General features: G+C 46.0%; 3 protein-coding genes and 1 long non-coding RNA gene across 12 annotated transcripts; 3 read left to right on the top strand and 1 right to left on the bottom strand.

The window, feature by feature from the left end:
- Positions 1-12,500: 12,500 nt before the first annotated feature.
- On the top strand, positions 12,501-53,754 carry LOC111854368 (glutamate receptor 4-like). Of its 8 annotated transcripts, none has more exons than XR_002840661.2 (16): positions 12,501-12,773; positions 13,600-13,758; positions 29,210-29,449; positions 31,313-31,497; positions 31,734-31,787; positions 32,122-32,280; positions 34,853-35,020; positions 35,314-35,418; positions 35,607-35,717; positions 40,198-40,404; positions 42,442-42,815; positions 46,151-46,349; positions 47,132-47,379; positions 49,328-49,442; positions 49,929-50,043; positions 50,578-50,707. XR_002840661.2 is itself a non-coding variant. In XM_023832257.2 (16 exons), exons 1-16 carry the CDS (start codon positions 12,686-12,688, stop codon positions 52,211-52,213), a joined length of 2,703 nt encoding a protein of 900 aa, XP_023688025.1. In that variant the 5' UTR covers positions 12,501-12,685; the 3' UTR covers positions 52,214-53,754. The 8 variants fall into 8 exon arrangements, 6 of the variants coding, with proteins under 6 accessions (XP_023688025.1, XP_023688024.1, XP_023688027.1 ...); XM_023832257.2 differs by lacking the exon at positions 49,328-49,442 and adding an exon at positions 52,061-53,754 and having other exon boundaries at positions 50,578-50,715; XM_023832256.2 differs by lacking the exon at positions 49,929-50,043 and adding an exon at positions 52,061-53,754 and having other exon boundaries at positions 50,578-50,715.
- Positions 52,403-55,899, bottom strand: LOC111854369 (uncharacterized). Of its 2 annotated transcripts, none has more exons than XR_002840663.2 (4): positions 55,770-55,899; positions 55,345-55,472; positions 54,689-54,851; positions 52,403-52,513 (listed from the first exon to the last, which is right to left on the bottom strand). It is a non-coding gene; the product is annotated as an uncharacterized lncRNA (long non-coding RNA). The 2 variants fall into 2 exon arrangements; XR_011985302.1 differs by having other exon boundaries at positions 52,435-52,513; positions 54,730-54,851.
- A 77-nt stretch (positions 55,900-55,976) lies between these two features.
- Positions 55,977-64,906, top strand: aasdhppt (aminoadipate-semialdehyde dehydrogenase-phosphopantetheinyl transferase). The gene is made up of 6 exons (XM_072706735.1): positions 55,977-56,386; positions 56,946-57,174; positions 58,506-58,627; positions 63,159-63,323; positions 63,498-63,575; positions 63,849-64,906. Exons 1-6 carry the CDS (start codon positions 56,243-56,245, stop codon positions 64,014-64,016), a joined length of 906 nt encoding a protein of 301 aa, XP_072562836.1. The 5' UTR covers positions 55,977-56,242; the 3' UTR covers positions 64,017-64,906.
- A 1,223-nt stretch (positions 64,907-66,129) lies between these two features.
- On the top strand, positions 66,130-68,598 carry LOC111843435 (stonustoxin subunit beta-like). The gene is made up of 2 exons (XM_072706900.1): positions 66,130-66,139; positions 68,009-68,598. The coding sequence occupies exons 1-2, from the start codon at positions 66,130-66,132 to the stop codon at positions 68,536-68,538; spliced, it is 540 nt and encodes a 179-aa protein (XP_072563001.1). The 3' UTR covers positions 68,539-68,598.
- The last annotated feature ends 2,848 nt before the right edge of the window (positions 68,599-71,446 follow it).

Here is a 71,446-nt window from a genome sequence, read left to right as displayed (position 1 = left end):
ATCCAAATGAAAGTTTTAATGAGCTGTCCAGAGTAAAAAAGTTCATTGCCAAGCAGTCTCATTGAGTGCTTTTTAATTAGTAACACCTCTGCAATAACATAAAATCCAAACATTTGTGTTTAGCATCCCTTTGGGAGCCAGTGACTATGATTACAATTAATGGCAAAATGGAAAGAACAGAACTGTATGAGTCAGTTAAAAAATTATGACACTTAATAAAAAGAAAATGTCTCTGTGGAAGATCTGTGCAGATATGTTAAACATTGCTTGTCAATGGATTTTTGTTATGAAAGCAATACATTTTCAACATTTTTGCAGAATTAAACAAGACTTTCTGAACACTGTATATACTTAAAAACACTGTCGCAGTCAAGAGCAAACAATGTAACTTTGAGGAAACATAAAGTACAGCACAATCAAATTCCATATGGCCCTTATTTCCCATAATGCTATGCCAGCTAATGATTCTGCTGCAGGAACTCACTGTGTCACTTCCTGTGCCATTGGGGGTTTTGGGTCACCCACGGCATGGGCCAGATTTACAGGTCCATCAGCCTCATTAGCGGGACCGGCCACACGGACCTCCACCCGTGTGACAGGAGCGGTATTAACCGCACACTCCTGGCTGACCGTAAAGCGTATTAATAGGCCCATAAAATGGAAATGGCAGGTTTAGTGGGGCAGAAGCCATCCATCTCACAGACTGCAGGGAGGAGGGAGAGCCGCTGCAGTTAAATGAAGGATTCCGGACGTTTATATGGAGAAATGGGGTGAATATTTGGGATTTGGCTTGGCTGCGGCTGGCAGCTCTGTGGGAGGCAGTACATGTGAATAATGGCCTACAACTGAAAAGCTGAATCACCCGGTACTATAGTTAATACCCTGCTGAGCACCTTTCTGGACACCACAGTGATGTGAGATCCTCCTGGTAAGTTCCTGGAGGCGAACAATATGGCAGGCAAAAGCAGACCATGATTTTGAGTTACACGGCGCTTGAAGTGTGCGATAGGTCAGCTGGGCAGTCATGTGACTGCAGCCCCTAGCGGAGCCCCTCCCCAGCACCAGCTCTCCCTCTCTCATAATCACATGGGCATGTTTAATTCTCCTTCACAGGGGAATAAGGCAGAGTGAAGAGTGACGCTGTGCAGGGAATGGTGCTTCTTCTGCTCCCAGTCCACGGAGAATCTGAAGACATAAACCTGGAAGTGTACAGCAGCCACAGAACAGCGCCAAGTAATGAACTAATGGCAGGCTAATTGGAGTGTGTGGGCTGCAGGGAACTCTTCATCCCGTTATCGTTTAATAGCTCTTATCGTTTCTTGCCAGCTTTATTAGCCAAGATGACATTGCAGGAAGATCCTGGGTGTGTTTTCTGTCTGCTGGCTGTTTATCCTTCTTATCTTCCAAAGGTTCTGCTGCTTCTGGGCCTCCTCTGGCTCTCTCCTGTCATCTTACAAATAGTCTGGGCTTTGGTGACTTTGAAAAACTGACCTTGGGGTAAATTTGGGCAAGGGGTGGAGATTCATTTAAAGTGGATTTCATGCTAATTAGACTCCTAAAGAGCTTCACCAGTTAAGCTACTATAAAGATTATGAAATTGAAAAAGACATTTAGTTTTGCAATATCTTCAATATCCAGTAAGTTAAATGGCTACTGTCCTGTCCCTACATAGTCCCACGGTCAGACGATAGCACACTCAGATCCTGTTCCAGCACAGTCAGATCATAGCACACTCAGATCCTGTCCCTGCAAGGTCAGACCTTAACACACTCAGACCCTGTCCCTGCACAGTCAGACCATAACACACTCAGACCCTGTTCCTGCACAGTCAGACCATAACACACTCAGACCCTGTCCCTGCACAGTCAGACCATAACACACTCAGACCCTGTCCCTGCACAGTCAGACCATAACACACTCAGACCCTGTCCCTGCAAGGTCAGACCATAACACACTCAGACCCTGTCCCTGCAAGGTCAGACCATAACACACTCAGACCCTGTCCCTGCACGGTCAGACCATAACACACTCAGACCCTGTCCCTGCAAGGTCAGACCATAACACACTCAGACCCTGTCCCTGCACGGTCAGACCATAACACACTCAGACCCTGTCCCTGCAAGGTCAGACCATAACACACTCAGACCCTGTCCCTGCACGGTCAGACCATAACACACTCAGACCCTGTCCCTGCAAGGTCAGACCATAACACACTCAGACCCTGTCCCTGCACGGTCAGACCATAACACACTCAGACCCTGTCCCTGCAAGGTCAGACCTTAACACACTCAGACCCTGTCCCTGCACGGTCAGACCATAACACACTCAAACCCTGTCCCTGCATGGTAAGACCATAACACACTCAGACCCTGTCCCTGCAAGGTCAGACCATAACACACTCAGACCCTGTCCCTGCATGGTCAGACCATAACACACTCAGACCCTGTCCCTGCATGGTCAGACCATAACACACTCAAACCCTGTCCCTGCATGGTCAGACCATAACACACTCAGACCCTGTCCCTGCATGGTCAGACCATAACACACTCAGACCCTGTCCCTGCAAGGTCAGACCATAACACACTCAGACCCTGTCCCTGCAAGGTCAGACCATAACACACTCAGACCCTGTCCCTGCAAGGTCAGACCATAACACACTCAGACCCTGTCCCTGCAAGGTCAGACCTTACAACACTCAGACCCTGTCCCTGCAAGGTCAGACCATAACACACTCAAACCCTGTCCCTGCAAGGTCAGACCATAACACACTCAGACCCTGTCCCTGCAAGGTCAGACCATAACACACTCAAACCCTGTCCCTGCAAGGTCAGACCATAACACACTCAGACCCTGTCCCTGCAAGGTCAGACCATAACACACTCAAACCCTGTCCCTGCAAGGTCAGACCATAACACACTCAGACCCTGTCCCTGCATGGTCAGACCATAACACACTCAAACCCTGTCCCTGCAAGGTCAGACCATAACACACTCAGACCCTGTCCCTGCATCGTCAGACCATAACACACTCAGACCCTGTCCCTGCACGGTCAGACCATAACACACTCAAACCCTGTCCCTGCAAGGTCAGACCATAACACACTCAGACCCTGTCCCTGCACAGTCAGACCATAACACACTCAGACCCTGTCCCTGCATGGTCAGACCATAACACACTCAAACCCTGTCCCTGCAAGGTCAGACCATAACACACTCAGACCCTGTCCCTGCAAGGTCAGACCATAACACACTCAGACCCTGTCCCTGCAAGGTCAGACCATAACACACTCAGACCCTGTCCCTGCAAGGTCAGACCTTACAACACTCAGACCCTGTCCCTGCAAGGTCAGACCATAACACACTCAAACCCTGTCCCTGCAAGGTCAGACCATAACACACTCAGACCCTGTCCCTGCAAGGTCAGACCATAACACACTCAAACCCTGTCCCTGCAAGGTCAGACCATAACACACTCAGACCCTGTCCCTGCAAGGTCAGACCATAACACACTCAAACCCTGTCCCTGCAAGGTCAGACCATAACACACTCAGACCCTGTCCCTGCATGGTCAGACCATAACACACTCAAACCCTGTCCCTGCAAGGTCAGACCATAACACACTCAGACCCTGTCCCTGCATCGTCAGACCATAACACACTCAGACCCTGTCCCTGCACGGTCAGACCATAACACACTCAAACCCTGTCCCTGCAAGGTCAGACCATAACACACTCAGACCCTGTCCCTGCACAGTCAGACCATAACACACTCAGACCCTGTCCCTGCATGGTCAGACCATAACACACTCAAACCCTGTCCCTGCAAGGTCAGACCATAACACACTCAGACCCTGTCCCTGCAAGGTCAGACCATACCACACTCAGACCCTGTCCCTACACGGTCAGACCGTAACACACTCAAACCCTGTCCCTACACGGTCAGACCGTAACACACTCAAACCTTGTCTATTATGCTTCCAAAATGCTGCCTCTACTCTTTTCAGCTGAGCAAAATGCCAAGCACCCTCAAAGCTAATAAGCATAGCAAAGCTATTCTGATGATCACATACAGTTGCAGTTTTTCTGAAATGCTAAAACAGATTTCCTAAAATCTCCTTTTCTCAAACCACTAAGCACAAACCTTAAAATTCAAGCTACACTCAGAAAACCTTTGATTCATCTTGTAAAATCAAACAATTTTCTCAAAACTATATCTTTGCTCAAATCAAACACTGCCTTCAGATCACAGACGAAACCCTTCGGTACATAAACACTACTGAGCAGTCATTACACACTATAGCAATAAATTGAAAACACTACCAGTCAAACCTTTTGCTTGCAGATACAGTTTTTCTAAAACACTAAACCTCATTCTTGGAACAAACCTGCCAATTGCCAAAACTTAACTATTGAATCAGTCACTCATTTGGCGAAACTTTAAACAGTGCCCACCTAGTAGGCACAATTTCCAGACCTGAGTCACCCTTTTCGCAAAACTCTAAACACCTTCTCATTCATCAAAACACATTTTGCACAGTGGTGCACTTTGATGCAAAATAGAAAACACAGGCCACAAAAGTGAAGCACAGCCACCATACAGTAGTCATCATTTAAACACAATGACTCAGAACTGCTCACACATGCTTCTAAACATGAGTAGAAGCCAAAGAGTGACTAGAACATAGAATGAAGGCATGAACATGGCGGAGGAGAGTGCAAGTGCCATAGGTAAGTGGAATTTTGATGTCAAGGTACAAATGGATCACGCTGAGGATTCTCCCTGCACCGCCCAGCAAGGGAGAGCATTTCCTGTGATGCAGACAAAGTTCTCAGTCCTGACCCAGCACTAAGACAGGATGATGAGGCAGAATGAATATTCTTCCTTGACTCTGGTTTGGCAGTTGCCACATTTTAATGTAATAGTGTTTTATCAATTCAGAAAAATTGTAGTATAACCAGGTACAAACATTTTTAGTAGACAGCAATGTTTTTTACTATAGTATTTTGGTTTCCAGATTTGCAGCTCAACATGCAAAACACCATATCCACTGATTCAACAAATGAGCTTTGGCAATTTGCAGTTTTGTTCCAACAATGAGGTTTAGTGTTTAAGCAATTCAGAAAAAAACTGTAATCAAGTATCAAGACACGACATCAGGTGTGGAATGAATGACTTGGCATCACCCTGTGAGTAGTGACAATCAGGAACCCACGCTCAGTTATTAAGGTCACTTGTGTAACAACATAAAGCAGAATATGACAACGTAGATAACAGTATAACAGAGTGTAACTGGCTACTGGAGGATCTAAGATAAGCAGGTGAATATGTGTGTGTGAGTGTGCAGACATCCTGCTCAGGGTCAGTCTGTTGCTGTTACACATTTCAGATTGATCACAGTCCGCTACTCGCTACCATGGTGACATCACCATGAAGCCACACCTCCCACTCATGAGTGAGACTTGAAGTGTTCTCTGATTGGCTAATGACCGAATCGTCTTCATGGCCACTGCACCTGCCTCAAGCTGGTCAGGAATTTTCACACATGCACCAGATCTGGGCACTGTCCGGTAGGATGGGTCTGCGTTGAATGCCGGGGTAGGCAGTCTGTTATGTGGTCTGCATCCTGAGTCCAGCTCACACGGAGCCCTGAGGTAAAGCAGCATGCTCTGTACGTATGCTGCATCTGCACATACCTGCAAATCCATTGTGAATTCCCACATTTTATAAAATGACCCCCATTCACCAGCTATTGTCACTATTCTAGGTTAAGAATTCGGTGTTTAATTTGACAGCCTGCAATTGGCTGATGGTCTCGGGACCTGCCTCTCTGTGAGAAACAAGGCTGGAAGGGCTCATGCAAGACAGAGCATGGTCATGTGAGCGGCCACGGCGGCCGTCGGCATCCACATTCCCTGCCTCCTCGAGCCACAGGGGGGCACTGTGCCCTGGCCAGGTGGGCTGTTTACATCACTGCTCCATTGGTATTCACTCCGAGTAGCACTGCAGTAAAACACTACAGCTCGCTCCAGGTGCCGTCCCCCACGCTGTCCTCTGCCGCTGGTTGTGACCCACGACCCCCCTGTATGGATCAGCCAAGCATTGGGCAGGTGGTTTGCTGCTTTTCCCAAGACTGGCTCACAGTTATTATTCCAGAGTGACCGGCCTAGAGACCACGCAGTGCAGCCATCCACAAAAAAAACACCACATAGACACCAGTGCAAAGATGGCAACCGTCGCCTGTATGACCGCTGATCACAGGCAAGGCTGCACACAGCTGAGCGGAGCTGAGCGGGCAGACCCAGCAAGCTGAAAACGTGGCAAGTCCGACCCCGCGGTGAACGCCAACCGCTGACGCCTCAGCCTTCTGTGGCAGCACAGCGATGGACCGGGCTGCACTGGCACTGTGAAATATACCCCACCGCTTGCACAGCAGAGCTCCAGAGGTTTGCTTTGGCTGTTACAGCTATCTACGAGGCTCAGATCCACAGCTAATTACTGAGTGTGATTAAAATAATTAAACAGTTTTGGACCCGGAGACAGTAAGCGGTGCCCAGCCGGAGTATCTGCTCGACTGTGCCCCTTTACCCTCTGGGGTCAATGTGAATGTGATCACACACTCATCGCAGTCCTTAATGGCACCTAAGGAAAATGCATTGCGGTCATGGCAGTGGACACGGTGCATGTCCTCGCTGGACCTGCGGAGCAGCTGAATGGCCACGTGCTGCTGTAGGATTGGCATCTCTCGCACGGTCCATGATGCAGTGCAGCATCGTCTGTGTGGAGCTGCACTATTTTACACGTCATTAATGGGCTCGTAAACGACGGTGAAGGACCTGACTAAATTAGCTCCCAAAACAGATAATTATGGATCAGCTTCACCCGGATCTGGCCGCCTAGCCTGCATCTGTCTGGGCTCAGGGCCACTGAACCACCCCCCCCCTCCCACACACACACACACACTCCCTGTCCCACACTCAGGCAGGGCTCACTGCCTCCCCAGGGACAAGAGCTTGGCACAACTGAGGGCGCTGGCAGACTGGGCACCCCCCCCCCCCCCCCCCCACACACACACAGCTACTGACAGATACACACACACACATGCTTGTATTCATATCTTTATGGGGATCATCCAGGTAATTTCTATAGGCAAAACTGTAATCCCAAATACGACATCCTTAACCCCTAGCTAATCCTACCTTAACCAGAAAAATGTCCCCACATGGTCAAAATTACAGGTTTTGATAATATATACACACCCACAGACATAGACACACAGGCAACAGACAGACCGACGGACAGAGACACACACACAGTTATAATAACAAATATAATTGTATAATGTTTGTTATTAATATATTCTACATGGACAAAAGTATTGGGACACACCTCTTAATCATTGAATTCAGGCGTTTAATTCGAACCCATCGCCACAGGTGTATAAAATCAAGCACCTATCCATGCAGTCAGGTTCACAAACATTTGTCATTCTGGAGAACTCAAGCATGCCACCTTTGAAATTAGTCAGCTCATGAAATTTCTTCCTTGCCAGATATTCCACGGGCAGGTGTCTGTGGTACTGCTGCAAAGTGGAAGTGTTCAGGAAGAAGAGAAACTCAGCCATGGTGTGGCAGACCATGTAAAGTTACAGAGCGGGGTCACCCAGTGCTGAGGCGCATGGTGTGTAAAAGTCGCCAATGCTCTGTTGACTCTATAGCTGCAGAATTCCAAACTATAAATAATAGTATAGGGTTGTTTTTTAGGGGTTGGACTAGGCCCCTTAGTTCCAGTGAAGGGAACTCTTAATGCTTCAGAATATCAAGACATTTTGGACAATTCTATGCTTTGAACTTTGTGGGAACAGTTTGGGGAAGAGGCCCTTTTCTGTTCCAGCATGACTGTGCCCCAGTGAACAAAGCAAAGTTCATAAAGACTTGGTTGGGTGAGTTTGGTGTGGAAGAACTTGACTGGCCCTCATAGAGCACTGACCTCGACCCCACTGAACACCTTTAGGATGAACTAGAACGGAGACTGTGAGCCAGGCCTTCGTGCCCAACATCAGTGCCTGACCTCACAAATGCTCTTCTGGATGAATAGGCAAGAATTCCCACAGACATAATGCAAAATCTTGTGGAAAGCCTCCCCAGAAGAGTGGCAGCTATTATAGCAGTGAAGGGGGTGTCTAACTCTATATTAATCCCTATGGATTTAGAATGTCTTAAAAGTTCCTGTAGGTGTAATGGATGAATGATCTATGAATGCATTATGAACGTGCACTGAATATTCTGTGAATGCATTATAAAGGCATGATGAAAGTACAGTTAATGTAAAGCATTACACAGATGATCACATTGTGTTTCAATCTTATCTACAGAATGTAAGAATAACAACACACACACACACACACACACCATGTCATGGCTGTGCTTACACCTTTCTCACTCTGCCACTGACCTCCTTCTCCCATTCAGCCACCAAGACCTACTCATCTGACCTCATATCAATAAACTTTTAGCCTCAGTGGGTCGATGCCCTTGGGGGCCGTCACCAGGCATGTTGTGGATAGACAACATGTGGATGGACTGTGGGCAGACAGGAAGTGATGTCAAGAGAGGAACATATGCTCACATATTAGGTGTAGCCACTCCAAATAGCTGCTTCCTATTCTGACAGCTTAAAAGGCTGTAGCGTTAGCATTAGCATTTTACCCTCACTTTAACCACACTTCCGATCCCACTACTCTATAATGGGCTTCCTGGCTCACACCCAGGGCCAGTCTCTCAGCTGCACCCCCCCCCCCCCCAAAAAAAAGAAAAGCAGCACCCAGAAATAAGTATTGTGCTACAGTGTGAACCATATCTGTCACATGGGTGGAGATATTTTATCAGATAGGGAAGCTGTATTTGGAGGGTGTGCTGTTTTTGGGGAGTGAGTGGATGTGTAGGGTGAGACTGACATGGGGGGGGCGGGGGCGGTCTTACAGGTCTCTTCATTAAGAAACCATCAGATGCTAAGAAGCATCAAAAAAAAAATCCTTCATATGCCGGTTTAGCACAACATCCACCCACTGAACATTTTCTGTATTATGTTTTCACAATTAATTACTGTCTAGTGTCACAGTCTCACCCACTGCCAGCAGCTCTGTCGCAGTGCCGCACCTTCAGAAGCCGGCTTCCAGCCCAGTACCCCCCCACAAGCTGCGTGACCCACATCATATTACAGGCCATGCCCAAATCTGATCCCACCCACTGCAGACCATATGACCGGGCGGGGGGGGTGTACACCAAGGCGGCCTGGAAAAAGAGGTGAACTAACTTTTATAATGATCTTCCCTTCCTGCAGAGGAAGCCCTGAGCCGTGCAGGCGTTTTGCTCCTTTGATACTCCACTGGGCAAGCCTTGGGACTGGGGAGGAGCTCGGTCGATGCGTAAGTCCATCGCATGCATGATAACGGCAGTGTTGTTCGTCTCTCCCATCCACAAACAGGTGTCTCAGAATGAGCACCGTAACAGGCAGGCTCTGCTCATGTTTCCTCATGGTTAAACTGAAACCAAGGTTCAGAGCTGGCGGTTTTGTCCAACTGACAGCAGCAATAACTTCAGCAGTATGGAATATCACCACCGATCAGCTCCTCCCCCGCCCCCCCCCCCTCCCCACCCCCCTACATGCGGACCAAAGCCTGGTGTGTGTCCCAAGAAACTCAACATTTGATTATCAGATCAATGGCACTGAGGGGGAAAAAACACACACACGTGGTTACAGGTGTCGGTGTGTGTGAATGCGTGCCCCGGCGTCTCAGTGGGGACCCACTGCTGCAGGAGGTGAAGGATCAACCCCGGAATTTCCCAGCATCCTGTCTGCAGACGGACCCCCGGTAGGAATCCCTAGCCTGAGCAGCCCCCGAGATACGAACATCTGCCTCTCCTGACAACAGCCTCCCACTTCTGCTTTCTGCACAACGGCTACACAAGATACAGGCATGATGAGATATAAATAACAGATACAAGGTACATCTCCAGAGGCTCATGCTGAATGTTGTGAGGATAGGTCTGGTTTTGGACATGGAAACAAACACAAATGAGTTTCACAACAGAGTTGAAATATATCTTTCCCTGGAACTGTAACATGCCTTTTTCTCAAAACCGTGACGCAAACGTCCAGGTTAAACGCAACGGAAAATTACAGCCTGTGAAATTACAGGGAGTCTATGCTGCTTATAAGAATATGTCAGTAATTGATTTTAAAACTACAGCCAGGAGCTGCATGCTTGCTACAGTACCATGCTCCATGATGGGGTGGAGTTAGTGCTGAGGCCAAGGGGGGTAATGCAGGAAAGGGCACACAGAGAGCATGTGAGCCACTTTTATTACGTTTATATCTATGTATTTAGCAGATGCTTTGTAAGTATAAGTGAGGCAAATACCACACATTGCATGTAGCCACGATTGTGCCACAGGACCAAAATGTGTCTGTAAACAGGACACAGAGCATTCCAGCTGAGATACACACACTGCGCATGCCTGGCTGTACCCCTTCCCGTAGGTATCTTTCTGCATCTTAATGACACCCCCCCCCTTCTTCAGAATGACCAATTCATTGTATTAAATCAGGCCTTCTTGGGCTAAAATGTTCTGCCTTAGTTTAGCCAAATTGGACTGTCATCCAGCTGGTTCCAGAAGCAGAGGAAACCACAGGAGATAAGGGCTGTTTGATATCATCAACCTCAGTCTCCATGAGTCACTGTCAGCTTTTTCCATGCACGTGCTCAATCCTCCCTACAGCACTGCACACTGGCCATACTGTAAGCTGGTCCTCAGCTCCTCTCCTTCCTACAGCACCTAAATGGCCAAGATATCTGGTAGACATGGAGATGGACAGCTATTATAAGAATGCAACTGATGGATTAAAATGCAGTGTTTCTGTAGACAGTCTGGCAGGGCTTATGGTCTCAAAGCCATGCAAGTGTCAGCCCAGCCATTGGGATTGCAGGTTCCGCTGGAGGAATCATCATCATGAACAGAACCTCCCTGGTTTCCTGCAGCTGATGTCACATGCCATATATGGGCAGCCTGCATCGCACGTTACTTACAGAGCAGGGATGTCAAACACATGTCTATGGAATCAGCAGTCAATGAGTACAGCTGCTGTATCGAAGGAGTTACTCTTAACCCTTGGCTATGGTATCCTATTCTGATATCTGGCCATGAAGCAAACATCTGAGTCATGAATTGCACTGATTACAAAAATCTTAGGAGCAGTTAAGCACTAATTGTTGGGCTGATGTAAATACACTGCCGATGGAACCAAGCTATGCACTTTTCAATTTTTTTTTCCAAAAACAGCCCTTCTGACAGCGTCTCTCTTATCCTTGTGATACTTGTTTGGCTGTAACACAAATGCTTGAACACTGACCTTGATGAAGCAGATATATATATATATATATATATATATATACGTGTGTGTATGTGTGTGTGTGTGCGCACAGGGGAGAACGCGCAACGGATGGCCTGGGTTGGCGCAGCGCCGTCTACTTTTCCCCCGAAGGAGACTGAGCTCCAGGACCAAGGACAGCGCGCGTGCAGAGCGCGTGCCCTGCGCCTGTTACTGAGCAGCACGAAAGAGTGGCTTCACTGCCTTTGCACTGACATTGCATGCGCACGTTATGGTAGAACAATTTGGAGCTTTCTTTTTTTTTACAAGCAGCCCTCGAATGCAGATATTCTGAATACATATTTATAATTTAAGTAAATATAACCTCGTAATCCGGTGCCCCACCTTCCGGAGGCAATTATGCCTTTAATTTCGCGTTTGCATATGGAAGGAAACTTGTGAATTGATAAAGATTGTGGGTGCGGGGAGAGGGACACTCCTCTTTGCTGACGAAAGCAAAATGCAGATATTATAAGTGTCACTTATGGATCCCATATTCTGCTGCTTCCTACGTCAACAAGCCGACATTGGAATAAATGAGTTGTGAGTTTGTTTCTGAGATAACCTTGTGTCATTTTATAAGGTGATTTGCGCCCCCTCCCCCTCCCCACACCCCCACCCGATCTGATCATCAGTAAAATGAGAAATTGTAAACGAAGGGCGAACAACAGAGCAATACGCCTATACGATACAGTGATAAGCTGTATGACTGTAGTGCCGTTAAGCATATTACTTATAGGACAGATTTGCAGTGGTTGCACTGTTTGCAACGGTACAGTCAAAGAGAAGTGTTTGTGGTGTGTTATAAGGGAAGCGCTGGGACGCTCTTGAACAATGCTGATCCACTTCTTTAAATCCCCAAAACTCGCGCTATAAAATGGTGAGGGTCTTTAAGGAGAAGTAATTACCTTGCCTATTATGACTGCACAGAACCGGGCACCAGGCGTCTGTTAAAAGCAGCCCACTGCCCCACTGATAATCCTTCAGAAAAGAGGAGCCGGACTGGGAAGAAGGGGGAAGTGGCCGGGAGAGGAAGCTGCCGGGGGAGGGGTCGCCGATAGGGAGCGGGGGAGCGCACGTCTCCTCATCCACTCCGCCGCTAGACTCACAGCTGGCGAGACTGCCCGACAGAGTCGCACCGGTGGCCGCGGACACTGCGGGAAAAGCAGTCGGGATGGATTACTAGCGGTCGGTGTCTGCTTCTTTCCGCGTGTGACATCGTCCTCAATGTCTCTCAACATTTTTTAACAAAACGAAAGATGAAAATTACTTGGAAACAGCTTCCCTTGGTATTTTCCGTTTTTTGGGGGATAACTATGGGCGCCTTTCCGAGCAGCGTTCAGATCGGTAAGTGCGTCCGCTCGGGCATTATGCTGTTTTTTAATCTTGCATGATTCCTAGTAAATATGTTCCATAAATTCGTGAGAATAACAGAAGAGTGACTATGGTGTAGCCTATGTCTTCTTAAATATTTTAATCGCTAAAGATATAAAGGAAAAATAATTGACCGAGATGGATTGTAAAGTAAAAGCCGCATGCAGGTCGCCTGCGTCCTGCGCACCAAGCCGCACATAGCGGTCCGAGCGACGCGTCTGCCTGCTGCTCCTGGCGCGTTCCCCGTGTTCCCAGCTCACTACTGGCTTTTAAAGCGCCACTGCCGCATTCCAGTTACCAGCCTGCTATGGGATGTTCTCCCTGCACCAGTTACCGCCTGTGTCTCCAGTGTATATTGTAAATACCGTGTGAATCTGGACATAAGTCTATTGTCTTGTAGAGCAGCATTTCTTCTTCGCCTTCCACGGGGTGATTTCATTCACTCTAGTGCCGCATCATTCTTTGTGAAGTACGGGCGGCTGCTCATATGGGATCCTTGTAGCTTACTTTCTGATGATGGAGATACAGCTGATGTGGTTTGCAGCATGAATGGTTTCATGGTTTCAGTTTTTTTTTTTTTTTACTATCACCACAAATTCTGTTTAACAAATAACCAATTAAAAAAAAAACCGCAGCATTTATCTCGGGAAAATCTGGCACGGCTCTGATCCAGTTGAATGCACTCGCTTGGCTTCAGCTGCCCTTGGAATAATTGCACCGTGCAGCAGATTTAACAGCAGATTTCACGGCTGTCGCTGGTGTTTTTGACTAAGACGTGTCTTCACATCTGTCACGGCAGGCGGGCTTTTCATCAGAAACACGGACCAGGAATACACCGCATTTCGCCTAGCCATATTCCTGCACAACACCAGCCCAAATGCGTCGGAAGCACCTTTTAACCTGGTTCCTCATGTGGACAACATCGAGACTGCCAACAGCTTCGCCGTGACCAATGCCTGTGAGTAGCCTGCACTTAAATCCGTTTCTGGGGGGTGTGTTCTCATTAAGGACTATGGGCCAAAGGTGAACGGTCACAAGGGTAGTCAATGTGATCTGTCAATCTCTTCACTGTGCAGTGTATACTTTATTGACGTCTTTCTTGGAATGTTGCGCAGTTGATGAAACTGTCATCACTCCTGCGTGAATGACACCAATAACACTGACCAATTTACAGTACATATTCTCCTTTTTAGTTACTGAAACCAGCCACTTTCTCTTCTCTGTATAACTATAATATGTGTGTGTGCACCTGTCTTTTTAAGTCATGCTCCTCTCAGGCTAGGTCAGGCTCATTCAAACAGTTGGATTCATATAAACTATATCAGGCTAAATCAGCTTCAGTCAAACAAACTCAGTCGAAACTGGGTTTACTCGTACAGGATTAGTTAGTTAGGTTCAGTCTTACAGGATCAGTTAGGAAGGCTCAGTCATACCGACTCAGTCTTACAGGATCAGTTAGTCAGGCTCAATCAAACAGGTTCAGTTGCACCAGATCAGTTAGTCAGACTCAGCTAGACATGCTTAGTCATACAGGACCAGTTAGTCAGGCTCAGTTAATCAGGCTCAGTCATATAGGCTCAGTTGTACAGGAGCAGTTAGCCAGGCTCAGTCATACAGGATCATTTAGTCAGGCTCAATCATATAGGCTCAGCTTTACAGGAGCAGTTAGTCAGGCTCAGTCATATAGGAGCAGTTATCCAGGCTCAGGTTTCCAGGCTCAGTTTTATGGTCTCAGTGGGTTATGCAGGCAGCTGATGACTTCAGATCTCTTTACATACAAATTCATTTTACAGCAGAAACAGCAGCAGTGCCTCAAGCATTCTGTATCTTCTTGCCCTTTAATGTTTAATGATGTGCTCCCCCCCCTCCCCCTCCCCCAGCACTCAGGCCTTAGGGTCATGTCACCAAACATAATGCTCGCAGGTTGCCTGCCCAGCCCGTATGTGGCTAAGGAGGGTGGGTCTCTGTTAGTGTCTGTGTTTGTCGCCATTCTGCAGCGAAAGTAAAATTTGTCTGCTTTCATCTGTTCTCTTATGCTTTGACCTTGAGTACATCTGCAAGGTTATTCCTTTGGGGTGAGCTTGGAATAAACTCCTAAGGGTCCACCTTATGTTCTTTAATTAACCTAATTTTGGTTTCTTTTGGTCAAAATAAAACAAACAATTAGCTGATTAACCAGACCATTCTAATTTAGTCTGTTAATTTTAAGGTTGAATAAGATGGGTTGCTAAATTATAATAGAATTTTTATTTTTGAGAGCAGGTAGTCGGTTATGCTGCCATCCACACATTTGACACAGGTTCTGCAAATGTCTTCTTCTTCCTATGACATTATTATTCTTGGTTGGTGGCTGTGAATCGTGCATTTTACCAGGCTTGTTTGGTCTGTTATCATGGAGCCTTTATATGCCATTTACCTGATATCAGTTATTTACATAGCATCCATTTCAAAGCTACAAGAACCTACTGCTATTACAGCCATATGGGAACAGGAATCTACACAAATTGTTTCCCATTGTAGAATACCTGAAACTAGACACAGTAACCTTATACTCAGAAGTCGTCACCCATCTTAGCACTTTCATGCGCTTCCATGCATGAAACAGTTCAAAACATGGAAGAATTTAAGGTCAGATGCAGTGAGATGTGGCATGCGAGCAGTGATGGGACAGGCCAGCCAAAGCAGGGTCTGTGACAGAACTGTCACAACGGCACCTCCCAGTGCACAGCTGCACAGGTGAAGATCATGCAATGTAGTCAGCACAGGAAACATAGATAAAGGGAAGCCAAAGGTGGGAGTAGGTTGTGATGTCTGTAGGACCTCCCAATCCCCCCCCCCCCCCCCCGCCCCATACTAGGATGTAGTGGACAGGGTTTGGTGAGCATACTGGGTCTGATCTTTGATGCACTGGGAGACGTGGAGGGAAACTGTATGGAGATAAAGGTGGAGGCTGGACAGAATTGCAGATGAAGGCACCTATCAAGTGGAGGGAACTTGGAACCTTGTAAAACTCCTCTTCAGCAGCCAGGTTTTATTTAAAAGATCCTCGAACAAAGTGACCTCCGGTCAGACTGCGGTGTCTCCTGCCACACGCATGTGCTGCATGGATAGCCGGCAGCACAGAGCACAGGCCACGTTGGGGTGGAAGCTGTGTTCTGCGGCCGTCACTCTGCAGCCCCTCCCTCTCTCTCTCTCTCTCTCTCTCTCTCCCTCTCTCTCTCTCACCCTCCCTTCTTGCTGCAGTTGCCTGTGTTGTCACTGGCAGCAGTGAGATTAAAGGAGGGAGGAACTGCGTAGAATGAAAAACGAGGGGCTAGCTGAGGGACGCAGGCGAACTGAAGCTGCAGCTCCTTTCCACAAAATAATGAAACACAAGTGAATATGCAGCAAAATCCCTGTGCGGCTGGAGGGAGGGGGCATGCGTGACTCACCCCCCCGCCGTCCCTCAGGCGATGATAGCATTAACAGCAGTCTCCATATTAATTCACGGTATGCAGGCACTCAAGGGGACACGTCTTGGCCCTAGAGCTGTATTCCGGGCCATTTTCATCACAGTCATGAGGCAGCCGCTATCGCATATAGTTCGGCCGCAGAGGGATGTGGCGGTCCGGCCCGTTGGCGTACCTTCTGAATGGTTATCAGGGCCATGACGCTGGCAGACACTATGTCAGGCAGGTGCCGCTCTTCTGCCGAAGGGTGGTTTTCCTCTACAGCCTCCTGATGTTCTAATCATGGTATTAAAGGGTCTTATGGAGTCGTTCACTTTCTGGAACCGTGTTTTGCTGCTACCCGTCAGATGATGACAATCATGGAACCTCGCAGGTCAATGGGATTAAAGGATCTGGATCTAAGAGCCCCAGGTTGAGGAGAACCACAGCAAGATGGGCTCTGACGGCAGTGCTACCACTGGGAGCAGATGTCAAACAGATGCCCCTGTATTAAGGTCTACATGCTCACACAGAGACTACCCTGTATTAAGGTCTACATGCTCACACAGAGACTACCCTGTATTAAGGTCTACATGCTCACACAGAGACTAACCTGTATTAAGGTCTACATGCTCACACAGAGACTCCCCTGTATTAAGGTCTACATGCTCACACAGAGATTCATCTGTATTAAGGTCTACATGCTCACACAGAGATTCATCTGTATTAAGGTCTACATGCTCACACAAAGTCTCCCCTGTATTAAGGTCTATATGCTCACACAGAGATTCATCTGTATTAGGGTCTACATGCTCACACAGAGATTCATCTGTATTAAGGTCTACATGCTCACACAGAGATTCATCTGTATTAGGGTCTACATGCTCACACAGAGATTCATCTGTATTAAGGTCTACATGCTCACACAGAGATTCATCTGTATTAGGGTCTACATGCTCACACAGAGATTCATCTGTATTAAGGTCTACATGCTCACACAGAGATTCATCTGTATTAAGGTCTACATGCTCACACAGAGACTACCCTGTATTAAGGTCTACATGCTCACACAGAGATTCCCCTGTATTAAGGTCTATATGCTCACACAGAGATTCATCTGTATTAAGGTCTACATGCTCACACAGAGACTCCCCTGTATTAAGGTCTATATGCTCACACAGAGATTCATCTGTATTAGGGTCTACATGCTCACACAGAGATTCATCTGTATTAGGGTCTACATGCTCACACAGAGATTCATCTGTATTAAGGTCTGCATGCTCACACAGAGATTCATCTGTATTAGGGTCTACATGCTCACACAAAGTCTCCCCTGTATTATGGAGTAAACTCTATGGAGTGCATGAAAGGCTTTTGGCTCCTACAGAGGACCCATAATGGGATGATATGCTGCAGGGGTGAACAGCAAGTGAGAGGAGGCCTCACCTCCTTAAATCACACAGTTGTGCAGCAGCCATGAAGGCACTGCCTAACCAGCTTTTGTGGCCTGTGGTGTGTCGATCTGTGGCTCTCTCTCCACGCTCCTTCTCAGTGTACACTGTATTCTCCTCATCCAGCAGGAAGGGACTCGTTCACTCGGTGAGCAGTCCTGGGGCCACCTTTCCACTCCACTGTGAAACTTCTTCAGCTGCTCTGCCTGTCTCAGTGTGTCCCCATTTCTCTCTCACCCCTCCCCTTTGTGCTTCTCTTCTATGCCAAATCAGATGCTAAAACGTTTCCTCCTACTGATGATTCCTGGTCCTCAGAACTGGGAATAAGGCTTGGGCGGTCAAAGGTCCCAATGTGGAAGGTTGAAGCTATCAAGGGGCCATTTATCCTTTCACAAATGATCTTTACTTTTGGGGGAAATCCCCCCCACACAGACAGTGTGAAAAGATCGAAAGATCCCAGGCACACATAGGGAAATGATATGCGTCAGGTGACCGCGTGAACAGAGGGGGTCACGTGACTGCATGAAAGGATCATGTCACTGGATGAGTGAATGATGTGGAAAATAAGGAACAGACACAGCCATGTGCTTGGGATACTCTGGCTGTGTTGAGCTGAGAGGGTGGGGGGAGTTGCAGTGGGGGTGGGGATACCAGGTATAGACAAACCCGCTTTCTAGAGGGATACAAAGGGTTCCCATGGTAACGGCTGATGAAATAGTTCAGCCAGTCCCTGGGGGTTATGTCCATATTAACTGAGACATCTAGTCAGCAACAGAGTCCTGTTTTGTTGCCTAAAAGGACTCATTGTGTGTTTGTGTGGGTTCTGTTTTTTTGTGGTTGCTATGTTTCTGAGGGGTTTATTAATATGTTTTGTTTTTATTTTTAATGGCTTCAAAAATTATGGGCACAGTATTAATGATATATTTTATAGCTGTCCTTTGGCCTAGTTGAGAGGGGTATACTGTATATGTTACTCAGGCTCAGCTATGTGAGGTACATGTATTACTGATGCTCAGGCATGTGATGTACGAGTACTATTAAGGTTCAGCTGTGTGATTTATAGGTATTACTGAGTCTGAAGTGTGTGATGTGCAGGTATTATTGAGTCACAGGTACATGTATTACTAGGCTCAGGTGTGAGATGTATTGGTGTTACTGAGTTTCATGTATGTGATATACAGGTATCACTGAGATTCAGGTGTATGATGTACAAGTATTACTGAGCTTCACATGTGTGATGTACAAATATTACTGCGTTTCAAGTGTATGATTTGCAGGTATTACTGTATGTCAGATGTATGATGTGCAGGTATTACTGCAGCTCAGGTGTGTGATGTACATATATTACTGAGGCTCGTGTGAGATGTACAGGTATTACTGAGGTTCAGGTGTGAGGTGTACAGGTATTACCAGACTCTGGTGTGATATGTACAGGTATTATTGAGGCTCGGGTGCATGACGTTCAGGTTTGTGATGACAGGTATTACTAAGTCTTAGGTGTGTGATGTACAGGTGTTACTGAGGCTTGGGTGTATGATGTTCAGGTATTACTGAATCTCAGGTGTGTGATGACAGGTATTACTAAGTCTTAGCTGTGTTATGTACAGGTGTTACTGAGTTTCAGGTGTGTGAGGTACAGTTTATCCTGAGGGGAGGTATTTATGTTATTCTTACAGAGGGTGAGCTGTATCGAGTACAGCAGTTACTGGGAGTAGGAGATGATAAATTCCAGCTGAAACAGTGCTTCAATAATACTCGTTACTGGCAGTAATGGGGGTCGCGGCCATGCAGTCTATTTCTGATGAGAATTTATCGAGCTGATTGTGTTGACTGCCACACACCTGCCAGGGACAAGGTGCTGGGCCATTTTGCGGGCGTGTCAGTGTAATAGAAAATAAAGCTGCTCCAATATGCAGCGTGCATCCCCCCCCCCCCCCCCCCAGAGGCCTGCCACTGCCGTAGAGTGTGAGGGCCAGGTGGTTCACAGAGGGGGCCTGGCTCTCTCAGAAAGAGCCTTCATGCTCCTAAATGCGCTTTGCCAAATTATTGTCATCTGTCGCTTATTAAATAACACTTTGGAATGATTCCCCCCCCCCCCCCCCAAATGCCCCTGTCCTTTCCCAGCCCTGTCCACGGTGCCTGACTACCATCAGCTGCTGTGTGACCATAATTGCCCCCGGGGGGAGTGTTTGGCAGGGGTTGGGGGTGACATACCTGGGTCTCAGGATGCATGGAGGCCATGGTTCAGCAATTGCAAACACAATTAAGTGCTCACTGGGGCAAGCCCCCCCACACAGACACTGTATAAACTTACAGAAAGCAAACCTGCAAACAGAAACACACTCATGTAAATTGTTGTATGTCAGCGTGGCCATTTTGACTCTCCTTGTGTGCTGATTGGCTGCTCGGAGGAACAGCTGTTTCTACCCAAAACACTAGCCCCTGAGTGTCTTTCGGTATAGAGTGATTCCACCCTTAACAGGATCCTCACCCCCTACTTGTTGTCTACCTAAAACCTCAGGGTCCGTTTCTGTTTGTATTTCCATGCTACTGAACTACTTTTCAAAAGATGTGCTTCTACCCTGTTAGCGTTTTCATCCTGGAATAATGTTTGAGAGTTTCTGAAACTGGAGTGGGTTTTTAAATTATAAAAATAAATAAATATTAAGGTCTATAAATAATATATAAATATTTTTTTATAGAGTACATTGCAATGACAAATTCGCTTTATTTGTCTATTCTGTTTTCAACAAAAGTGAAAATAAAGCTCTTGTGTTTATTAAATTCTCTTTCTTGATATTATTAATTTATAGTTCAGAGTAAATTAAAGCTAATAAATGTTACCATGTTACCAGGAGGGGGAGGTGGAGGGCCCCATGCAGTGCTTTGTCTAGGGCCCCCAGAGTCCCTAGAACCGCCTTTGATGGTCAGGCCCCTCCCCTTCACAGTGGAAACACTTAGACCTGGCTTCCAAATGAGCTATTTTTACACTAATTACCACTCCAGATATGAGTCTCAATAAAGAACACATGATCCTTCAGAAGAATAACCCACCACTACCTACTAGGCGTGTAAATCACAGCTTTCCTCGCGATGCGATACAATATCGATTCCTTAAGCCAATGGTTCGATTTTTTTTGATACCTCAGAAAGTCCCACGATACGATACAATACGATTTGATTCAGTTCGATACTGGGGTTAGTAGTCGAAATGATGAAATTTCACACAATCCTTTACATTTCAATGAATTAAAAAAGGCAAATATAATTAGCATTTTATCATATTTTATTGGGAACTGTAAACAAAATCTAGTGTAGTGAAGTATCCCATAAAACAAGCAAAATAAAGTGCAATAAGGTAAAAATAAAAACTTTGGATGGGCAGACATGTAGAATGAGGAAGATTAACATGACTGACTTCTGCGGTGGAACAAGTATGTCAGTAATCTTCTTTGAGAGGTTTTTTAAGAAGAATTAAATGGTCAACGTGTTCAGGAGATTGTGTGCTCTGAGCGTAGCGTCCTATTTCACCTGCCGTACCAAACACACACTCTGAAGGTACGCTAGCATACTTATAAATGACTAAATCAAAGTGATCTACCTACTATAAAAATGCAAAACATATATTTATTTATAAATATATTGAGTATTCTTTATTATTATTATTAATTTCCGTTTGGGATAAAGCATTTTTGATTTGAACTGGGATTTTAGTTCCTTCACCTTTCTCTTTCTCAGTTCGCTTTTCGGAGGGAAGTTAATGTCATAGTTTTTATGAACCGTCTGAAAATGCCGCTCCACATTTCCCTTCTCCGGAATAGCAACGGTAGACTGACAGATGAGGCAAACGCACTTCGAATATGACATGGTGAAAAAAAACCCTCCTCCCATTCCGTATGGAAGTGGCAGGTTTTTGGCTTCTTACTTGGTCTAGCTCCCCCATTCATTGTTATACCCTTTCATAAGTTTAGTGGAATGTCTGCGGGTCTTTAAGCAAGCATGTTGTCTGACTTCTAAGCTATGGGGACGGCGTAAGAGAAACATTGTAGCTGTGTTCACAGCTTGGAGGTCACAGTGCAGGGCCACCTAATATGCAGTGTTCTCTGTTGAGGCCACGGCTTGAACCAGCAACTTTTAGATCGCAGGCAGAGGCTTAGCCCACAGAGCCACTCACTGCCTCTGCTGGAAGCTGCTCTGAATGTAACTTTGACTCTGGTGCTCATACTGGCCAGATTTGGTAACATTGGATGTAACTCTGGCCCACATGTGGCCCTTACCTGTTTAAAATCCAGAAAGCGGATTCGGACCAGTATTGGTCTGTTGTGTAAAAAGACACTGGGCCACATCCAGTTTACGGATCTGCGTCAATTTCTGAGCAACATTTGGCCCAGACCTGGTTCAGACTCATCTCGCTATGTGGGGCGATCGTCCTTCAGATTCTTAGCTTATCAGCTGCGCATCTGGTAAGTGAGTGATCATACATATACGGTCAGGCGAATGCACGCCGGATATGCAGAGTGCATACAGACCAGCTGTAATCGTTTAGAACTCTGGACAGATTCTGGTGCAGACTCTCCTGCCCCAATGTCACTGGCATCCAGATTTAAGGAGATGCAGGAGGATCTGGCCCAGAATCAGTTGCTATGTGGGTAGGCGACTCGGTAGCTTGCTAGAGTTTTGCAGCAGCTGGCGCGGTTGAACGCGTCATCCATCCTCTATTTTTTTATGGCATGAGATCTACCCACACTACCTTTACGATCGACCAGTAGATCGCGATCGACGTATTGGGCACCCCTGGTGTAGACAATGTATATGTCGGAGTGAATCATGAAAACAATACTGGAACCGGCGAGAAAAAAACATCGATTGCATCGATATTTATGCGGTCATGTCGATGCATCGGACCGTTTGCCGTTGAATCAATACATCGATACAAATTGATACATTGTTACACCCCTACTACCTACACTCAAAAGGTTTGGCCTGGGAATCCCAGAAATAAAAAGAATAAAAAGGAATAAAACAATAAGGTTTGGTGAATTTTTTTCTTCTAGTTTCTGCCAGGTAGCCAAATTGAAGGGTTCCTGAATGTCACGGTTTTTCCCTTAATGACAGAGTAAAAATTGATAAACTGACGAATCCCCTGAGGGCTGTGATTCTTTAGAGTATGTGCTTAGCAGAAAACAAACACAACTTTGTAAAGAAGGATACGTGTTAAAATTGCTGTGCAAGTCACTCTGGTCTATCAATAGAGTTAATAAAAGCCTGTTTATGCAAACCCAGTCCCATGAGCAGAGAAGGGTGAACCTGAGCACACTGACAGACAGACAGATAAACAGACAGAGAGATAGACAGACAGAGGGACAGACAGACACACATACAGTCAGCCAGGCAGTTACAGACTGTTAAACAGACAGAGAGACAGACAGACAGAGAGACAGACAGACACACATACAGTCAGCCAGGCAGTTACAGACTGTTACACAGAGAGACAGATAAACAGACAGACAGAGAGACAGACAGACACACATACAGTCAGCCAGGCAGTTACAGACTGTTAAACAGACAGAGAGACAGACAGACAGAGAGACAGACAGACACACATACAGTCAGCCAGGCAGTTACAGACTGTTACACAGAGAGACAGACACAAAGACTAACATTCTTTCCCAGAGACTCATCTGCAGCCTGTGATGTCACACATCAAATCAGCAAGCCCAGTCATGGGTGAGGAGCACAGTCTGGAGCCATTTTGTTTGCCTGAGTGGCTGTGGCGACCTTAACCACAGCCACACATGGTAACCACAGTAATTATCATGGTTTGTCATTTTTCTCCCGCCTGTATGACTCACCTCATTCACAATGTGCGCATGTGTTAAGTGGACTGTGGGGGACACTTGGCATTCTCGTCTAAAGGCCAGCTGCTGAGTGACAGGCCTTTTCGGGGGGGGGGGGGGGGGTCCCCAGCTGAGTGGAGTAGTGGTGCTTTACTGTGGTCAAGATCACCAGATCCTATGCTGTCAGTAACTCATCATAAACAGCACAGCATCCATCAGTATTAGTCACCATACCAGCAAATGGCCAACTAGCTAGCCCAGTGATAGGCTCTTTAGTTGACTTGCCCAGTAATAAGCTAATTAGCTGGCTAGCCCAGTGATAGGCTATTTAGGTGGAAAACTCAATGATAGGTTAGGTGACACGCAGAGCAATTGCTTTGGGTCAGAATGGAGAGCAGAGGCCATATAGCTGCCTGCGACACAAGGCAGGCTCATAGGAATAGCCTGCAATGAAAGACAGGGTAACAGGTGAGTGAAATAGGAGATGAGGATGAGAGAGTGTTCCGGGAAAAAAACCATGTGATTATGAGAATTGTACCATCGTCCCTCTATATCCACATGTGATACTATCCAGCCGAAACCATGGATAACAGCGAACCATCCACAGACCCCATATATAACATGATTTCCATGCACATACATATGGAAAAGTTTAATTGATGAATTATGCACAGTAACACATCGGCAAGATTAAATACAGTAATAATAAAGTACATTGTTCATTATTATTCAGTACTGTAGAGTACTGTACTCTCTTGAATGAAAGGGATTCTGACATTCTTAGCCTGATTCTCAAAAGATGATATAGCAATGAAAAAATACCATGCATCAAGGGATGACAGAGCAATAAAAATAATGAAAAATGAGGCCACTCACCTGCATACAGTCTGTCGCTTGGTACGTCGTTTGAACCGTTTCTGGAATCTTTAAACTTTTTTCTGCAGTAAACCACAGATAACTGAGACCGCGGGTAGCGGGGTCCCACTGTACTGTCAATTACCAGCCGGGTTTAAGCCAAAGTAACCAGTAAGAAATTAGTGTATGCCAATAAAAAATAAATCCCAGTAATCCCTCCCACTGCAAGCTTCATAGTCCCTGGACAGGATGGAAAGGGAAGGATGTGTTACTGTGAATGGGACACTTGCCTGGAAAGACATTCACCCAGAGAACCTTGGATGGTGACTGGATCTTCATGATGGGCACCCAGAAATGGTGGCCATGGCTTAAAAATAGATCTGCGAGAACTTGATTACTGAAGGTCATCTCTCTCGGGCCGAGATAAAACTGTGATGCCATCTAGCTCCCAGCTTGCACTGACATACTCTGGTCAGAGTGCTGGTCGAGTCCTTCATCTTGTAACAATATGTTACTGCCGCTGTTCAGCCGACTGGATAGTCGAGAAGGATGGTTCATTTACGGGCCCACTGCTCTATCCTGAGCATTTATGCAGTCTGACACTGCAATATCCATGATGCTAAAGCATTTTGATATCTTTATCCACCTGCAGTATCAAGACAATCGACAGGGGGCAACGTGTAGCAAGAGGAAAGCCGATTCCGTCTTTAGACCGTGGTTCTGTGGGAGCGTAAGTGATGCCGACAGGAGGCTGAGTTGCATAAAGGACATTGTTATGCCTGGGGGTGTGTACAGACGACACTGGGTAACAGAGTCAGCAAGGCTGCTGCGTAGGCTGTCCTGTGGGGGTTTTGCCCCAGCAAGAAGCCCCTACATTTCGTTCAGCCACTTTCTTCCTTTGCTGTTGAAGTTTGGCAGTCTGCGTGAATCCTACTCAGTGCTCAAGGGCGTGTTGCGTGATGTCAGCTGTAAGTATTAACTCGAAATTCTTCATTCTGAAGCCGAACCCACCCTAATGCTGGGTTCATTAAAATGGATCCAGCGTACGGACATGAAAATAGCGCAAATGGGAGGGGAGCCTAACCGGGGCTCCCTGTCGCTTATCCCAGTTGGCTAGGCCGAGTATCCTGGCTGTTTGTGATTGGATGGCTGGGGTCCTGGGTGACCTGCTTGTGCATTTCAGTGGAAAGACATTGAGTGGGGCTGTTCGTGGGATCGCTCATGCGGAATTTACTTCCAGGAGAGACAAAAGGAGAGACCCTTCCAGCATGAAGGACGAATGTCTCCAACTGGTCCGATCCACTGAGTAGCTGGAGAATGAAGAGCTAGCTGAGCTAGCTGAGGGGAACCGCAGACAGACTCCCACGGGAGTCACACAAAGATGATAATATTTTAGACATATGTCTACGTACTTTCTGCACTTGCATATTATGGGAATCATCATGGGAAGCATTTTGAGAATTTACCTGCCTCTGAAATGCTTACGGCCCAATGCCCATGCTGGCCCACTGCCAGCATGTTAAGCATGAACATGGAGCACCTCAGAGTGCCATAAACCACGTGGTGACGGATCCACTGAGCTGGCAGCTTTGTTCCGTAGGCGCTTTCTCTCCTGAACAGCTGTCTTCCAGAGATGTTTTATCGCCCATGTCTCTGGCTGCCGCTTCCTGTGTGGCAGATGGCGGCATGGCAGATAACATGCCTTCAGACGGGTGTCCCGTTGGGATTGGCAGAGAGGATTATGGGAGAGCACACAGGGGGAGTGTCAGCAGCCCCGCACCCTCGTTTTACCTGGGAAATGTGCACAGCGGAAATCCCACACGGGACTGAACTGCAGACACACACTGTGTAACAGTGTGAGAAGCAGGAACATGATCCAAAGACCTGTGGAGTCACTGTTCCCAAGGGGCCGCATCGTTCTGCCATAACTCCGAATTGCTCGCAGTGATAAGTCAGGCTGTCTCCGTCCCTGTGCAGGGAGCTGGCTCCTGATCCTGGAATCTGTGGTATAAATGGCTAATTGGGGAGCCAGATGCTTTGATGAAATAGCAGCAGCTTTGCTGCACCAGAGACCAGTTTTGAAGAAAAAAAAAAAACCCATCAAAAAAATAAATAAAATTTGAGAGAGCGTTCTTCTCAGGGTGCTCTGGGTGACTTGGAACTAAAGCCAGGGGGCTGACTGAACTATGGCTATAAATGTGAGGCTGGGTCTTCACTGTAGCTGTGTCCAAATTCAGGGGCTGCGTCCTTCGAAGGACACAATCTAGGAAGGCATAGGGCTACATTCTTCGAAGGTTGAACAGGAAGCGTTGTCAAATGGGACGGTCTGGCCGTCACCAGCTGGTCCTACCCTTACCTCTAAGTCACGAAGCACCCCCTCCTATCATCTAGCCAGGACACAACCACTTTACCACTGCACAATGAATCTCAGGATATGTTGGGCTGCAAAGGATCCATTGGGTGGATCCTTAGCGGCGCAGCAAACGGAGGACGCATTTATAGGCCGCATTTGAAAGAGCCTTCCAAATAGGACAGCCTTGTTGCGTTGCTGTGATGCTTTCAGTCTTTGAATGTTGTCTTTGAATGGTGCAGTCCCTGAATTCAGACACAGCCTGTATGCTTGAGTGCAATTCCTATAATGCCTACTGTTTCCTCATAGAAACGTGTGTGGGCGTGGTGGGGAAGGAAAAGTCCAGGAGCAAGCCTATTGCTCACCTCTAAGCTGTTTATTCTGATTGGTCAGTAGTTAATTACCACTTACCTGTCATCATTTATTATGGATGGATGGCTTAACAACTGTCAACCGTCACATAGTCAGACATCAAGGTTAACTTAGGACTCAGCAAAGTTAGACGGCACGGTTAGCTTAGCAAAGAGGACAATTAGAAGCTGGGGTTAGCTTAGCATTCAGCATAGTCAGACAGCAGGACTCGCTTAACACACAGCATAGCCAGAAAGCAGGGTTATCTTAGCATGCAGCCCAGTTGGATGGTAGGATTAGTTTAGCTGGCAGCACAGTCAGAAAGTGGGGTTAGTTTAGCATGCAAGGCACAGTCAGAAAGTGGGGTTAGTTTAGCATGCAGCACACTTGGATAGTAGGATTAGTTTATCAGGCAGCAATAGTCAGACAGAGGGATTAGTTTAGCATGCAGCACAATCAGAGGGTGGGATTAGCTTATCAGGCAGCACAGTCAGATGGTAGGACTAGTTTAGCAGGCAGCACAGTCAGAAAGTGGGGTTAGTTTAGCATGCAGCACAATCAGAGGGTGGGATTAGCTTATCAGGCAGCACAGTCAGATGGTAGGACTAGTTTAGCAGGCAGCACAGTCAGACAGTGGGGTTAGTTTAGCATGTACCACAGTCAGATGGTAGGATTATCTTAGCAGGCAGCACAGTAAAATGGTAGGATTATTTTAGCAGGCAACACAGTCAGACAGTGGGGTTAGTTTAGGATGCAGCACAGTCGGACAGTGGGGTTAGCTTAGCATGCAGCACAGTCAGACAGCAGGACTCAGCACACAGCATAGCCAGAAAGCAGGCTTATCTTAGCATGCAGCCCAGTTGGATGGTAGGATTAACTTAGCAGGCAGCACAGTCAGACAGTGGGGTTAGTTTAGCATGCAAGGCACAGTCAGACAGTGGGATTAGTTTAGCATGCAAGGCACAGTCAGACAGTGGGATTAGTTTAGCATGCAAGGCACAGTCAGAAAGTGGGGTTAGTTTAGCATGCAGCACAATCAGAGGGTGGGATTAGCTTAGCAGGCAGCACAGTCAGATGGTAGGACTAGTTTAGCAGGCAGCACAGTCAGACAATGGGGTTAGTTTAGCATGTACCACAGTCAGATGGTAGGATTAGTTTAGCAGGCAGCACAGTAAAATGGTAGGATTATTTTAGCAGGCAACACAGTCAGATAGTGGGGTTAGTTTAGGATGCAGCACAGTCGGACAGTGGGGTTAGCTTAGCATGCATCGGATTCAGATGGTGGGATTATCTTAGCATGCAGCACAGTCAGACAGTGAGGTTACTTTCGGATACATGTGTAGCACTGCTGTGATTTTGGCAGCTGTGCCATCAGTTTTCAATTCCAGGCTGAGAAAAAACATTCCCCAATAGCTCAGTTACACTGACTGAGAGGTCAGCTACTGTCTTCATATACCTGGTGGGATCCCCATGTCAGTCCAGCTCTGGTTCATCCTCAGCTGCAGCTGAGTCAGTGGAAATATGTACATGGGTTTAGAAGAATCTCTGTCTCTATGGTGAGTCAGGGCTGGAGCACGACCACTGCTCCTCAGCTCTCCTCACTGATTCTCAGCTCTCATTACTGCTCCTCAGCTCTCCTCACTGATTCTCAGCGCTCCTTACTGCTCCTCAGCTCTCTTCATTTTTCCTCAGCACTCCTTCCTGCTCCTCTGCTCTCTTAATTGTTCCTCTTCGTTCCTTACTGCTCTTCAGCTCTCCACACTGTTCCTCAGCACTCCTCACTGCATTTCAGCTCTCTTCCACTATGAATGAAAAGCATTTTATGCTCTATGCACGGTGCACTGGTGAGATGTCCCACCAGAGTGCAGTGATAGAAAAATAGCTGCCTTTATGATTCTGCTCATAAGTCATCAACAGCTCAATGGGAAGGATGAAGCTTTGATAATTTTACCATATCTGAGTGTGTTTTTTCAAAGAAAAAAATTTGTATTTAACTGACTTGCTTACATATTTTGTACCAGATCACAGAATATTAATAATACTTAGGCTGCAGCCTTGGACTGCATTCTACCTCTAACCATCTCTCTCCTCTCTGCCCCCCTCTCTGTCTCTCAATGTTCTCTGTCTGCCCCCCCAGTCTGCTCGCAGTACTCCCGGGGTGTCTTCGCCATCTTCGGCCTGTATGATAAGCGCTCCGTGCACACGCTCACCTCTTTCTGCAGTGCCCTGCACATCTCACTGATCACACCCAGCTTCCCCACCGAGGGCGAGAGCCAGTTTGCTCTACAGTTACGGCCGTCCATCCGGGGGGCGCTGCTGAGCCTGCTAGACCACTATGACTGGAACCGCTTCGTCTTCCTCTACGACACTGACAGAGGTGAGAGCTGGATTTATTGTGATAACCAGACAGCAGGGGGTGCAATGGTTAAGGCATTGATTAAAATACTTAATAAATGAAGTAGATTGGTCTTGACAAGAAGCAACTGAAATCAACCAGGATCAATGAGACTGCAGCTGTAAGGAGGAAGGATGTGTTTTTCCCCAGAATGAAAATGTTTTATTGTATCTGGGGCAGTGGGAATGGTGGTGGTCACGTTCCAGTCCCTTTTAGAAAATCAAGACAGTGGGGGCAGATGCAGGTGCTGTGAAGTTACTTGTTTCTTTCTGTTATGTGTAACGTGATGGATTTCTGCAGTAGATCCATAGTGATCTGGTAGACCTTCTTCCTCTGCAGCTGGGAGGGGGATCCTGGTCAGCACACTGCCTATCAGGGATATACTGGGATATTTTGGGGCATGCTGTCTGCTACTGTATGTACTACTGTGTACTAGTATCTGTTCTGTGGATGGCATTCCCTTGTTCTGTCCTAGCCAGCTGCCGTACGACTGAACTTGCATGTTATTTGCGCATGTGTGTTATCTTTGTCTGTTACCTATGTGTGAATGCACATTCTAGACCAGGGGTGGGCAATCTTATCCAGAATGGGCCTTTGTGTATGTGGGTTTTTGCTGCAGCTTCCTAATTTGAGGACTGATTGGCAAAAGAGTCCTCACACCTGGGTTTGAAGAGCTGACCAAAAGGTTGTTCCAAAAGCTTGCACACACACCAGCCCTTTGCAGATAAGATTGTCCACCCCTGTTCTAAACACTCACCTTGACCTATTACCCAGGAATCTGGGATGTGATTGGACAGGGAGATGTGTGGTGGAGTTATGGAAGGTGGAATGTTATCTACCAATGGACTTGTTGCGGTAGCATGTAGGTGTTTCCTGATCCTGACTCTGTGGATCAGGACCAAAGTTTGGTGAATCAGGTCCAGAGAGTAAAAGTCCAGACCAAGATTTTGTTTCAAAAAACCAGTTGAGCATAAGAGTCACAGTCACAGAGTATTCAACTCGTTGGTTGAAACAAAATCCCAGTCTGGACTTTTACTCTCTGGCCTTGAATTACCCAACTCTGATCAGGATACAGATTCATCATAGGGTAATAAGCAGCGTCTTGTTTTACCTGCCTATCAATTGTGTGTGTGTGTGTGTGTGTGTGTGTGTGTGAGGGAGTGCCCGCCTCCCTTATCGCCTCCCCCATGCATGTAAATGAATTGGGTGGGGGGTGAGGGGAGTCTGCCAGGTTACTGTGGTGAGCAGGCACAGTCGTTTATCGGGGACATCTGTTCCACTTGGCAACCGAATCAGACATATTTCAGAATCCATCAGGAAAGCTGAGCCCTAGAAACGGGGGCTTTTTAAGATGGGGGGGGTTACCGTGACATTGGGATGGGTCTCTGTTAATGTGCATCTAAATGCTCTGGAAGGCAGGAGGGGTAGTGTTCTGAAAGGAGGCAGCTCTATGAAGCTAAGGGGGGCAGATCCCTTAACAGGGCAGGAAGGTGCAGCAGAATAGAGCTTGGGTATGGACACAGGATAGATATTAAGATATTCAGTCAGTTTCCCTCTGTTTTGTTATCTTTTTATGGTCTTTAGTATGGTTTCATGTTGTTATGGAGGTGAGATACCAATGGAGGGAAAAACAAAGGTATGGGTGGAGCTTCAGAGCAAGACAAGCAATCTCCATCTCAGTGAGTAGACTGTAGGTCGTGTCAGTTTGTGCGCTAGACCAAACAGTTAATTTCATGTGTTTCATGCACATTGAAAGACGTCTGGGCATCCTGACAATCCGGCTGACAGACTATTGGCCTCCTTGTCGACCTCAGTCCTGACACCTGTCTGTCTGCTTGTCTCTAGGATATGCCATTTTGCAGGCAATTATGGAGAAGGCGGGGCAGAACAACTGGCAGGTTAGCGCAATCTGCGTAGAGAGCTTCAACGATGCCAGCTACCGGCGCCTCCTCGAAGACCTCGACCGCCGCCAGGAGAAGAAGTTCGTTATTGACCTTGAGCCCGAGAGACTGCAGAACCTTTTAGAACAGGTTAGTGCAGCTTTTTCGCCTGATATGGGGAATAAGATGGCTCCATTTCTTAACAGGAATTAGGGCCACTGATAAAGACCTATCTTATCCAGCTCCTTTGTGGCTGTCCTTTCCTTGTCGGAATCTGATTGATCTGTAATGTACAGTGACACAGAACAGGGCATTTGAATAGATTGGGCAGTCATTTAAATGGGACGCTGTCCAGCCTTGTCTGAACTTCTTTACTTGTCTTTTAGATTGTCAGTGTTGGAAAGCATGTGAAAGGCTACCATTACATCATGGCGAACCTGGTAAGGGGAGTTTCAGGTCGGTTTCACTCTTTTGCAACTGAGGACAGCTCAGTGTTTGTGCTGTAACCTAGACTAAACAGAGCCTGAGACCTAGCAGATCCTCATGTAAACAGGCTGATTAAATTCAGGTTGGGGATACACTCAGTCAGGCCAAGTGTGAAGAGACTCTCTAAACTGATATGGTAGGAAATCAAGATGTAAAGTGTGTTACACAGATGCTCTCAGCCGTCCCTTATGCTCAGTGCATGGTTGGTTTGCAAGCTGGCAAGAGTAAAGCCTGCTTTTAATTCCTGACCTGATGTCTGATAAATAAAAACTCCTTCTGTACCACTAGGGCTTCAAGGACATCTCCTTGGAGCGATTTATGCATGGTGGGGCCAATGTAACAGGTTTCCAGCTGGTTGACTTCAGTACACCCATGGTGCTTAAGCTTATGCAGCGCTGGAACAAGCTGGACCAGAGAGAATACCCCGGATCCGACAGTCCGCCAAAGGTAGGCCAACTGTGTGTAACACCTTGGTCTTTTGCAAATAAGAAATCATGACTGTGATAATTATAATCAAAGATCACTAAGTCACTGAGGTGACCCAACAGGTCCATGAGCCCTCATTCCCCTGAGTCACAGTCACTGAGGTGACCCAACAGGTCCATGTGACCTCACACCCCTGAGTCACACTCACTGAAGTGACCCAACAGGTCCATAAGCCCTCACACCCCGAGTCACAGTCACTGAGGTGACCCAACAGGTCCATGAGCCCTCACACCCCAGAGTCACAGTCACTGAGGTGACCCAACAGTTCCATGAGATCTCACATCCCTGAATCAGTCACTGAGGTGACCCAACAGCTCCATGAGCCCTCACACCCCAGAGTCACAGTCACTGAGGTGACCCAACAGGTCCATATAACCTCACACCCCTGAGTCACAGTCACTGAGGTGACCCAAAAGGTCCATGAGCCCTCACACCCCAGAGTCACAGTCACTGAGGTGACCCAACAGGTCCATGAGCCCTCACACCCCTGAGTCACAGTCACTGAGGTGACCCAACAGGTCCATGAGCCCTCACACCCCGAGTCACAGTCACTGAGGTGACCCAACAGGTCCATGAGCCCTGACACCCCTGACTCACAGTCACTGAGGTGACCCAACAGGTCCATGAGCCCTCACACCCCGAGTCACAGTCACTGAGGTGACCCAACAGGTCCATGAGCCCTCACACCCCAGAGTCACAGTCACTGAGGTGACCCAACAGGTCCATGAGCCCTCACACCCTTGAGTCACAGCAATACAGAGTCCCCTCAGGATGCCTGCCTGTGTCTGCCCTGTTAGAAGCTACCAGGCTCTCCCACAGCTCAGTCCTGTTCTGCTTTTAAACTCCATCGTCCTGGCCAGATGTGAAGTGACAGGCGTTTGTGTGTAGCTCTGCTTTGCTGCCTCCCTGTCTCTCTCTCTCTCCTCAGCTTTGTGTTCCCCTCTCTTCTCCATCCTTTTATTATCTTTCTTCAGCTCAGTTGACTCCAAGTCAAATGGCTTTAAGGGAGAATCTAAGGTTTTAGTGCCTGTGTGCCAGATTCCTGCTGAGTTAAAAATGAAAGGAAGCCTCACTGATGTAGGTTTTCTCTTTAAAAGCATTTGGCTATTTTTCACTTTTTTATTTCATGTCAAAATGTTTATTTGAATGAGTTGACATGAAGCACCGTAAGAGTACCCAGTCAGGTTTCATCATGCCTGTCAGTGTGATACCGATGGTAGTGATGACATCCGTGAATGCCCTGAATCACTGGCAGTGGCTATGCCCTCAGGCTCCGCCCAGTCAGATCTCCAGCCTCCTCCTCCCCCTAAAACAGCCGGCTGCTTATTGATGTCATGCAGGGCAGCAACTGAATGATAAACACTGTGATAATTGGGAGGCAAGGGCTGACCTCCTTCACATTTCTGTAATATATGCAGCTTCTCCATGTGCTGCTGTGCGGGAGTCAGCTACTGTGACTGACTTTCCTCCACTTTGATATATTGGTGTTGCTTAGTCTGCCAGTCCTCAAGTCAGCATTGTGGTCCCATGTCCCTCCAGGTGATCTTATGCGATATTACTTTCAAAGCACCATAATCAGGATGAGCGATTTATTTGATGTTGCCTTTAGAGTCCTTGGTGTTGGATTTCAGTTGGTTTCAGGGAGGTTTCTGTCTTTTGCCCAGTTCTGCCCCGTAATCCTCATCTGAGATTTTCTCACACAGAATGCAGCTCGTTTAACTGGATTGTCAGCTTTTTAGCCTCAATATGAAGCATAATATCGCATATGTAAAGATAACATCTCTTTCCCTACTGATCCCTTGATAAGCAAGCTGACTGCATTTCTGCAGTTGGTTTGTTCTCTGAAGGTCTTCAGTAAGGCCTGTGCTGGTATATGGGTTCTGTAAATTGTGGAACAAACTATCAGATGAGCAAAACGGAATCTAAAGGCTTTTTCTCAAATTCTTAAAACATGCGTATTATTTATATGGCTCTGTAAACATGAGGTGCCTGATAAGGCACTCAGGGAGATTGTTCAGGACACTGGGTTTACATGGCCTGGGTTTACTTAGCCATAACGATCTGGAGATGCTACCTGATGCACCATCTCTGGAGCTCCTCATACAGAATCATTGATTTGTCAGCCAGTAGCTAATGTAAACTGAAGCTTTTAGTGCAAGCAGTTTAGTATCCTCCTCTCTGCGAGATAGTAGACTTTTTCACAGCAGTGCCCCCTACCCACCATCAACGAGAACAGTGTTTGTGGATATGAACACAGTAAGCAGAATCTCTGTGGGTTCTCCTTCCGCAATACACATTGGTACTCTGAGGGTGCCTCTTCCTCAGTTCACCTTGGCACTCTGCAGGCTCCTCTTCCTCAGTACACCTTAGCACTCTGCAGGCTCCCCTTCCTCAGTACACCTTGGCTCTCTGTGGTTCCTCTTCCTCAGTTCACCTTGGCACTCTGCAGGCTCCTCTTCCTCAGTTCACCTTGGCACTCTGCAGGCTCCTCTTCCTCAGTTCACCTTGGCTCTCTGTGGTTCCTCTTCCTCAGTACACGTCAGCACTGGCCTATGATGGCGTAATGGTGATGGCGGAGGCTTTTCGGAGCCTGCGGCGGCAGAAGGTGGATCTTTCGCGCAGGGGCAATGCGGGTGACTGCTTGGCCAACCCGGCAGCACCGTGGAATCAGGGATTAGACATGGAGCGCACCCTGAAGCAGGTGAGCCACCAAGATCCAAGGTGATGGGCACATAGACAAAAGAATGTTTACAGGGCTTTGCTTTGTTCATGCTTGATTATATACAGCATGATTCTAAAAGAAGAACCATGTCAGTCTCGGCCAGTGAGAGCTAGCGGGATTCTAAGGAATCCTGCTGTGGGCAGCATTACAACTGACAGGAAGTGGATGCCTAAATTTCAGGATGAGACATAGCAGAATGGGGACACTTTCATTAGGCCTTGAACTCAGCAGGAATGATGAGATCCTCACTGTTTATTATTTGTTTATTAAAGGTTCGACTCCAAGGACTGACAGGAAATGTCCAATTTGACCATTACGGACGAAGGATCAACTACACAATGGACGTGTTTGAGCTGAAAAGCAATGGCCCCAGAAGGGTAAACCCCCTAAGTCCTCTCACCCAACCTGCCCGGGGGTTTATGGCACCGGTTTCGGTGGCTTTAATTCAGGGACTCCATCTCCAGAAACAGACAGTGGAATCATGGAGGGAATTATAGTTCCATGATGTGTATGTTGTATGTTCCTCCTTGCAGGGTCCTTATCCTAATCTGTCTCATGTCTCCAGATCGGCTACTGGAATGATGCTGACAAGCTGGTTCTGATCCAGAATGAAGCCTTACTTCCAAATGAGACATCTGGTCTGGAGAACAGGACCGTCATCGTCACCACCATCATGGTAAGACACCGCCATCCACATGGTTACTAAGCTAGGGGACTCCATGGTTGTGCTGGCTTCTCCGATCCGTGTTCCGGGTGCGTGGTCCCACAGGAGCCGCACTGCTAGGCTGCGTGACACTTTTTGCATTTTGTAAACATCACAAACATTCACCTGGAGGGAGCGGCCCAGTTTCTGGATAGCTGGAGGTCCAATCCGCTTGTGAAGCCCAACCAACAGTATGAGGCTCGGTATGGCCGCTGTGCTCGCTGGCGTGGGGTACAGTCTCGCCGCCGGATGCTGTCCCAGCTGTCGGACGCTGGCGTATACGTGTGTAGGAGGATGCTCAGCTGGACAGCGGCACCTCTCCTCCTCCGTCATCTCTGGACTTCCTGGCACTTTTTTCTGACACATTCTCAGTTTTTCACGCTGACTTTTAATGTTGCATATATTTAAGAGTCGATCTGTCTGAGATGCTCTCATTCATTTTCATTATTTTGAGTCTGCCTGTGATGTTGGGCATCAGGCAGCTCTGGGTGGCGTGTTGGGAGTAGATGCGATGGCGTGGAACTGAGCTGAGGGTGACCGCACCCCCTCGCTATCTGAATGAAAGCAGGGTGCTGCAAAAGCCGACCTCAGCGCCATCCTCCTTTTTTCAGCCCCTCGTGAGGAAGCCCTCGTTCAGAAACTGAGCCGGAATTGGACCGAGCCGCTCTAGCACCACTTGCTGAATTGGACCGCACCTGTACGTGTGCCCCCTGCAGGCAGAAAAGGGCATGTTCACTGCCCCGCCACCCAGGTGTGTGGCCGACCTTACACTCACATCGACCTGGAGGTCGGCTTGCCAAGTGTCTTCTTGGAGAATTTTTTTAATCCAAATTTTTAATGTTTTCACTCTGTCCTGTTTTTGGGGAGGAGCAGCAGAGCTGGAAGACATTTCACAATCGAAAAAATAAAAGAAGCAGGCATTCAAACTGCATTGGACAACTGGATTATACCATACAGTGCTCAACTGGCTTTTGTCTCAATTTCAAGCTGCGTACGGAAGCTTGCAGAGGACAAACAGTGTAAAGTGTGCACGTCATTGTGTTACAGCATCACCAAGTCTTAGTGCGCTGGCATTTCCCGCTCCTCGAGTCCGCCGCTCACCCCACTCCTGCCCCATCTCTCCCAGCTAAGCAATTTTTCTCAGAAGAGCCTCAGCAGTCCACTTAACAGGCACTTGTTTAAAGCCTTGAGGAGAACATCAGAATGTGCCCTTTAACTTTTCTTGAGTGAATCTGTACTAGCAGGGTGCATCGGTCAGAATTGCTGAAGAGGAAAAGTGCTCGTCCTACAGTCCCACAAGAGGCCTCACCCACAAAAGTGCCCCCTTTTTGCTGACTGGACTGAAATGTTGATCTCGGCCAGAGTGGCACTTGGAAAGGCTGTCCCCAGAAAGTCTCTGTGTCTCCAGAACCTCAGGATATGTGTCCTGAGCATCAGCAGCTGTCCAGTGTACTACATGCCCAAGTCTGTTCCACTTTAGTACTGAACTGATTGTGCTTTGGATCAGATACTTTTGTGGATGTGCTAGATTATATAGGACAGCATAGTGCAAACTAAAGTCACTATGCTCTGGCTTTGAGAATGTGCAGCTATACTTATAAATATTCAGCACCGTTTATTAATAAAGTGTAACCAGTGGAATTGCCTTTGTTTAGGATGTTGTGAGAATAGGCATAAGTTTGTAGGGAACAGAGTTGAGGCTGGGCAGCTTTTATGCTTTTGTGTTGTGTGTCAGGGTGGGGGGGGCGGGGTGCTGCTGACTGGACTCTTGGATCTTATGAGTTTCTATGAGCAAGGCTCATTCTATGAAGTCATAATCTCTGAAGCAATGATGTGTTGTAAATGGCGGTCACAGGGTCCTTTGTAACACTGTAACATACCAGTGTGAATGAACACAGATCTGCAAGGGCAGGTGTTAGTTAAATCTGAGTAATCCCGAGTAATCCACAATAGACAAGTGGTAAAATGGACCTTCAGCCAGGACAGTGCAGGAAGAAGCAGTGCTGTCATAACTCCTCCCCCACACATTGAATATTTATGGTTATAATGCTTTTACAAATGTGTTATAATTAGGGCTGTCAAAGTTAACGCGATAATAGCGTGTCAATGGCAATTCATTATAACGTAACTAATTTTTTTGATGCCATAGCGCGTGTTGAGTCGGATGGCAGCTCGGGAAAAATAATGAACAAAGAAAAATATATTTTGAATGGCAGGTTCAGCTTCAAAACTCAGTCAGATGGGTCCATCGACAAGACCAAAGATATTTGCAGTTACTGTCGATGTGAAATGAGCTACCACTGAAGTACATCTAGTCTTAAATACCATAACAGGCTGCGGCTCTTCTCAGAATGATAGACGCGTTCGCATTTTCATGTCGCAACATATTATGATAATAATAGTATTCCTTTAGCTATACGTGAATGAGGCGGCGCGCTTTTGTGATGTCTTAAATGCATAATTTACATCTTCCTCAAAGTTATTCTCTACGATAGTATGTCTTTGGTCAAATGGTATGCTTTCCAGAGTTTTCTTCAGTGTCCGAGATTGGATGTAGGCTTATTAAGTTTATTTGGATTCCTAATTCTTTCATATACTTTTCATAGTAAATCGTCACCACGCCTTCCCAAATCTTCATAAAATTACTATATTTTCTCCGATTTACTTATTATAGCCAGCTGATTTTGGATGGTGAGGTGGTGAAGACATTTTGCACTGCTCGATCGGTCAGTTACAACTAGTGAAGTGGAGAGTGAAGGGCAGACAACTGCAGAGCCAAACGAACTTGGGTGAGGGTGAAGACTATCACTATCGCTACAGCACAGAACAATATTGTGTTATTAGTCACCAAACGAACTCACCAAGCGTCACCTTTGCGCTGTTACGCATCCGAGTCAAATTGTTATTCTTTATTTTTTGTAAATACTTGAAGTTTTGTTTTTGTGTTAAATGCATATACCAATATCGCATTAAAGGTCGTATCTTAAACCTTCTTCTCTATCCATTGGGGCTCTTTGTAAATCTTGGGTCAGACATTTAGGATAAAATAGCTTTTTGCTTTAAAAAGGTTGCCAACCTCTGATCTATACTTAGTTATATGACTAAGTAATATGTAATATTTAGCAGGTCAACATGACGATCTGTTGTTGGGCTTGAGTTTTTCTTAAGTGATGAAGGGTTTCTGATGACCTTTGGGCAATCTTTGTTGTTGATTTTTTTTTGGTAATTGATTTCCAATAATAAATGCATACATTTGCATAAAGCAACTCTAATATTGATAAGAAAATGAACACCTGAAAAAAATCCCTTAATGGTAAATGTTGAATAAATTCATGATTTAATTTGCGAGTAATTTGTGATTAACTATGGACAGTTGTGCGATTAATCACGATTTAATTTTTTTATCTAGTTATAGTATAATGTTTTAATAATTGCATCTTTTTAAGCACAATACATCAAGGAGCTCTAATCTATCAGAATACGACTTTATTGCTGTATTTTCTCTGTATGTGTGGAGTAAATTCTGACTGAATATTCTGATGGTAAATGTGATTTTTGCCTTGTGCTTATACTGGACAGGTAGGTTGTCTTTGTTTTCACTTATTTATTGCCTCTCCTGGGCAAACAGTCCAGATTTCTCAGAAAAAGAAAAGATATAATTATCAGATCATCTTGTAATTTGAGCCCATTCTGAATATTGTCGATGCAATAAAGAGATGCTCAGTGGCTGAGTTTTCCTTGTGTGCTTTTCCCTTTGAGGACATATCCTGTTAAGGCTGCTGGCACGCATGCACATGCTAACATTTTGTCATGTATATAATTTTCTCTTTGACTGAGACTGAGATGTGAGCATAACCAAGAATGGATCCATCAGGGGAGCAGTTAGAGCTGAATGGATGGGGGGGCTGAGTTTTACTGGGGCAGGGTGGGACTGAAAGCAAACTATTCACGACTTAAGCCAATAAATACACATTTATTTGGGGGAGGCTAAAAATAACTTTGGGGCACTAAAGCCCCCCTAAAATAGGCCTAAGGATGCCCTTGGGGTCCATTATATATTACTCTGGCTTGTGTGTTTTTCCAAGATGTGGTTGTTAATGATCAGAACATTGTCCTGCTTTAGGTCTCTGTGTGGTCAGTGTGAGTGTGAGGTCTCTGTGTGGTCAGTGTGAGTGTGAGGTCTCTGTGTGGTCAGTGTGAGGTCTCTGTGTGGTCAGTGTGAGTGTGAGGTCTCTGTGTGGTCAGTGTGAGGTCTCTATGTGGTTGTCTGTGATCAGCATATGTTTACATGTGGTCCATGCCATCAAACGTGGTAGGTGTTTGAGGCTCTGTGTTGCAAGGATCCTTCAGGGTCAGTGTGTGGGCTTCTGTCTTTGTGCAGATGGTGTTTGATGGCTGCCTTCTTGTCATTGTAGTCACTTGAGGCAGTCAGCTTCTCCTCCATTCATTGCAGGAGGGCCCATACGTGATGCTGAAGAAGAACTGGGAGATGTTTGAGGGCAATGACCAGTATGAAGGATACTGTGTGGACCTCGCCTCTGAGATTGCCAAGCACATCGGTATCAAGTACAAGATCGCAATTGTGCCGGACGGGAAATACGGGGCTCGGGACCCTGAGACAAAGATCTGGAATGGCATGGTCGGGGAACTGGTGTATGGGGTAAGGGAGAGGTGTATGCGTATGCTGTAAAAATCTCCACAGATCAACAAGGCCCTAGAAAAACTCTGTGACAATCCCATAGGAGAGTGCTCATATACCAATAGTGTTACAATATTGGTGAAAAAACACCATCTCGTTTTCAGAGTATATCTATTTCAGTAACACTTTAGTTAAGGCCAAAGCATTGATAATACATAATACATATGGCTATAATGTGTTATGCCTTTTGATAAATATATATAGCTATGATTATAATGCTTTATAATAATAATAATGATTATTATTGACCCTGTGGGGAAATTATTTTTAAGCCTCCCTCAATTTGCTTTTTGTAGAGTAAGCTGTTGGGCAGCTACCTGTGGGGGTGCCCAGGGAACTGGGGGTTAGGGGCCTTGCTCAAGGACCCACAGACATGATGAGGCTGGGTTTGAACTGGTGACCTTGTGATTACAGGCACACAGGCTTAGCCCACTGAGCCACACACTGCCCCCAAAAATATATTTATAAATGTATTATTATATGGTATGAGTGTGTATATAAATTACTATAAACATGGCCTTAAGTAAAGTGTTACTGCTAATTTTACAGCAGTCGTGCTAGGAAAGATTTGAGCATACCAAGAGAATCTAGCTAGGAGTCAATTTGAAGAATCAATGGCATACATGTAGAGGAGCAGGGTATAAAGTATGAAGGTGAAGGGTAAAATGCATAGGAAAATATGGTAGAGTATGCTGGTATATGCTGTGTCAGATTGGGTACAGGGTATACAGCATGAGAGAGTAGGGTACAAAACATATGGGGGTATGGCATAGAGTAGGGCTATTCAAATCATGGTCCTCAAGGGCCGAGCACTGCTGATTTTCCAGCCTTCCTATACCTGTGAGCCAGGTGTGAAGCCTCTGGCCAATCAGAATCAGTAATTATTAAACTAATTACCTGGGAGAACTGAAAAGAAGGCCTGGATTTGGAATCAAGAGCCATATTTGAATGGGGGGGGGGGGGGGGGGGACATACAGTATGAGAGAATAGGGTATAAAGTAGAGGGGAGTAGGGTATAGAATATGAGAGTAGGGTAGTGTAAGAGCAGGGGGTTGGGGAGGAATGGAGTGCATGGCAATGGGTCTGCAGCTGCTTCATGCACTGCATGAAAGGTGGGGACAGTCAGTGTGGACGTCAGCCTTTCCCTATCTGGAGAGTGCAGCTCAAGTCCTCACCTAACAGCCGCATCCAAGAGCCAGCGTCTGCCTGAATCCTCCTTCTTCCCTCAGAGAGTGTCAGCCTGTCATAACAAAAGTTTAATTTCTTTCTTGGATTAATTTTAAGCTTTCAACAGCTGAGGCAAGGAGGAAAAAGCTCTTAAGTCGCTAACAAGTCATCTGGTTTGCAGATTTAAAAGGAGCCTTACGAGCTTGCAGACCTCCACAGCTGCACCCAATTTCCGTTTGGAATTTCAGGACTTATCACTCTCTGTCCCTACACCACTGCTCCATCACAGGCTATTAAATGAATCCCGTGGGATTAAAATGGTTCGTTTTAAAATTGCAAAGTGACGTTGCAACACAAAATGCAGAATGCAAAAAAAAAAAAACTAGTGGAAAAAGAATGAAAAGTGGTGAAAGTTGTTATGACCGCTCTGCTCTGTGGCTTATAAGCAGGTCAGTGGTCTTGCTGGGAGATAAAATGAAAGCAAGTAATTTCATAAAAAACTACAATTCCCATGGTGCAGTCATTGTGAAACTGCAAAAGAAAAAGCAAAACATTTTTGAAGACACATTTCAAATCTGTGGTAACAAGCAGCACGATAAGCAACTCGGTGAAAAATAAATGATTAATTATTAAATTAAAAATTATTAAATTAAGGACATTTTTGTCTATTAAAAATTACAGAGGTTGGCAAAAGGTTTCACCTTTAGCTTTTTTAAAGGTGAAACCTTTTGCAAACCTCTGTAATTGTTCATGATCAATTCAAATTTCTTCAGGCAAAAAGGGAACAGAAAAACATCTGAATAACATTTCTAATTATTTGTTCCCCAAAAGAAAGCAGAGATTGCTGTGGCCCCCTTGACCATCACCCTGGTGAGGGAGGAGGTCATCGACTTCTCCAAACCCTTCATGAGTCTGGGCATCTCCATCATGATCAAGAAGCCACAGAAGTCCAAGCCGGGTGTGTTCTCCTTCCTGGACCCACTAGCCTATGAGATCTGGATGTGCATCGTCTTCGCCTACATCGGTGTCAGCGTGGTGCTGTTCCTGGTTAGCCGCTTCAGCCCCTATGAGTGGCACACGGAGGAGCCTGAGGATGGTGCAGATGGACTACCCAGTGACCAGCCGCCAAATGAGTTTGGCATCTTCAACAGCCTCTGGTTCTCCCTGGGGGCCTTCATGCAACAGGGCTGTGACATTTCGCCCAGGTGGGTGGTCCTGAAAAGACCTCCAGTTTAGCTTTCTGCCCCTTAAGGCATGGTCCGAGCCAAAGAAAGTCCTGGAAAACCCCACACCTTCTCATTTATACCATACAAATCCTTTCAAGTGGCATCCTGATGCCTTCAATTGCTAGTTAGTCTTCCATTACTATAACTTTCTTGTGGGTACAACAGCTGAGCCTATTGTGGCCTTGAACGTACAACCTTTTAGTCAATTTCTGGTCTTGGTTTGATTTTTACAAAGTTTGAACTTTTTAGTCCGATGTGTCTTGTCACCTCAGCTTAATTCAGATACCCACCATCAGTGAGAGGAATTGGCCTTTCCTCCCAATTAGGGCTTCTTTTGTAATTAGTTACATATTCCTTCAATTCCAGCCAGGAGTTGAGCCCATTGGCTGTCACTCCACTGAGCCCACACTGTCATAGTTCACACATCATCAGAATGAACAAACAGCAAACTGAATGATGGCACATGATCAAGGTCTAAGGGTAATAACACATAGTCAATAATAGCAGACTGAGATTATTTGTTATGTGTTCTGGAAGGTCACTTCTTAACACAAAGCAGAAATGTTCTTCCACTCATCTATCCGCATGGTAACCAGCAGTTTGTTTTTTCCCGTTTATAGACTTTGATCCCTATCCTGAGCAGTAGGCTGAATTTGCACAACATATTCAGAATATCAAGACAAGCAAAGAAACTCATTCAAATCTATATATGAGATCATTAGACAAAAGCAAATTTTGTTGGCTTTGTTAAGACCGTAAATTTTGCTGTAAAGTGTTTCTGCAATCTGCTGAATATTTTACGCTAATCATTAACGGTATAGCTGTCATTTTGTGTTATAATGTACAAATATTACCTGTGTGTGTGTGTGTGTGAGAGAGAGATTGTGTGTGTATACATGAGTGTGCTCTATCTGTGCCAGCCTCAGTGTCTCCCTTAGCTTCTTCATGCTTCTTGCTGGATGGTCACGTGACAAGATCTGCAGTCATGTCCAAAGTCACATCATGACTACATCCCTTTGTCCTATACAACTTTCCATTTGTCCTGCTTTTCCAATATGCTTTGGGTGGGTGGGTGGGTGGGTGTTGACCTAAAGCTGGAGATACGGGGTGAGGGGATGGTACCTTGCCCATCTCATGGTGAGCAAATAATTGTCAACATCCATATCTGTCGCACGAGTCAGACACTACAGCAGATCCATCGTTGTGTCCCGCCGGTCCGTAGCCCTTGGGGGTGGGGGGGCGTCGTCTCTGTGTAGCACACCCCGCTTCACCCGTCACGCTCGTAACAGCGGAGGCCTCGCCTCTCTCGGTTCCTTTAAACAAAGAAAGACTGTATTTTTCAGCCCCCCAGAAAAGTGGCTCATCACGTGACAGGACTCAGCACCGCGCCAGGACTCCAAAGGTACTTAGAATGCTATCAAAATAATGGTGCCCCTCAGCCCTGGCATTGGCCGGATGCTGCAGAGGACCCATGATTTTGATGCAGTCATAGTAGACCTCTATTTTTATCCTATTTGCTTTGTAGAGCCATAAGGATTCATACTTTTATTGGAATGATAAGGAATCACATATAATGTTGTATCTTGAAAGGAAGGAAAATTGCCCTTGGACATGTTCTGCTTACCTACCAGAGAGCAGGGTTAAGGTTTGGGTTAGGTTTAGGGTTAGTGTCTGTCCTGGCTGTCATCACAGTGATGGTCTGAGGAATGGCTCACTAATGCTTGAGCCACAATACTGTAGGTGTACACTCATTCTCACTCAGGTAAAAGAGACCACTACTCCTGAAGAGTTTGGTGGAATTCCCTGTGTTTGTCGTAATTTCGTCTCCATGGTAATCACATTACATTATAATTCAATGAGGACACTCCTGTACAATGCAAATGACCTCATGGCCTGCAGGAGTTGAACAGGATGATGTGTGATTGCAGTTTTGTCTGCATACAAAGCATTTATGGTCTAATTTTGTGTCTATATGGATGTAAATGTATGAAGCTGACTTCACTTCTGAAATTCAGTCTGATTGGGTTTATTCAGTCAGCAGTTGCATCTAAAACCCCAAAAGCCTCCACGTAAAAGAACTCATTTCAGGTGATTTCATGCAATGACAAATTTAACACTCCTGGTTTTTTTTCACACTCCGTGGCCTATGGGCAGGGGTTGACCGTAATCACCCTGGAATGAAAATGTAGAAACACCTCAGTGGGACACAGACCTTGATTGTGTCTGGCTTGGGGCATAACAGAGCTGATTTCCTGCTATTACAGTGGGATACGGTAGCAGCCCTTGGAATGGAGTGAGAGTAGCGTGGACCATGCATCAGATTTACTCCAAGCATTTGACGGTCGGCTCTGTTAGTCGATGGCTCTTTTTGCACTCTTGCACTATTATGCTCTTTCTCAACCTGTCTCTCACCTGAACAGAGTGGATCAGTGATAGTAAGCAGGCTGCTCCCAGTGAGGGGCTCCACGACTGAGTGCTAACATCAGCTAAATCCTCTCCAAAGCCTGCCATCCCACTGCTTTTTTAAATTATACTTCAAATGATTATATTACTTCACTGTTTCACCTGGTCCAGATGTCCAGGTTCTTGTGTTTCTGATAAAGTTGTTCTGGTTTCGTCCATCGGTTCGCTGGTTGGGATTTTGAAGTCCTGATGCAATTCTTCTGATTTGGTTGCTGTAACCCTGGTTCCTTTTCAAAGTTTGTGCATTATGGACCAGTTATTTATTGTACGTGTTCTTATTCTATCAAAGGGGATTCAGGTCTGTCTGGACACTCAACAATGTTAAGCAGATTTTCACTAGATTTTTACCAACTCCGAATTTCAGAAATGCTAACCATTTTACTGTGTATATTCTGTAAGCAAAGCACAGCTATTCTCTCTCTGAACAAAAGAAGGAGTGCAATGTGCTGCAGAGATTTCAGTCCCACCTGTTGTACTTCTCCTCCTTCAGTTTCTTTGAACAGCAGTTTATTTATGTTTTGACAGCCTAGGGTTGAGTTTCGACATTGTCCACTTCTTGTAAGATTCTCTGGCCTGGCCTGAGCTCACATGCTCACACCAAAGAAACACAATGTCCAGCTCTTGTTCTTTTTCATTTCCTTGGAGCATGTAAGGTGTTGCTTAACTCTCCAACTTGCGGCACTTTAGAGGTCACAGAATCATGTTGTAGCACAACTGTTCATCCATGTGGCTGCTATACAGTTCAGCTAATACAGTGACCTGGCTGACTGGATTACACTGAGCCAGGCGCTGTGTTCGACTGGTACCTTATAGCTCCACTGAACCACCTCTTTCCCCCCGTACTCTCACAGGTCCCTCTCTGGCCGCATCGTGGGTGGGGTCTGGTGGTTCTTCACCCTCATCATCATCTCTTCCTACACCGCCAACCTAGCTGCCTTCCTCACAGTCGAGAGGATGGTGTCCCCCATAGAAAGTGCGGAGGATCTGGCCAAGCAGACAGACATTGCTTACGGGACGCTGGACTCAGGGTCCACAAAAGAATTCTTCAGGGTGAGTGGCTCCACTTAAGAACATGGGAGCTGTGAGCTGAATAGGCTGAACATGTTGAAAATGTTTGCACATCCTTGCTTTTGCCCTTGTTTTACGCAGGGTGAGGTTCACACCTTTGTGTGTGAGAGATAAGGCCGAGAAGAAACACATCTTTCACGCACAGACTGAAAATCTCGATAAAATATAGCATAATGTCTGGCCCAATAAGGAACAGGCTGGGGATTGGCTTTGAAGCCAAGCATCCTTGGTCTATTTGCTGTGCTGAGGCTGTCGTGACCTCTGAACTGTCCCAGTGATCCTGCAGACGCAGTGATACATCAGCAAGCAAATGTGTTTCTGTGACACAGCAAGTGTAAAAAAAAAAAAAATGCAAGGGAGTGATGGGATGATGAAGGGAAAAAGAGAGAAAGGTGAGGGGGCTTTGGACTCCTTGTAAGAGTAAAGGCTCAACTGATCCCAGGACGGACAGCAGGCTGCTCATCGGTGGCGCTTTCACAACCTGTACCACAGGTGTGGAGCCTCATCAGACAGAAATATGCCTTCGTTGGGCCTGTAGCTGGAAGAAATGAGGGGGAAGCTCATATTTAGCCAAGACTGGACTCATGAGTCATAACCAGGATGTCCATGTATTAAGAGACGAGTTAAACATCCACACTGGAGATATTAAATACATCAAAGTATGTTAGCAATATCGTAAAATACATCTTCGATCATCAGCAGAGTAATGACTATTTAAAAAAATATATATGTACCTGTAAAAAAGGCTTGTTCCCCCATCACAGAGATCAAAGATTGCTGTATATGAGAAGATGTGGAGCTACATGAAGTCCGCGGAGCCCACGGTGTTTACCAAGACGACAGCGGAGGGCGTGGCCCGTGTGCGCAAGTCCAAAGGGAAGTACGCCTTCCTGCTGGAGTCCACCATGAACGAGTATACAGAGCAGCGCAAGCCCTGCGACACCATGAAGGTCGGGGGCAACCTGGACTCCAAGGGCTACGGCGTGGCCACGCCCAAGGGCTCACAGTTAAGGTGGGTGGAATAGTGTAACAATATGGCAGCGTGTTGTTATGGTATTCCACCTTCCCTGATGTGCCTTCTGTTTCACCAAGCTCCCGTCGCATTGTGCTGTGAGCGAGTGTGTAAACCTATGTGCGCGTGAGTCTTTGAGTGAGTGAAAGTGTCTGTGAGTGTCACGGTGTGTGTGAGTGATTGTGTGTGTGTGTGAGTGTCATAGTGTGTGTGGGTGCTTGTGTGTGTCTGTGAGTCTCGTGGTGTATGTGAGTGCATCTGTGTGTCTGTGAGTATCGTGGTGTGTGTGCGTGCTTCTGTGTGTCTGTGAGTGTCTCGGTGTGCATGAGTGCTTGTGTGTGTCTAAGTGTCTCAGTGTATATGAGTGCTTGTGTGTGTCTGTGAGTGTTGTGGTGTTTGTGAGTGTCTTGGTGTCTGTAAGTGCTTTTGTGTGACTGAGTATCGCAATGTGTTTGAGTGGTTATGTGTGTGTGTGTGTGAATGAGTATATTGGTGTTTGTCTTCACATTCCCACTCTCTACAGAACATTACAAAGGTAATCATGCATTTACTTTGAATTTACTTTTTATAACAAAAGTGTTATGAATTTTGTAAGGACAGCTTCTCTTCTACAAATGGTTTCACACTGTCAATCCGTGTGAAAAAGAAACAGCACCGTCTGACTCTGTACTCTAACCAGCCAGGTAAAGCTTGGCTGACCCTGTGGACCTCAACTGATCTTTATCTGCTTGCATGTAGCATCACTGATTTTCATCCACCAACAAATCAGATTTGACCAATCCCCTCAAGCATAATAAAACTTCTATGTCAGTGAGTCAGGATCAGCCAATCACGTCGAGCGTCATTTATGCTTCTGTGTCAGCGAATCAGATTTATTCAATCCCCTCGAGTGTCATTAAAGGTTGTATGTCAGCAAATCAGGTTTAGCCAATACCCTTGAGCAGCATTAATACTTCAATATCAGCGAATTAGGGTTAGTCAATCTCCTGAAGCATTACTGAAGTTCTGGTACCTACTATGGTAACTTCTAACACATTTGCTAGACTGGATGTTGAGGTCTGAACCATATTTAATATCATCTGCCCAGGGCCCACTGAAGTATCCATCAACAAGCATCAGCAATGGAGGAGGTCCAAGACACAGCATTGATATAAGTTGCTCACTAGACAAAGGACAGATATGTCATTACTGTCAGTTTGCTAAAACATCTTAATGTTTAACTCGGCAACAACACATTCTGTTTTTTCTTAACACAAACAGCATTGCTATTGTAATAATGTTATTTCCAAAACCTTCTATCCCTTAAGCACACTCCCTGATAATGATCACACAGAAGCACACAGAAGAAAGATACCTGATTACTGTCTTTGGGTTTGCCTCAAATTTTGCTCATCCAAAACTTATTTTTTTCTGGAGGAGAAGATCCTTCACTGTGTGATGACTCCCACTACTGGCCAAACAGGGAATAACATTGTTTTGTCCCTGGTTTCCCCAGAGCCCAAAATTATGTCACACTCAGATGGTGACTGTTATTCTACACAATAACCATTTGATTTAGATTTTTTTTCTGCCTGAATGCTGTTATTTCTGTTGCTAAATGATCTTGAGAAGGCTTGCCATTCACTCCGAAAAACCCTCTCTCTGAAAGACAGTTGCTATGTGGCCTCTACTGTTGCTAGTCAAGGGAAGTTAAAATAAAAACTCTGAGCTGGAAATATGTTTCAAATGAACAGTTACCCTCACATGTAGGCTTGTATCCCTAAGGGCTCCGCATCATGGTTACAATGTCAATGTGAAAAGTAAATGAGAGAGGGGGGAGTATGATGACTGGGTGTCATTGGAATGAGGTGACCAGGCGAGAGAGGTTTATTCGGAGTGGGGGTGAGCAAGCCACCCCCCTCCACCCTCCTATGATCACATTCTGACAAATATGTTTTATCGTTTCAAGAAGTGCTGTTAACCTCGCAGTATTAAAACTGAACGAACAAGGACTGTTGGACAAATTGAAAAACAAATGGTGGTACGACAAGGGCGAGTGTGGCAGCGGCGGAGGCGGTGAGAAGGTTAGCCTGCACGTCACCGAGCGCGGGTAAACAGTGAACGCGGTAACGGGGGCATCTGCCGTGACTTGGCCCTTGCAGACGCCCGTGCCCCCTGAACAGAGGGCGCGCGGCCCGCCCGGGGGACAGCAGTCACTTTCAAAGCAGGAGTATTGCAACCGTGTGTTTCCATTACAGTGGGGGGTGGGATCCTTAGCTGGACTGAAGGATGCGTCCTTCTTTCGGTGCCTTTCAGAAATATATCGATAACTTTGGGTTCACCGTTCATCTGAGTTCCCGGATATGTCACGGCAGCATGCGCCCGTCACCGAAAGCGATGGAGCCCCCCAACCCCCCCAACACACAGCGGTCTGTGGTGCTCTGGCTGGACTGGGGCCAGGGCCTACGCTCCATCGCTTTCAACCACAGATGCTGTGTTGGCTTTTAGACTGAATAACATAAAATAACATGACCTATGATGTTATTTATGTTATTTTCCACCTGGCGAAGAACCCCCGTAAACCTTGCCGTTTTGAAACTGAGTGAATCAGGCGTCTTAGGCAAGCTGAAAAACAAATGGTGGTACGATAAGGGCGAGTGTGGACCCAAGGACTCAGGAAGTAAGGTCAGTCCCCTCCAAGCATAACCTCTTTCCACTGATGTCACAGCACACAAGAGGCCGGAGGGCAGCGTGTGAGAGAGAGAGAGACAGAAAGAGAACAGGGAAGGCAGACAGACAGCGAGTGTGACGTGTGATAGCGCAGCCAGGGCAGGAGCAGGACACATGGGGCTGCCACATGGTGGCGCTCTATCGCCTGTAACTTGAAATCTGAGCACTCATAACTTCCTGTAGTCCAGGTCACTGGGTTTCTCTGCACAGATATTAGGGCTCATTGGTTACCATTAAGGAAGAAGTCATGACTATACAAAGAGATCACAGTGTGGCTGATCAGTTGGTCGCCATCCCTAATTGTAAGTCGCAGACAGAGCGACCATCTTTCGCAAAACACCACCAAAGGTGACAGTGACAGGAGAATTAGGGGAGACAGGCTGGCTTTTTAGCAAGTAACCGTGCTGCTCGGAAATATTGCTCGTGTGCCGCATGTGTGCAGGGCGGAGTCTCGCTAACCCTGACCCCGCTGTCCTTCTCCACCCCCAGGACAAGAGCTCCCAGGCCCTGAGCCTGAGCAACGTGGCTGGAGTGTTCTACATTCTGGTCGGGGGCCTGGGGCTGGCCATGCTGGTAGCCCTCATCGAGTTCTGCTACAAGTCCCGCAACGAGGCCAAGCGCATGAAGGTGGACCTGGCAGAACCCACCCCCTCTCCCAGTGTCCCCCCCAGCCCCACCCACAGCAGCCAGGGCCTAGCCCCGTATAGAGAAAGCTACCGCCCGCAGGCTGACGAGGGCGTTAAGATCTAGGGGTAGGACTTAGGGTCTCATGTGCTTGTTGGGCTGCTGTCATTTCTGTGCCTCCAGCATCTTGTTTGACTGCCGGTAAAAGCTTCTTCTGTTATTCCTGTTATTACTGTCGTTTGCGTTTTGCTTTCGTCTTCGTTCATACGTGCTTCCGGGCCGGCTGCGCCGCCTCTTAAAGGTCAGCAGGGTGCACGCTCAGCAGTCTGTCGGCTTGGCCCTTCAGTTCTGAGCGGGATCGGTGGGAGGACTGAGCTGATTCTGCTTCAGCTGGCAGAGGCAGAACATGACGGGTATTGGTCACCACTCACCTGGAGATAGCAAGATCATGCTGATGGTCAGGCCATGACAGCACACTTAGCCCACTAAAGCACAGATCATGTGACCTCACTGTCAAATCAGTATCATCAGCCTACAAGGACCCAAACTCTGGGTATGGAGAGGACAGCAGCTTCACAAAGGAGATGTAGACTGTCAATAATTTAGCCTCACAGTCCAATCACTGTCCTGAACTGATGCCTTAGTGAGGTTAAAAGTTATATTATCTGTTAGATTTATCCTAATAATGTATGTTCTGCTTATTTGAACAGTAATATTACACTTGTTAGAAGGTTGTAAATAATTTATGAAACAATATAACATACTTCCGTGACCCTGACCAGCGTTTAGAACACAGATGGATGGATGGAAAACAACAGGAATGTTGGGATTTACTGGTGAAAGAATAGCCCAGCTCCGATCTGAATGGGGCCTGGGTCATCCTCTAAGGTACATTCGCTTATGGAGCGTGGAAAAATCCCAGTCGTGGAAAGACGACATTAACCTTTGGAGTTCAAATTTTAGAAAACATTTTGTACTGTGTCATCCAGGTTAGAGTAAGCAGCGTCTTCAGATCAGGTCTTGTGCTTAGGTGGTCATGTGTTCATGTGGTCAGGTGATCAGAGGGCTTAGGTGGTCATGTGTTCATGTGGTCAGGTGATCAGGGGCTTAGGTGGTCATGTGTTCATGTGGTCAGGGGCTTAGGTGGTCATGTGTTCATGTAATCAGCTGACCAGGTCAGAGTCTTTACCTGTGACATTACAAGTGCTGCTGTTTGTAGATACGCTTTGTCTGCCTTATAAATTCCGTGTTTCCATGTTTGCTTTTATTCATCGCCTGCCTCTGAATTCTGTACGATCTTTTTACGGCTCAAGCTGCATGGTCTAACACCTTGTTGTTCCCCCGACAGCTCACTTTCACGGAGGCCATGCGGAACAAGGCCCGACTGTCCATCACGGGGAGTGTGGGAGAGAATGGCCGCGTCCTGACCCCTGATTGCCCCAAGGCCGTGCACTCGGGTCAGAGTTCCGGTTTTGCCCTAATGTCCCCGGACCTACCGTGAAGACCAAACATACCCTTGTGCCTTACTGTAGTGCTACGACGAGCGACCAAGCTGAGCAAATAAAATGACCAACTGAAAAGTAAATAATTACACGGACAATTAAAAGGGAATCAAGGTAAACTAGGCAAGTGAAGGCGGGACATTGGGAAGAGCACCTGCACCACCGCAAAGGTAGAACCCAACAAGTGACCTCCACTTTCTTTGCGTCGCCACCGGGATGGGCGGCACATTGCGGGCAACATCGTTGGTGGACGCTCGCTGGTGCCCGCCAGATGGCCTGTAGCAGGACAGCATCGCCCACTGGCGATGGAAGAAGAAGGACAGAATAAAACACAAGACCAGAAAACTGTAAACGTGAAACACAAAACTGTGCTATTTAGCATCCTTTGGCCATGAAGACGTGAGCTACACCACAGTAGCCTACAGCTAGAAGGGAAGCTCATGACAAACAGGGGAAATCCCCCAAGTCATGGGGTCAGTAGAATAATCCATAACAGAACAATAATAATAGAAGTGTTCATGATAAAAGTAACAGAAATAAGGAATAAAATTATACTGTGAACATATATAAATATGTACAGTTTATGGAAAAGAAATTATTTACTGTGTCCTTTGCAAAGAGATAGAGACTGCACACCATGCCTGCTTTTTAACTGATGTATATATAATTCTGACCACGTAGTGAACAGAGTATATTTCTCTTTTGTAACCATCTTCGGAAAACAATTTGTTGCAATAATGGATCAGAGACAGCTGCACTCTCCGTGTGACTGAACTCTTTTTATAAATGTAGATACAAAGCCAAGCCGCACCCCCGCTCGCCACGGCCCCGGGCCGCCACGCGTCCACGCGTCCACGCCCGAATCACTGAAACCGCGCACGCTCCCGTTTTCCCTGGCTCTGCTACACGGCTCCATCACTGCCGCTCGCTTATACCCCCACAAGATCTAAGAGTAACAACAGTCTACTGCTTTTTCATGTACCTTTAAGTTGATATTATGGTTATATTTTTAAAACATTATGAACTGAGGGACAAAAAAAGCCTATTTTTTCATCAAATGGACAGAATTAAGAGCTACATACTTAATGCCAATCAAAGGTAGAGGTTGGTGTCACTGGTGTCGGGGGGGCTGGGCCTAGCACAGTGCTTTGATATTGACTCTTAACCTGTGAACACTGTGTACCTCGTTCCTGCCTCTTCATTGTGTCAGAATGCTGGTCTGTTGCCATGGTTACACTGCCTTCACAAACAGGGTTATTCTAATGAAGTTTCCGGTAGGATTCTCCAGGGTCTCTGCAGGCTAAGGTGTCAGACAGATATCTCAGCACCAGAATCTCCTGGGACCCATTTCCTCTACCTTTGACCTGTTGTCAGTGAACCTCTCCTTATCTCACAGATTAAAAACATGCTTAAAAATGAGATTTTTGGGTAAGAAGTCTGGGGTGATTTCTCCATTCTATAGAAAATTCAACATGATTGACTCCCTGTTTTGGCTTTAGCTGTTCATGATTGTTTTTAAAATAAACAATACAAATGACTACCCTGTGATCTTTATGTCTTAACTCACTATTACTCTCTATCCTTGTAAATATGCCATCTATGGATGAGGATGCAGACTGTAAGCACAAATCCAACTGGACGCCATTTAACACACTAAGCTAAACGTTAATTTCAAGTATTTTTTTCCATGCTTTGTGTTTCTATAAATATACACGCACAAATAATACTCTCAACTTTAAATTATAAAAACTCGCTATGGCGATAGTTACTTGATATTTAAAGAAAGAGCCTGCTAATGGATGCTTGTTTTTACCCTGTACTGCTACCTGTCGTATTAATGTTAATTAACAAAAATTATACAACCACCCATCAGCAGCTGATAAGTGTGAATAATCGATACGATCTGTATTATCATTCCCTTTGACTAAGGATAATCATCTGAGCTGGTCACCCCAACGGAAACAAACACAGGGCAATAAATGAAGATCAGCACTACTGTTTCACAGGGTAAGTCTATGAACTAGAATGACAATAATAGATAATATTTGGGATAACATGATAAGTGGATGAATGAAAGTTCATTTCTTAGGGCCTTAGTGGGCAATTTAGCCAGGGCATCGGGGTAGCACCCATACTTTTTCGAAAGATGTCCAGGGATCTTTTATGACCTAAGAGAATCAGGATCTCAGTTTTACATCTCATCCGAAGGACACCACCATTTTCACAGCACATTGTCCCCATCACTGCACTGGGGCACTGGGATCCACACAGACCGTAGGATGGGCTAACCTGCCGGTCACACCAACAACTCTTCCAGCAGCAACCCAGCTATCCTACTGGGTCTCCCATCCAAGTACTGGCCTGGCCCAACCCTACTTAGTTTCAAGTGGATTACTTGGTCTGAACGGCAGGCAGTATGGCTGCTGAATATTAAGCGATAGGATAGCCAGCCTGCACTTCACAAAGACTCCTACCTCATTACAGGTAGGTCTAGTGCTTGAGACTGGCAGCTTACAAATTGAGAACAGCCCCCAGACATCAGGGAATGATGTGCAGTTGTCCTGAAAAGTGTTCCAACACAGGAGCATGGCTACGGATCACCACCGCCCCCCTCCTGGTTCTCCCTGATTCACCTCCCTGAAATAAAAAAGTGCGGAGTCTTTAGATATATTATCTATGTACATTACTGTGCAAAAGTCTTAGGTAGGCAAAGAAACTGTTTAAAGCTATTTATCTGGGTAGTTATAGTGTATATTTTCTCGGAATATGGGCTGTAACGGTATGAAAAGCTCATGATAACCGTATATCCTAGTATTTGTGTTCTTGATATCCAACAGTTACAACCCTAAGTTGAATCTTATGGTCATTCAAACCTATATACTATACAGTAATAGCAAATACATGTAAATACCACCATGAAACATTTTTTCTCATCATAACGAGATAAGTGAAGTATATAAAATATTTTATCATGGTGGCAGCAATACGCAGACGTATATACTTCACTTTAAACTTTATTTAATATTTAATTAAAATAAAGTTTCAGCTATGACTACTTAGTTATAAAATCTACTGTTGCACGTGAAACAAACATTAAAGCGTGATTAAAAAAATAAAATGGACAAATTACCTCAGAGAAATTATTACCAGCTGTCAAGTTCACCATAGCCAGGAGCCTCAGTTAGCCAATGATACGTTTGCTGGATTGCAGCAATCTCCCAGTCTTTTTCATTGGCCAATGTAGTTCACATTACAAACCTACACAAATTCCAAAGCTCTTAGCATGTACTACCTATATTACACATTATAGCTAATTTAGTATTAACGACGTTCAACGTACGACTAATATGGATCCACATCTAGCCTTCTCCTGGCTCACCAAATTAACTTATCTGCTAGAACAGAGCCACGCAATTATTTTCATTGTGGTTAGTACACATCTTTATACATTATGGAACTATGGTTTACGCGTTTTGAAACGGAACTTATTGCAACCAACGCGACTTATTGTGGAATTCCGTGCGTGTTTTTCGACTACTGGAATGTCACAGTTACCTGACAACTAACTGAACAGTCATAGCCCCACTTTCAACCAGTAAATCACAATGTGAACCTTTATCCCTCCAGCCGATCAGCTGCTCCTGCCAGACTTGCACATTGGTAGCGACAAGGGGTGTGGTTTACAGGAACAGGGTTGGAAATTGCGTAACGCATTTAAATTGCGTACACAACGGAGCAACGCCTTCAGAAGTCGTACTTAGCTATTGGTCAGAGTATCATGCCAGTCTCCTTAGAACGCACAATATAGTACCGCCCCTGGTGCGGTTCCTTAAAAAAGTCTGGGTATTTGTCGGTTCATTTTGTATATTTCTGGTGTTAGTACATTATGTGTATGGAGCTGTTCATTTGTCAATTTAAGCACGGAAATGCATTTATGTAAAATTGTGGGATTTAAATTTTGTTGAGTAACTAGAATACGCCCCGGGATTTTCTATTATCCTCAGAGACTCTGTTAGCTAGTTGGCTAAATGGAGAGCGCGCGCTGGGCTTTCCGCTGCGGCTCGTGGACGCCGAGCTCGGGCCAATGGCTGTTCGCCGCTCGCTGCATTCAGCGCGAGGAGAAAGAGCGAATCGGGCGGTTCATGTTCGCCAGAGACGCCAAGTTCGCCATGGTACGAGCGGGCTTCTGCCGCACACCTTAACATGCGCGGAATGGCGCCGCTCTCACGTTTGTGTGTGGTTCTGGAAACACTTTGAACTGCTAGGTCTATCCCGTCATGTAAGATAACGATATTCTGTGAAAACTGTCAGACCCAGACCCAGTAGAGACTCGTTTTTTTTTTCTGATTCCAGAATGCCTCACCAGAATGAATACGTGTGCGCACTGTTATTAGCTCGCTATTTCTAAAGTTTAATACATTGATTTTCAGTTTTTCCACGTCTAGCATTTCCAGGGATATGCCCCAGATAACTGCGGTGCAGTTACTGCGAAAAGAAGATTTATACCTGCTCCGGTTAAATGCTTTGTTACTTTATTGCTTAGCTGATACACCTGTCCTTAGCGGCATTTAGAGTTGTGTATTTACTGAAACAATTCAGAAGTGTACAATGGCCAGTGTGGCAGAAGAATCCCTCCTGTAATAATGCCGTAGACACACTCAAAATCCATCGTTGGCTGCTTCCCATAAATAAATTTCCCTTGGGCAGTGAATACCGTGTGTGTCCTCACAGGCAGGCCGGCTGCTGATGAGAAAGCTAATCTCTGAGAAGATGGCTGTGCCCTGGAATGAGGTTTGCCTTGAGAGGACGCCCAAAGGGAAGCCCTTCCTGGCGCGCCCTGCCCCTCCCAGCGCCACCCGCAGCTACAGCTTTAACATCTCACACCAGGGGGACTTCGCCGTCCTGGCTGCAGAGCGTGGGCTGCAGGTGGGCGTGGACGTCATGAAGACCAGCCGGCCAGGTAGACGATCTCTGAAAGCCGCCTTCTGCAGCGCATGGCTCAGGAGTCCCTCTCTTCTGTGGCAGGTTAAAGCATGCATGGAGTTCAGTGTCATCCACTGATAGCATGTTTGTTTGTTCGGCCTTCTGTGCGGTGTCCAAGAGCGCGTTTTAGTAATGTCCTCTTTAGGGTTGCAAATTTAAAGGGTTTTTCTTAATCGACAATTGCTAATATTACTGAAGTTACTTGATTATTTACTGACCCCCACGGCACCCCCCCCCCCCCCCCCCATCCACACACACACACACAATATTGCGGTTGAATGCGTTCTTCAGCAAAGGAACTGTAGAAGCCAATAATGTCATAGCTGACAATAATGTAATAAGTTGTTACATTATTGGCCAGTTATTACTTTATCATTTTTTATTATGTTGAGAATGGAGAAATTAGGTTATTGGCTTATTGCATTATTGGTAGTTATTAAATTATAGGCCTCTACAAGGACTTTATTGGGAAAAAATACCTTTTAAAGCAATTTAACACCGATGGCTTTTGCGCAGGTACAGGCACCATTTGGCAATGTAGAGCCTACAGACAGCTTTAAATCAGCCTTAGACATTAGAGTATAGGCCTACTCACTGATAGGGAAATGCGTGACACTTTAAATTTATTAATTTAATTTGGAACTCTTGATTGACTAAATCCTTAATGGCAAATAATCGATTGTCAGTTAATCACTAGCGACACTATTCCTGTTCCTCTGGCAGGTTGAGGATGCTGAATGAATGCTTTCAACATTCACAGGAATGAGTTTTTGGGTTGATGGTGACTGTGTGAGAGACACTGGTGCATTTCATCTCCTGGGACTGGGATTCAAATCCCACCTGCTTGTGGAAAACCAGCAAAAACAATAAATATATATTTATGTACTTTGTTCATGTTGTGTGTATTGTCTGATCCTGTCTGTAACTGCTGCTGTAACACAGAAATTTCCCTTTGTGGGATTAATGAAGTTCGTCTTATCTTAAATTGATGCTGCTAAATTACCCATAGTGTGTGCATGTGCGTCTGCCCTGGGATGGACTGGCAGCTTGTACTTGGTGACTACCTGCCTTGTGCTTTCTGCAATCCTATGCTTAGATAAGTGGTCGGAAGATGGATTATTTTTTTTGGCCTGCATAGCCACTAGGTGGCAGTGTTGCACTTAAACTGTTGATGCAAAGATTGCTGTTCATTCTGACACTCTAGAACTGGAGTAAACCACTAATTAGATCAAGTGTGTGATACATGAAGGGAAGTCAAGAATTAGTATTAGGTAGTAATAGCTATATTTTTGTTCTTTTGTGTTCCAGGTAGTGGTTCTGTGCCACACTTCTTCCACATCATGAGGAGACAGTTTACTGACCATGAATGGGCGGTCATCCAGGGGGCGGGGTCAGAGTGGACCCAACTGGATATGTTCTACAGACACTGGGTAACCATGGTGACCTCTGACCACCACACATTGCCGTACACTTGCCACAAAATTCTACCGCATATAATAGGTAATTGGGTGTCGAGGCTCCTGCTCTTGTCGGGGTCACTGATGGCAAACGGGACTAAGCAGAGGCGGCAGAGATGCAGAGATGTCAATGGTAAACCTCATGAAACCCTTACAGGTGTTCACACTGGGACCGAGAATGATACCCTGTGGGGCTGGATGATGGCCCCCTCAGTTCAGAAAGCACTCTGTGTGAAGCAGGCGGAAAAAAAGCCTTTTGGACGTCCAGTTGCCGATGTTGCCATGTGAGAGGAGAGATTCCGAAGCTTAAAGGAAGGCTCACTGTTGGGGCTTATGGTGTACTGGGCATGAATCACAGCGCTAGAGGTGCTAAGGCTGGAAATGGATTGCTTACAAGTATTAACAAATTTAGATGGACGATGGACATCATTGATATAATTGCAGTAATTATAAGAAATTATAAGAAGGCTTTATTGATCCCACACCAGGGGGAAATTTACTTGTTACTACAGCTTAAAATTAAAGATGAATATCAATAGAAGGCAAATCTGAAGATGCTATACAATAGGTAATAAGTGTGAAAAATCAGTGCACACAAATTGCAGATATTGCAAGTATGCAGTGAAAAAATAATTGCACATGTAACGACACAGATAGGAGTTAACATCGGAGAACTGGAGGACTGTCACCGGCAGCTAGGGTAGTAGAAAGTCAGAACTACATAGTTCCATAAAAGGATGGAGTTTGAGTGTAGGTCTAACAGGACAGTAGATGTAGGACTGAATGTAGAACACTCTGGTGGAGTGCCTGAGCCTGACTGAATGTCTGGTTTGGGTGAGATGGTCTGAATAGTTGGTAGAAACAGGCACCTTCCTACCTGATGTGGTAAGTCTAGATCTTGGAAGTTAAAGTTTGTTTGTACTGGCTGTGTGAACATAGGCTGTGTTGCATATTCTTAACATCAGTCCTGAGTTGGGGAACTGCTGTATGTAACAGTAGTAATATTATGCTTTGTTTTTTTCTAGGCTGTTCATTTAGGCATGACAAGGCCTGAAAGTATTGAATGGCATTTATGAATGGAGCACTGATTCTACCTGCTGGCCAATTTATTCAAACATTGAAATTGTTCTAGTCCACACAAGCTGAAGTATCATTGAAGTCTGATAAATTTCTGTGAGTGAAATGCCAGGAAAATGACAGGCAATTAAAATCCTGGAGTCAGATGAAGGGAAAGGTAACAATTCTTTGAAGGTTTTATGAGAAATAATAGTGCGGGGTGATAAAACGATCTCGATTTTTTTTTTATCGAGAAAAAATAAGGACAATCACGATGATACACACAGACTATAAAACTCGATCAACCAAGTTTGCTCCATTTTAGAGAATACGCTGAGACAGACAACTCGATGGCCTATCGAGCAGAGATTTACTGAACGCCAGTACAGCAGCCAATCACCGACGACGCTGTAATTTTGCCCATCGTCCCTTAAAGCAGTGGTTCTCAAACTTTCAAGACCCCTAATCGAAGATCGACAAGATCGTGTGACCCCCACTATCAAAAACAAGCAATAAACATAACAAGCTGTTCACAGTATTTTTACTACATTTACTATACATCAAAATAATTTTGGCTTACCTTTCAATGGGAAGGGTGTTCTTGTTTTTGGCAGCACAAAGGCTTCATTCGTGGGCTGATGGTGGATACAGCTACCCGCAGATCATCTTCGACATCAAGACGTGATCGGTATTTATTTTTTATATATGTAACAGCGGAAAAAGACTGCTCACACAAATATGTAGATCCAAATTGAAGCAGTACATCCATTGCTGCACTGGACAACTATGTGTATTCGTCTGCTACCGCAATCCAAAATTCAGGCAGTGTGGAATTGGAAAATAATGTTTTTAATGTTCGATCACTGGACAGCTCCAGCAAAGCATCTTCCAGATTTGTGGGGAGATGAGTAATAGATTCAGAAAATGGTTGCCGTATCCAGTCATACGTACAGTTCTGGTTGCGTCTCTTTTGGGAAATACTTTTTGAATTGTTCCAAAAGGCTGCAGAGATGACCAGTGATGAGTTCCTTCAGGCTTCTGAGGCTCAGTCCATTTTCCTCCAGATGCTCCTCAAGCTCAGGAAACATCTCCACATTTCCTTGTTCAATCCGCTCAGCCCATCTTTCCAGCTTTTTCATAAAAGCATTGACTTTGTCATTCATTGTCAGAATGTTTGTGTTTGGCCCTTGTCAGTTCTCACTGCTTTATGTATTTTTCGGGAGAAATAGCAGATTACGCATTGGAACTTCCTGGGATACAAACATCATTCGTGTGACTTAAATCTTCAGCCAATAAGGGCAAAGTTGTGTCGTCACGGATGCGGTTCAAGTTGTCTTGCTCTCGTGAGGATTTTGTACCATGTGACATGGTAACGTGTGGTGATGTTTTGCAGCGCCAGACAAAAGAATCTAACCATGATTTGGCATTTTTTTGAATAAGCGTTTTTTGTTTGTTAGATACTTTTCTACCTCAGAATTTTAAAAAGTTTTTAAGAGACCAAGAATAGAGGAAGATACTTGTTGCAGTCAGTTCTGTCCTGCTTCATTTTATGTTTGCCCTTTAATATATTTGCAATATTATACAGTTTTGCACATTGTTACATTATTCTATGGTTTTGTTCATTTGTTTCTTTGAATACTTGAAAATCAATAACCTTTTATAATTTTAAGGGAATTTTGTATGTAAACAGTAAAATTTGTTGGAAAATAAGTATGTTTACTAATATTGTTTATTTCCATGTATTCATTATTCATTCTAGAATAGGGTTATTTTTATTATTATTTTGATTATTACATTATTACATGGAACAGCATTGTGAAACTATAATATTGATAATTATCGATATCGGTCAATACAGGAAAAAATATTGTGATTTTTTTTTTTTTTGCCATATCGCCCAGCTCTAAGAAAGGACATTTCAGCTGAATTAGCCAAGGTGGGTCTTAGACATATATGGACAATGGCCATAACGCCCCCATTTGACCGATCTACAGGAAATTTGGAGGGTCTGTCTGGGGTGCAGTCCTACGTTAGTGGGCCAAATTTGATGATGATTGGCTGAAGTATACCCGAGATATAACTGTGTGATCGAAATGGGCGTGGCATCTGTATGGTCAAGGTGTGCCTGCGGGAATTTGGCATAAAACACTGGATTGGCTCTGTCACAAATCTCAATTTTATCCTTAATTCAGGATAAATAGGCAGAAATGCAAAACTTGTCGCTATAGCGTCCCCATCTGGCAGACTGGGGTGCCTTTACCAGGGTGAGGTCAGGGTCTGTAGACGCATGGATCATCCAGATTTAGTTCAGATTGGTGATTGCTAGGCCTGTCAAATGGATGCTTGATTTTCAATGGCTAGTTATGGCCATCATGTTATGACTTCTGACTGCCATAGTAGGGGTATGACCTCTGGACTGGCCATAGTAGACATATGCCAGATTTCACTTGGATTGACTAAGCAGATCAGGAGATATTGCAAGTAGGTATGTATAGCACCCCCTATTGACAAAATGCGGCCCGCTTTGTATGGTGTCCTCATAATGGTGTAGGGAGGTAGGATTTCAAATTTGGTTAAGGTAGGCTGTTATAGCAGTCAGACTACAAAAGGCCAAATTTGGGCGGGATTTGGGTGTAGCTAGTGGTCGTACGATAGACAAATGTCAGGCTTTTTTCAATATCTCTTAATCAGCTCAGAGGACTGATTGGTTTGACACCTCATTGGTCTGATTTGGTCAGACAGGGTAGGACTTCAAGGCAGAAGTAAGTTTTGCAAATTAGCAAAAAATCTAAGTGGGCGGAGCTTCATAGTCCAAATGGGAAGTTGGAAGGGCATGGCTGTCTATATCAGCAGAAAAAAGGTTTTCAATTGTAGGACTAACAGGACAGGAGATATCGACTGAAACGTGTTGGGGGGGGGGGGGGGGGCGCTACGGCACCCCCATCTATCTGACAGACATGGGATGGACAGTCTGAGTAGTGCGTGGGAATTGACATCTTCCTGCCGAATTTGGTCGGCCTAGGTCTTACGGTTTAGGCTTCCCATTCAGTTTTAGGGAAGAAAAATAATAAATTCTAAGAAAAACAATAAGGTTCCACAGCACTACGTACTTTGGACCCTTAATAATATTTATAGTGCAATGATGTGGGAGGCTGAGGCTACCTCTATATTCCAGGTGTATGTGTGAGTGTCTCAGTGCAGTGCTGGTTGCTCTTGTGCAGTCTGACCGCTGCAGGGACATAAGATCTACGGACCCACTTTGTAGAACAGCACAGGTGGAGCAGCCTGTGTTCCCTTACTCTGCTTCATGATTACATCTTAACTCCTGTTCATCCAAGTAAGCAGGGTGACACAACACAACCCTACCAGCACCTAATCACACTGGCTGGAAACAGGGAGATGATTAACCAGTAACATGAGCTGGTCTCTGCTCACGCCTTGTGTCTAGGCCCTGAAAGAGAGCTTTATTAAGGCTGTTGGAGTTGGTGTGGGGTTCAACCTGCAGAGGGTGGAGTTCCACATCTCGCCCGTGCGCATGCAGGAGGGCCAGGTGTACCGACATACCAGGATGTGCCTGGATTCCGAGGAGGAAGATCCTGATTGGGTGTTTGAGGTAAGGGGAGCTGAGGGGTGACCCTTGATGGAGATTACAGTGTAAGCCATTCTTGCATTAATACCTACAATACATAGTAGTAAGTAGTAGTATGTTTTTTTCAAACAGAGGTAAATAGTTGTGTTCCACTGTAGCCCATAAGGACGGTCAGGGCTTCCCTGGTGTCCCCCACAGGAGAGTCTGCTGGACCAGGACCACCATGTGGCTGTTGGACTCGGGAAGATGGAGCAATCTGCCGGAAGTGTAGCTCATGTGAGCTCGGGTCGGGGCCGGGGCCGCCAGCATCCTAACTCTGATGTAGCCCTCTGCTACTGTATGTGCTCATGGCACTGCTGAGCAGAACCTGGTGTTGTGTGTGTGTGTGTGTGTGTGTGTGTGTGTGTGTGTGTGTGTGTGTGTGTGTGTGTGTGTGTGTGTGTGTGTGTGTGTGTGTGTGTGTGGTTCTAATCCCTGAGGGACTGCTTCTGCTGGGCCTTAATGCAACCCAGAAATGACAGTGAGATATGAGTGTGATGACCTTTACAGGAGGATGACTGGACCTCCAAGATCTCCCCGCCCCAGCAGTTCACCCTGCTGACCTTTGACGACCTCATCTCCGGAGCCGTTCCCCTGGCGGATGAGGATGTACAGTACTGGGAGGATTTCCAGAAGAAGGTGGACGCCCCGCCCCAGCCTGCTGGCCCCTCTCACTGAGCCTCACTGTCAACACACCTGACCTTGACCACTCAGCCCACCATACAGGTCAAAATGAACCCTCTGGACCATTTCGGGGAGCTAAGGGCCTTTTGCTCGTGGCCATTCTGCCGAGTATGGGATCCAAAACAGCAACCTTCTGATCACAAGCCTAATAGGCTGAGCCACACACCACGCAGTTATGCAGCAGTACAAAATGGTGTTCCGCAGGACCGCAGTGCAACAAACACAAATGACAAAGGGTGGGGTTCACAGCTTAAAGAGCAACAAACAGGACAGTGTGACACAGGGGAGCTGGGCACCAGTGTTTGTTACTATGAGGTGAGCAGGCTCAGGGCACCATAGAAGGTTCTGTTATTGAGTTCATGTAGCTTCTGCCTTGCATGTGCCTCCCTGATGCTCCCACCCAGCTTTATGTTGGGAGGGAACCGCCAATCTTAAATGACAGGGTCATGTTCCACAGATGACATAACCTGGAGTTCTCTGGAAGTCACAAATCTTATCTGTGATACGTTATTTGCATTTCGATTAAGGTCATGATTTATGTAGATCCTACGTAAAGTGACCACTCAGTGTGTATAATCTAAGAATCGGAGGAGGAATGGTATCACACTTAAGTCCAATATTTGATTAATGTTTAATGTCGGGGATCGTTGAGTGGCTTGGCGGGTTAGGAATCTGTGCTCGTGGTTGGATGGGTACCGGTTTGAATCCCAGGCCTGAAGCCACTGTTGGGTCCCTACACAAGGCCCTTAACCCCCAGCTCCAGGGGTATTGCACTGTGACCCCCCAAGCTTGATCTCAACCTGTTTGCTGGTCATGGAGAGCAAGAAGGGGTAGGTGAAAGACAGTTTCCCCATGGGATCAGTAAAGTTATTCTGTTTTACATTTATTTCTCTGGCAGACACTTTTAAGGCAATTAGCGGAGGGGATACAGGGCTATACAGATTAACCAACTAGAGATATGGTTATCAGATATTTCAAAAAGGGAATGTCAAATGATAACATAAAGGGTGAAACAGTGATATGAGATCGAAGAAGCAATAAAATTGTGAAATGAAGAGCAAAAACGACAAAACAGATTAGAATAAAATAAAATTCATGTAGAAGTACAAGAACAAAAAAGGTATAAAAATATATTTAAATACAGTAAGAAAATTAAAAACTAAAAATGCAGGATAGCTAAAAGAAATTAAAGCAATAAAATACATCTAAAAAGCTTGTGCAAAAGCATGTCTTTAATAGCTTTTTTTTAAAGCAAGGAAGTGATTCAGATTCTCTAATTGCTGCTGGCGGTGTATTCCATTGTTTAGGTGTATGATGACTGAAAGGTGCCTCCCCCACCAAACGCCGTATGAGCTAAATTTGTTGTTCTGGACCCAGATCAGGAGGACGAAAAGAAAGGGACATTAAACTTTCTCCAGGACTGAAGTGAAACCCATTGTACTGCGTGATAATTGTGGGACGGGCCTTGCAGGGAGGTTTGAATCTATATGTTTGTATTGTTTTATAAGAAGCCAATGTTTTTCAGTATGTTCTAGATGTAAATGTTCGTAGTGATATGGCAAAGAAATCCTGTTAAATATATTGCTGTTAATCGACGATCGTCTGTTGCTAAAAGCATATATAATGTGTCTTTAATTAATTGTAGTTTAAATATTTATTTTGCCAGAAGTTGATCACAAATGTTCTGTAGAACACTGCAATAAATAAAAAATGATGGATTTAAGAAATAAAAAGAACACTCAAATCAGGTCATTTACAAAAGGTAAGTAGTTTAAAAACAAATAATACACAGAAAGAATTTAAACTAAATAAACATAATGCATGTGTAATTATATAATTTTTAAAACTTTAAATACAATGATGCTAGAAGCATATACATACATATATTGCATAGCTCTCAAAATTATATATGTGTATATATACACACATTGACATTTACATCATTTGGCAGACGCCCTTAGCCAGAGCGACTTACATAAGTGCTTTAAGACTCCACAATGAATTTTTCCCGATACTAGCTCAATAAAACCAAGGCTATGAATACCATCGATCTAATAATCTAATACTCTGTTGGAAAAGTGCTTTTTTTTTTTTTTTTTTTTAAGGAATGCCAGAAAGTAAAATGCCAGAAGTGCTAATTCAGGTATTTCTGGAAAAGGTGTGTTTTAAGTCGTCTTTTGAAGACATTCAGTGACTCAGCTGTTCGGACATCTAGGGGGAGTTCATTCCACCAACTTGGTGCCAGAACAGAGAAGAGCCGGGAGGTGTGTCTTCCTTGTGCCTTGAGGGGTGGTGGGACCAGTCGAGCAGTGCTGGAAGATCGGAGAGATCGTGGTGCAGTGCGGGGTGTGATGAGGTCTTTTAGGTAGGATGGAGCCAGATCATTTTTGGCTTTGTATGCGAGCATCAGTGTTTTGAATCTGATGCGGGCAGCCACAATAAGCCAGTGTAGGGAGCGCAGCAAAGGAGTGGTGTGGGAGAACTTGGGAAGGTTGAAAACAAGTCGAGCAGCTGCACTCTGAATCAGTTGGAGGGGACGAATGACGCTCAGTGGTAAACCCGCTAGGAGCGAGTTGCAGTAGTCAAGGCGGGAGATGACGAGGGACTGAACGAGTATCTGGGTAGCCTGTGTGGAAAGAAATGGACGTATCCTTCTTATATTAAACAGAAGAAACCGACAAGAGCGGGAAACGTTGGCGATATGAGAGGAAAAGGACAGACGATTGTCCATGGTAACCCCAAGGTTGCGAGCAGAAACCGAAGGACGGATCAGGGAGTTGTCGAGGTGAAGCCACAACACGCACAACCTTGAGGCGGATGGGCTACAACAGCAGAAGACCCCACCGGGTACCACTCATCTCCACTACAAATAGGAAAAAGAGGCTACAATTTGCACGAGCTCACCAAAATTGGACAGTTGAAGACTGGAAAAATGTTGCCTGGTCTGATGAGTCTTGATTTCTGAAGAGACATTCAAATGGTAGAGTCAGAATTTGGCGTAAACAGAATGAGAACATGGATCCATCATGCCTTGTTACCACTGTGCAGGCTGGTGGTGGTGGTGTAATGGTTTGGGGGATGTTTTCTTGGCACACTTTAGGCCCCTTAGTGCCAATTGGGAATCGTTTAAATGCCACGGCCTACCTGAGCATTGTTTCTGACCATGTCCATCCCTTTATGACCACCATGTACCCATCCTCTGATGGCTACTTCCAGCAGGGTAATGCACCATGTCACAAAGCTCGAATAATTTCAAATTGGTTTCTTGAACATGACAATGAGTTCACTGTACTAAAATGGCCCCCACAGTCACCAGATCTCAACCCAATAGAGCATCTTTGGAATGTGGTGGAACGGGAGCTTCGTGCCCTGGATGTGCATCCCACAAATCTCCATCAACTGCAAGATGCTATCCTATCAATATGGGCCAACATTTCTAAAGAATGCTTTCAGCACCTTGTTGAATCAATGCCACGTAGAATTAAGGCAGTTCTGAAGGCGAAAGGGGGTCAAACACCGTATTAGTATGGTGTTCCTAATAATCCTTTAGGTGAGTGTATATAAGCCTGTTAGTTTAGCGCGTGCTGCACTTTGCCAGCTCTTCCCACCAGCGGCCCACGTTTCCTGAGCAATTTCACATACAGCCCTGGCCAAAGGTTTTGAGAATGACATATTGGTTTTCACAAAGTTCTGCTTCTTCAATGTTTGTAGAAATTTTTTATCAAATATTTTCTATGGTATACTGAAGTATAATTACAAGAGGGACTTTGCAATTATTTGCAATTCATCTGATCATTCTTCATAACATTCTGGAGTATATGCAAATTGCCATCATAAAAACTGAGGCAGCAGACTTTGTGAAAATCAATATTTGTTTTATTTTCAAAACATTTGGCCACATTTGGCTAAATTGTACAGAAAAATTTAGTACACGCTAAAATGCTGCTCTTCCAGACGGTATTAATGGGTATTTCTCCTGCCTACAGACTCCCGCCAGCTGACACTGGATCCCAACACAGCACACAGAGAACTCTCTATGTCAGAAGGGAACAGGAAGGCGACACGGGGAGCAGAGCGGCAGCCATATCCTGATCATCCAGGGAGATTTGACTGGTGGGAACAAGTTCTGTGCAGAGAGAGTCTGACTGGTCGCTGTTACTGGGAGTGGAGTGGAGATGGAGCCTGGATAGGAATGACTTATAAAGGAATCAGGAGGAAAGGATTAAGTGTCGACTCTCGGTTGGGACGCAATGACAAGTCCTGGATTCTGCGCTGTGATCCTCGCAGTTACTCTGTCCAGCACAATAATAAACGGACTGACATACCCATTTGGGCATCAGGCTCCCGCAGAGTAGGAGTGTATCTGGACTGGGGGGCTGGTGCTCTGTCCTTCTACAGAGTCTCCTCTGATGGACTGACCCTCCTGCGCACGGTCACCTCCTCATTCACTGAACCCCTCTTTCCAGGGTTTGGGGTTCATTTTAACTCCTCAGTGTCGCTGTGCATGCTGGGATAGCTTATTGCGTGCTTGAGGAATCATTTTTACTGTATCACATGTGACATGTTACTGGTTCTCCATGGTAAATCTCTGCTTTTTACCCTGTATTATTCATTTTACTCTCAAATGTACGTCTGACAAAAATAAATGACAAGGATGGGTGAGCTGAACAAACAAGCAAAGTAACAGTTTTTCTCTCTGATTAAAATGTAACAAAATGTGAGCTTGATGAGTGGGGGGGAGGGGGCTTTTTCCCTTCCTCTGTATATGTATATTTTATATATTTATGTCTATATATTGTATTTCCTACCTGTATATTGAAAAAAAGGCTTTCTATCTTTCTATTCTGTCCTATTAATGTCAGTTCAGCGGTGCCCAAAGCATAACTGAGTAACAATTAAACCACATTCTCTCGTAAATTATATTAAAATCACTTTACTACTTACAACTGAATATAACTAGCATAACATAATTGGACTAAATCCATCCATCCATCCATTTACTTCCGCTTATCAGAGGTCGGGTCGCGGGGGCAGCAGTCTCAGCAGGGAAACCCAGACTTCCCTCTCCCCGGCCACTTCCTCCAGCTCCTCTGGGGGGATCCCGAGGCGTTCCCAGGCCAGCCGAGAGACATAGTCCCTCCAGCGTGTCCTGGGTCTTCCCCGGGGCCTCCTCCCAGTGGGACATGCCCGGAACACCTCACCAAGGAGGCGTCCAGGAGGCATCCTAAGCAGATGCCCGAGCCACCTCATCTGGCTCCTCTCAATGCGGAGGAGCAGCGGCTCTACTCTGAGTCTCTCCCGAATGACCGAGCTCCTCACCCTATCTCTAAGGGAGAGCCCAGCCACCCTGCGGAGAAAACTCATTTCGGCCACCTTGTACTTGCGATCTCGTTCTTTCGGTCACTACCCTCAGCTCGTGACCATAGGTGAGGGTAGGAACGTAGATCGACTGGTAAATCGAGAGCTTTGCCTTTTGGCTCAGCTCCTTCTTCACCACGACAGACCGATGCAGCGCCCGCATCACTGCTGACGCCACACCGATCCGCCTGTCGATCTTCCACTCCATCCTTCCCTCACTCGTGAACAAGACCCCGAGATACTTAAACTCCTCCACTTGGGGAAGGACCTCCTCCCCGACCTGGAGAGAGCACTCCACCCTTTTCCAGCAGAGGACCATGGTCTCGGATTTGGAGGTGCTGATTTTCATTCCAGCCGCTTCACACTCGGCTGCGAACTCTTCCAGTGAGAGCCGAAGGTCACGGTCTGATGAGGCCAACAGAACCACATCATCTGCAAAAAGCAGAGACCTAATCCTGAGGTCACCAAACCGGACACCCTCAACGCCCTGGCTGCGCCTAGAAATTCTGTCCATAAAAACTATGAACAGAATCGGTGATAAAGGGCAGCCCTGGCGGAGTCCAACCCTCACCGGGAACGAGTCCGACTTATTGCCGGCAATGCGGACCAAGCTCTGACACCAGTCGTACAGTACAGGGACCAAACAGCCCTAATAAGGCAGTCCAGCACCCCGTACTCCTGGAGCACTCCCCACAGGACTCCCCGAGGGACACGGTCGAATGCCTTCTCCAAGTCCACAAAGCACATGTAGACTGGTTGGGCAAACTCCCACACACCCTCCAGGACCCTGCCGAGAGTATAGAGCTGGTCCACTGTTCCACGGCTAGGACGAAAACCACACTGCTCCTCCTGAATCCGAGGTTCGACTATCCGACGGACCCTCCTCTCCAGCACCCCCGAATAGACCTTACCAGGGAGGTTGAGGAGTGTGATCCCCCTATAGTTGGAACACACCCTCCGATCTCCCTTCTTAAAGATGGGGACCACCACCCCGGTCTGCCAATCCAGAGGCACCGCCCCCGATGTCCACGCAATGCCGCAGATGCGTGTCAACCAAGACAGCCCCGCAACATCCAGAGCCTTGAGGAACTCCGGGCGGATCTCATTCTGCTTTTTAACCACCTCAGCAACCTCTGCCCCAGAGATAGGTAAGTCCGCCCCCAAGTCCCCAGACTCTGCTTCCTCATTGGAAGGCGTGTCGTTGGGATTGAGGAGATCTTCGAAGTATTCCTTCCACCGACCCACAACGTCCCGAGCTGAGGTCAGCAGCGCACCATCCCCACCATAAACAGTGTTGATGCTGCACCGTTTTCCCGCCCTGAGACGCCGGATGGTGGACCAGAATCTCCTCGAAGCTGTCCGGAAGTCATTCTCCATGGCCTCGCCAAACTCCTCCCATACCCGAGTTTTTGCCTCAGCTTAGCCTGCCGGTACTCATCAGCTGCTTCCGGAGTCCCACAGGCCAAAAAGGCCCAATAGGACTCCTTCTTCAGCTTGATGGCATCCCTCACCACCGGTGTCCACCAGCGGGTTCGGGGATTGCCGCCGCGACAAGCACCGACCACCTTACGGCCACAGCTCCGGTCAGCCGCCTCCACAATGGAGGCGCGGAACATAGCCCATTCGGACTCGATGCCCCCCGCCTCCCCCGGGACATGGTAGAAGTTCTGCCGGAGGTAGGAGTTGAAACTCCCCCTGACAGGGGATTCCGCCAGATGTTCCCAACAGACCCTCACTATACGCTTGGGCCTGCCAGGCCTGGCCGGCTTCCTCCCCCACCAGCGGAGCCAACCCACCACCAGGTAGTGATCAGTTGACAGCTCCGCCCCTCTCTTCACCCGAGTGTCCAAGACATGCGGCCGCAAGTCCGATGACACAACTACAAAGTCGATCATCGAACTGCGGCGTAGGGTGTCCAGGTGCCAAGTGCACATATGGACACCCTTATACCTGAACATGGTGTTCATCATGGACAATCCGTGACGAGCACAGAAGTCCAACAACAGAACACCACTCGGGTTCAGATCGGGGGGGCCGTTCCTCCCAATCATGCCACTCCAGGTCTC

The sequence above is a fragment of the Paramormyrops kingsleyae genome, chromosome 24, assembly GCF_048594095.1.
Source record: "Paramormyrops kingsleyae isolate MSU_618 chromosome 24, PKINGS_0.4, whole genome shotgun sequence".
Classification (NCBI taxonomy): domain Eukaryota; kingdom Metazoa; phylum Chordata; class Actinopteri; order Osteoglossiformes; family Mormyridae; genus Paramormyrops; species Paramormyrops kingsleyae.
The sequence above is the reverse complement of the archived record's forward strand: the minus strand, read 5'-3'. Positions and strand labels throughout refer to the sequence as shown.

Excerpts from the sequence above, each read along its gene's own strand:
- aasdhppt (XM_072706735.1), top strand. The coding sequence starts at position 56,243 with ATGGAGAGCGCGCGCTGGGCTTTCCGCTGCGGCTCGTGGACGCCGAGC. Across the intron at positions 63,324-63,497 it reads ATCCTGATTGGGTGTTTGAG|GAGAGTCTGCTGGACCAGGA; the intron begins GTAAGGGGAGCT and ends TGTCCCCCACAG. Across the intron at positions 63,576-63,848 it reads CTGCCGGAAGTGTAGCTCAT|GAGGATGACTGGACCTCCAA; the intron begins GTGAGCTCGGGT and ends TGACCTTTACAG.
- LOC111854368 (XM_023832257.2), top strand. The coding sequence starts at position 12,686 with ATGAAAATTACTTGGAAACAGCTTCCCTTGGTATTTTCCGTTTTTTGG. Across the intron at positions 46,350-47,131 it reads CCACAAAAGAATTCTTCAGG|AGATCAAAGATTGCTGTATA; the intron begins GTGAGTGGCTCC and ends CCCCCATCACAG. Across the intron at positions 50,716-52,060 it reads ACGAGGCCAAGCGCATGAAG|CTCACTTTCACGGAGGCCAT; the intron begins GTGGACCTGGCA and ends TTCCCCCGACAG.